Here is a 56,803-nt window from a genome sequence, read left to right on the forward strand (position 1 = left end):
TTGCTTACAGAGATGTTGTTTTTTGTTTTTTGGTGGTGACAGGAGACCATATTGGTTGTCAATAAATTATGTGGTGTAAATTGATTGTCAATAAATGGTGTTCATGAATGGTAAACTTGGGTGGTCATGGTGAATACGGGGTGTGATGGTGATGATGGACATGGGTAGAGATAGTGAACTTTGACTGTGATGATGTTCTTGACTGGTAGGCCTGCAATGGATGGTGAACATTGGTTGTATTCATGGGAGGCAGTAGGACCAAAGATTGTGATGGTGTTCTTAGATGGTGAACACTGGAGGTGATATGACCATGGATGATGATGATGATGTTCTTAGATGTTGAATATGAGTGGTGATGTGAATATTGGTAGTGATCATGGGTGATTAAAGGACCAGGGATGGTAATGGTGTTCTTAGATGGTGAACATGAGTGATCTGACTATAGATAGTGAACATGGAAGATGATGGTGAACACTCATGATGGTCTTTTGTGATCATAGTAAACATAGATGGCGATCTAATCATGGGTAGTAATAGTGTGTATGGATATTGGTGATGGTGACTATGTGCTTGGATGGTTAGAATTGGTGGTGAACATTGTTGGTGATTGTGGGTGGTGATATGACTATGAATGGTTAGGGTGTTTATAGTTGGCCAACATGGCGATGATGTGTCTAGAACATTGGTTTTGGCCATGAGATGTAATGTTGTTTATGGATGATGATCTTGGGCAGTTTATGTGGTTCATGGATGGTTAAAGTTTGGGGGATGTGATCATTGGTGGTGATGGTGCTAATGGATGGTGAACATGGATGTTAAAGGCACGGTTGTTCTTAATGATCTGGGATGGTGATGGCTTTCTTGTATGGTGATGGTGAATGTCGTTGGTGGTCATGGATAGTGATAGGGTCATTGGGGGTGATAATGTTCTTGGATTATGAACATGGGTGGTAAAGGTGAACATTAGTGATAATTCTGTTCATGGATGGTAAATGTGGATGGTGTTTTTGGATGGCTGCCATGGATGGTGGTGGTCAGCATGACCGTCATTATGGGTGATCATAAATGGTGATGATGTTCTTGGATAGTGATTGACTACTAATCACCTTATTCTCCTTGCCATAGAAGGCAGTGGATCCCACTTAAAGAAAGCAGGAAAATCTTTGAAGAGCTTTATAAGCTTTTCTATGGCCACCTGATAATTTACCATTGATTTGTTTTGCTGTACACTATTAATATCAAAATCACGATATCAACAAAACACTATTTTTTTTACAAAAAGATAAATATAGCATTTTATTAACACTTTTTGCACCAACAAAAGTGACACTGTCCACCTTTTTCATTAACACAGCAAAAGCCATGGTCACATTTCACAGCACTTTTAGGCACAAAGCAAACAAAAGAAAATAGGTTTCTTTTTTTTTTTTTTTTTCAAATATTTTTCAAGGCCTTGAATATTTTTGCATTTATTTTTTATTTATTTTTTAAGATTTTTGTCCTTTGAATAGTTCAAGGCTGATATTGCAGTAGCGGGGCCTCCAATCACAAACACGGTACAACAGACTGAATAAAAAGGGCTCACTAACACACAGATAGCGTCGTCGTATGTTTGCGGTGGTGGAGATAAGCGTCATCATGATAGGCGAGGATGGGGTTGCATTACGGTTTGGTCTCAAGCACCAGCTCTAGGCAACTTCATATAAATTGGTTTAACGCAATGTTAATCCTGCAGTTATCGCGGAAGTTATTGCTTGGTGTCAGTCAAAAAGTTGCAAATAAATTGCTGTGAAACTCTATGGTTAAGATTTTTTTTAATTGCAATTAACATATTTAATTAGATTTGTCCCTCAAAAAAAGGTATAGGTATTGGGGGTGGGGGAGGGGAGTAATAACAATAATGCCAGTGGGTGGTCTGCTTTTTACATCCCTTAAAAAGATGGCCTCAGGTTGTCTTGTTGTTGGAACCACCAGCGATCAATTGTAATCTGTAGGGGAATCGGGCAGCAAGTGTTTACTATTCCTGCAGTGCCACCATAGGAGAAATGAGGCATTGCATGCTGTCAGCGGATATGCTAAGTCTTCTAGAGAGCAGGAGAGAGAGGGGCTCTGTGTAGCTGCTCTCTACTCTGGTTAATTGATGGAGGTTCTTAATGAATGACCGCCCTCTGTGAACCCACAATGTCATAGTAAGATATGTGAAAATGGATTGGTCTAAACCAAATACCCCCATTAAACCTCTAGAAACTCAATCTAGACTGAATGTGGATTTAATATTTTTGATCTGTATCATCAAATGTATGTTAAAAATAAATAAATAAATTACCTAATTAGCTATTTATAACAAAAAATAAATAAATATGTATATATAAACATATAATAACAAATATACAAAAGTAATAAATGCATAAAAAATAATAAAAAATGCATAACAATAATGATAAATACACTACAATCAATACATAAAAATAAATAAATAATACAAGTAAAAATAATTAATTATAATAATAATCAAGTCATCTATCCTTAGTACGAATCAAGATGAAATGATTGCCTAATCGGAGGGGAATTTCTGGGGATGGTTCTGTAAATTGGTAGAAAAGTAACCTATATTATTCACTATTTCAATGAAATATATATATATATTTAATATTTTTATATATGCCCCTAACACTGGTTCCATTTATGTCTACAGGAACATTACAGAAAATATTTGTCCTTCTTTGAATTTTTATCGCCTCCGTATACGGTAAGGGCTACATGGCCATTCCAGAAAAGACACTGCTGTCAGTTTACAAGACCACTAGATGTTATTAAAATTATAATAGCTACAGGAAGAACTGGTGCCCAAAAATGGCTGCCCTAATTGTAAAATGGGGAGGGGTTACCCATAACAGCCAATTGAATTGTAGCTGTCATTTGTTATAACGTTTCTATCTATTATGGCTTTTAAACACGTGGTGAGGATGGAAGTGCAGCTGTCGCGAGGTCGATTGCACTTTAGACAAAGACATCTACAAGACATGTTGCTATATTGGTAATATTGATCATGTGTGGTGTGAACTTAATTACATAATTTGGTTTAATCTTTGAAATATTTGATGAGCCAGTAATTAAACGTTGTCCATGGTTCCCCACAGAGGGAGGTGATGAATTCTCCCCAGTCTTTTGTGATCAGAGCCAATGGACGCTGCACTGATGACCTCAGTCCAACCATGTGGTCATGGGTTGTTCCTACATTGGGATGGGATATCTAACGTTCAACTTCTTAGACTAAACTTATGGAAAATTCACCTAAGTTCGTATGGAGGAGGAAGAGGAAGTGACTTCCAGAAACCTAAGGCACCTGAAGGTGTCTAATGGTTCTCCATGCACATCATCAGTAGGATCCATCAACAGCAAGCATTGCTTCTTTCCAAAGGTATTATGTAGGAGTGAAGTCTTTTCCACATTTCTACAACCCTATTGCCTAGACTAGTATTCCCCATCCTGTGGCTCCCTATCTGTTGAATAACTACAACTCTCATCATCAGCATTCTAAGGAGCTGCAGTTTTGCAACAGCTGGGACACAGCAGGTTGGGGAACACTAGTCTAGGCTAGAGACAACTTCACTCCTACACAGTACTTTTGGAAAGAACCAGTAATTGCTGTTGATGGATCCTACTTATGATGTGCATGGAGAACTATTAGACACCTTCAGGTGTAGGTGAGGTGCCTTAGGTTTCTGGAAGTCACTTCACCTTCCTCCTCCACAAGAACTAGGATGACGTTTTGACAAAGTTAGACTTCCATGTTCAGTTGGATCATCTTATATTAAATAAGGAGGTGAAGGACCAAGTATTAGGGGCACCTCGAAGCAGAAAATGGATATACGTAAAGATTTAAGATCAGTATAGCAGCTCTGCTGATCTATCAATAGACAATCCTCAACTACATCAACTTTTTGAAATATATCACACACCCCACTAGAAAAAGAAACTGTGCTCTATACTCTATAGTCATACCCTATATAATATTTAGATACATATGTTTAGAGGTAAAATTCTCTTATTTATCCCCAGGTTTAATATATCTTTGCAACTACCCACCATAAATGGGTCACTAGCTAGAGTTATTGTAGTAAGGAAGGTGCTGATATCATATAGCTTATAATATTATTCACATTTGTATTTAGTTAACAGTACATCTCTCCCTGGTATAATGTTTATCTTCTATATCGTTATGACAAAAAATGAAGGAGAAATTATACAAAGTGTATCCTCCGCTATTGTCCAGAACAGCTGGTGACCCACAGATGCCCTCTTGCCCTGGTTATCTTAAAAACAATGGTTAAAACGTTTCGAGGTCATTCCAAAAACTTTTCCTGAGTCAATAAACTTTTGCAAATTCAAGATTAACTTGGTGTTTTTTTTTTTTCTTTCGTCGTCGACGTATCCGTTGAATGAAAAGCATCAAAGAGGGAAATATTTATCATTTGTAGGTTCCCATTGATCTTCAAGAGACTCAATAAACTCTTATTTGAAGCCTTCTAGACAAGGCATGTGTTTGGCATCTTCCATGGGTCAATTCAACGCATGGTTATGGCTGGTTGTTCGATCTTGAAAAACGCAATGGACTTGGTCAAAGTTTCAGATGTGCTATGTCTAACTGTGCTTTGAACGACTAGCGAAGATACTGCATCTAGAGGGTTATGGTAGCCATGGTCCAGTCATGAATGGTTTCAAAGATGGAGGTTTCAAGTCTGGTGAATGATCAGTCAAACGATACAAATTGTTGCTCGGCACCGGATGATCTGCTCTTGGTGTATGGGTGTGCGCTATACATGATCCAGACCAAAACTTTGTGCAAACACCACAATGAATTTTTATCACAGACACTATGAAAAATAACTATCTACGGCGGGGATTGTTAAGGGGTGTAATTTGCGTCATGATATGACTCTTGTCCTTCTTCTTGTACAAACTCTTCTCTCTTTTCCCAACCACTGGGCCAGCTGCTGTTCACCTGCGTGGTGGCACCGTAGGACTTTGTGTTGCTGTAATTGATGTAATTCTGGCTTATGTCCCCGGATTCTTCAGCTAGTTCATCTTCATGGATGAAGCCACACTTCTCATCACTGGTCTGCTCAGGGTCTGCCCATGGTTGTTTCTCACCAGAAGCAAAAATACCGTAGAATATAACTCCACCATAATGGACAAGAGCCGCTATTAGGAAGACGTACTGCCATTCTTCGCGTGACTAGGGGAAAAAGAAAGAAAGAGGGTCAAAAATCTTGTGAAGTACATAATTTTGTCACCATAATGGCAGAACTTGTGTCTATCACATCTGTAAGCTCATAGTCTTTAAGGGGTTGTCCTATTTGCACAATCCCTTTCCATATACCCAAATGTATTATATGGAATAAGGCCCCATCTTTATTAGCCTTCCTCCTGCCAAGTGCCACATGAATGTCATTGGGTACTACATAGCTTGCCCTGTAGAACTCATACCATATGTGGTCAGTGCATTGTTTAGGGACCCATCATATAGAAAGGAATTAAACCAAGGGAGGAATGCCACTGGAAAAGAGCCCCATGGGCACTCTCCGGTTACAAGAACACAACATTCAATGTGGGCGCTCCATTTTCAGGGCTGTCCAAGAGTGTGCTTAACTGATGGCACCAATAGTACAGGATGCCACATCTCCAGTTGTGGAGGATGCCAAATCCCCAAAAGCAAAGAGCAACAAATCTCCAATAGTGGAGGATAGCACATGTCCAATAGGGAAGGATGCATCATATACAATATTGAAGGATGCCACATCTCCAATAGCAGAGGGCAACATGTCTCCAATAGTAGAGGATGCCACAACTCCAATAATCAATGATGCCACAACTCCAATAAGGGATGATGCTTTATATTCAATATGAAGGATACCACATCTCCAGTAGTGGAGGACATCACATCTCCAATAAAAGAGGATGCCTCGACTCCATTACTCAAGGCTTCCACATCTCCAATAATTGAGGAAGCCATGTGTCTTGTCTCCAATAGTGGTGGACGTTACATCTCCAATACAGGAAGACAGTAAATCTCCAATAGTGGAGGACACAACATCTCTGGGGAGATTGTAATCTGTGTTTAGTCAGATTGTATGGAGCTATCTTTATTCATATTGCAATTCTCTTTCTGTCTGCACTTAGAAATTTTGCCAATAATATTTGATATCCACAATCATGGACAATCACTGGTCCCAGTATGTATGTTTATATATCTCTGATTTTGGCTTATCTTGGGAAAAGCCATAATAAAAATAATCCAAAAAGATCCATTAAACCACATACTAGTTTCACCATGATCAGATTGTTGGGGGGATCTGATGGTGGCTAAGCTATCATTCTTCTAGTTTGCTGTCCTAGCCTTTCATCTAAATTCCCTAGCCAAAGCAACGTGTCTTGTTGGCTCTCCTCCCCTTGGCACCCAATATCCATAAAGACTGTTGGTCAGTCATGAGGACGTCAGAATTATTGGCTGACAGTGTCTGACACCTATGGGTCTGGAAGTCAAACAGGGCAATTAATGGTACATTTCCCAGTTTTAGACACCAGGAGCCATTATCATTGATGCAGCGTCTCGGCTCCGTCCTCCTACCTCCCATTCATCTTTTTGCAGATGACAATTACGTAAGTTATAATAAGTGTTGGCTGCTGACCAGTGTATCTCTGCTCTCAGCGTGATTCCTTCTCAATTAATTAAAACCTTATGACTCCCTGATCACACGAGGATCGGGCGCTCGGATTCGAGCTTCTATTAATAGCAGGCCTGCCTGGAGGCTTTCACTGAGGTCTCTCATTCCGAATCTTTCCAAAGATCACAAGAACTGCAATAAACCCGAGAAATGTCTCATAGGAACATACTTTGTTCTTAGTCATCGCTCCGACGATCAATGGGCACACCATGCCAGACAGGGTGCCCACGCCGTTAGAAATTCCCATCAGAATACTGGCGTAACGAGGAGCGATGTCGAGGTGATTAACATTGAAACCTGTTAACACACAAGAAAAACCAATCACATACAGAACGCAAAGGTTTCATCATTGCATGGTGAGAGTTTCTACAACTTTATGTTTCAATGCCCTACTCTTTTGGAGATCTGTTTGCCGTCGGTGAACGGAAATATTCTTGTGCCCATTCAGTGACTGAAAACCTGTACAGACCTCATACATGGCACAGTTGTTACAATTGTATCCAGTCTAGAGAATCCTCTGTGCGACTGATACATTTTACCTGCCCTGAGACATTGTATCCGACTACCAGGGAGTGAATCGCTTGCTATTACCTACCTCTCCGTGGTCACCCGCCGGCCCGCACCGCGCTGCACTTTCTTCCTGACGCATCTTCAGGTCACAGTGCACGTAAGCGCGCAATATGACCCGATGCTGTGTGACGTCAGGACGATAGTGCAGTGCACGGAGGAGAAGATGGAGGAGCTGTGGAGCGGCGCCCCTACAGGAAAGGCAAGTACTGTTGCTGGGTACATGGCGAAGAGGGGGAGATGGTGGCACTGGTGGGCAGTTGGTGGCACTAGGAGGCAAGCTCATGTCACTGGGGGAACGGAGCTGATGGCACTGGGGGAACGGAGCTGATGGCACTGGGGGAACGGAGCTGATGGCACTGGGGGAACGGAGCTGATGGCACTGGGGGAACGGAGCTGATGGCACTGGGGGAACGGAGCTGATGGCACTGGAGGAACGGAGCTGATGGCACTGGAGGAACGGAGCTGATGGCACTGGGGGAATCGAAGCTGATGGCACTGGGGGAATCGAAGCTGATGGCACTGGGGGAACAGAGCTGATGGCACTGGGGGGGCAACTGATGGCACTGGGGGGGCAGCTGATGGCACTGGGGTGGGGGAGAGCTGAAGGCACTGGGGGAACGGAGCTGATGGCACAGGGGGAACAGAGCTGATGGCACTGGGGGAACGGAGCTGATGGCACTGGGGGAACGGAGCTGATGGCACTGGGGGGGCAGCTGATGGCACTGGGGTGGGGGAGAGCTGAAGGCACTGGGGGAACGGAGCTGATGGCACAGGGGGAGCTGATGCACTTGGGCTGATCGCACAGAGTGGAACAAAGGGTGTTGGGGTCTGATGAGTTTTTATAAATGAAAACAGTCTATTAATTAATTTTTTCATATTAGATTACTCGATTAATCGTAAAAATAATCGATGAAATACTCTATTTCTAAAATAATTGTTTACTGCAGCCCTAGTATAAACCATAATAAATGACCTCCTTAGGCTACTTTCACACAAGCGTTTTTGCTGGATCCGACAGGTTTCAGCAAAAACGTTTCCGTTTCTGATCATACAACCATCTGCATCCATTATGAACGGATCCAGTTGTATTATCTTTAAAATAGCCAAAACGGATCTGTCATGAACACCATTGTAAGTCATTGGGTGCTGGATCCGTTTTCTATTGTGTCTGAGAAAATTGATCCGTCCCGGTTGACTTGCATTGTGGGTCATGCCGGATCCCATGCTGGACAGAAAACCGTACCTTGCTGCGGTTTGCTCTCCGGTGTGAGAACACAACCAAACGTAACAGAAAGCATTTTGGAACATTCCGTTCCGTTACGTTTTGTCCCCATTGACAGTGAATGAGGACAAAACTGAAGTGTTTTTCTCCGGTATTGAGATCCTTTGACTGCTCTCAATAGCGGAATTAAAAAACGCAAGTGTGAAAGTAGCCTTAGTGTATAAAAAAGGCAGAAAATTAAGTCTGAAAGGATGCTGAGAACAGTTTAGGAGTCAGTATATAGTTTTCCAAGTAACATATGTATCACGGCAGTTGATGCTTAATGTATGCAAATGAGCCTCTAGGACCAAAGGGAGCGTTGTCGTTACACCTAGAGGCTATGCTCTCTCCGATACTGCTGGCCTCTCCACTCTGATTCAGTGTTTCCCAACCAGCGTGCCTCCAGCTGTTGCAAAACTACAACTCCCAGCATGCCCAGACAGCCTTTGGCTGTGCGGGCATGCTGGGAGTTGTAGTTTTGTAAGCTGGAGGCACACTGGTTGGGAAACACTGCTCTAATTGACAGGCTAGGCAGGCGTTATGATATTTTCACTGCCTGGCCCTGTCAATCAAAGTGCAGATGGCACTGGAGTTGCAGAGAGAGCAGAGCCTCTAGGTGTAATGGCAACGCCCCCGTTGCTCCTAGAGGCTCATTTGCATATATTAAAACTTAATTTTTCTCAGCAAAGTGGGCACATATGAACATGGGAACAACACAGATGCCTTCAGCTGCCAAGCGTACATGTAACAACAGGTCAGCCGGGGTCCTAGGTACAAATCTGCTGACAGATGCCCTTTAAGATTGGTGGGGGTGGGGGAAACACCTTTGAGTCCCAACATTGAACGGGCAGGAGTCCTTTAGATTTTCTTTGTGCACCATTGTGCTGCCAGAGTTTGATGGTTATTAGGAATAGTGAACGGCTCTTGACAGTCGGATCCCCACAGTCAGTAAGTGCACACTTGCCAATATTTGCATGGCTAAAATTTGTACATTTAAGCCCTGTAAGGGGAAAGCTTTTAATTGTAAAAAAAAAAAATCTATGAGGATAAAAACAAATTTGCATTTATTTGCTCCAAATCCATCTGTAAATGATCCGCCAGAAGCTGCCAGGAATATAAAACCGATGCAAACGAAACACATTTATTCAGATATTACTCATGAAGGAGATGAAGCAAAGGCGTGCACACGGCAGTAGACAAGCGTTACACATCCTCAAGGTCATGAATGATATCAGAAGGGAAATGTCTTCTAAAGCAGCTAGAAATGGCTGCGTCTGGTATTGCAGTATTCAGTTGAAAGCGGCTGGGCTGCGATACCAGATTCTGCCATGCAAAAGAGCCGCATTGTCTCTAGAAAACAAATATTAAATATTCCAAATAGTGTTCTTACCAGAAATGGCAAATCCACTGAAACCTACAGCAAGGACAAGGAAGGATATGGCCATCCCTTTACTGTGTGAGTAGCCCACCACCAAAAGGAGGGTAGCTTCCATTCCAAAACCTGAAATGGAAGAGGAGAAATTGACTCAGTAAGGTTGAGCTTCTCAGGGATCGATTTCAGAATTCATCTACAGTAGGCCGCCTAATATTATCTGTATGTCTGATGGAAAAACCTAATTTCCCTTTGGTCGTCTCCAGCCTATGGCTCTTCTAATGCAAAACTACCCAAAAATATTGTCAGGGGAGAGATAAATCACCAAATAGAGACACTGAGCAAGCAGGGAATGCAGGGATATTTCAACTTGGATTGTGACTTGTAAATGCAGCTCTGGGGCTATAATAAAAGAAAGTATTCCCACCTATGGTATATGAGCGAACATTACCACACATTATAAGTGTAAATGCCTTACGGTTTTCTGCAGCAAATAGTTATACCTCTAAAAATAATATAATGTACATAAAAAGTAAATACTTTCTAAAAACATGATATTATTTTCCTGTACTGATCCTGACCCCGTATTTTACTCCAGAGCTGCACTCACTATTCTGCTGGTGCAGTCACTGTGTACATACATTACTTATCCTGTACTGATCCTGAGTTACATCCTGTATTATACTCCAGAGCTGCACTCACTATTCTGCTGGTGCAGTCACTGTGTACATACACTGCATTAGTTATCCTGTACTCCAGAGCTGCACTCACTGTGTAGACACATTACAAACCTTGTACTGATCCTGAGTTACTTCCTATATTACACTCCAAAGGGGACATCCTAAAACACATAATGTGCCTAAACCTCAATAAATTGCCTTGAAATTTTGCACAACCTGAGATCTCTTATTGAGTGACGCTAGGCTCGCATAGCCCCAACTACCTTTTGTGCAGCGGCTATTAGAAATGTAAAGGCTTATTTACAAAGCTAGCCTCAGGATCAGCCATAGCTCCAGCTCAGGTTTTAGTCTATCTTGGATATGGTGACGCATTGGGGATCCCAGAATGCATCTGTGGTTGCTGGGCCTCCAATGAGTCCCTGCACCTTGTGAGGAGGGCTACCTCCAGGTACACCTGCATTTGATTTATCAACTGAATCAATATGCTCCCATTTGGAGACTCATAAATAGAGCTAGGTAGGACCACACGTTACAGAGGTGCCTTGACGATGGCTGTGCGGCTTCTACATATTTTTGGCCAAAGGTTTGTGCAACTAAAACCTCAGCTTTTGATGTATAATGTTAGACGGGGTAATTTGTTTTGTTGCAGGTGTGCTGGGGATTTTTTGTGTTTTCTATTGTTGTAAGCCGTCCCATGTGCACCCTGCTACCAAGGCTGGTTATAAATTTATGCGGTTACCATCTTTTTCCAGGTCTTAGTTCAGTCTCTCTCCAGGTTTGGTCTGAGGGTGGGAATGCTCAAGTGTAGAAAAAGTTTGACTAGGACTAAAGCCTACAGGAGGCCTCACATGCTGATTGAGGAGGAGGACCAGAGAACCTGGATGTCCACTGAAGGTACATGGTACTGAAATGGCCCTCAGGAGCAAGTCTGGTGTTTCTCCTACTGAAGATCTCATGCCTATCACTATTCAGCTGTTGCTCCTATACATCTGAGTTGTTTTCTGTACGTTAAGCCACATTAAGCTCCCCAAAAAACAAGCTTAATGTCACTTATTTGCCTTGTGGGTAGCCGAAATCCATGAAACTTCCAGGATAGGTTTGGGAAGCTGGGAACTTAGGTTGTGCAAAGTTTCAAGGCAATTGATGTTTAGGGACATTATGGTACATTAAGGCATTTTCACATTAAATGTTTTAGGATGTCCCACTCCAGAGCTGCATTTACTATTCTGCTCTCATCTGAGAGGTGGATACAAATGCTTTGTAAACACTCTGGGCTCCAGACTGATACATTGTAGAAAACTTCCAGTGAGATTTACCTGCTAATGATGTATTAAAGCATTGTCTCAGATGGATACATTTGTATCCACTTCTCAGCTGAGAGCAGGGCTAGTTATGTACAGGTAAACTGCTTCTGAATGTAAGAGTGTTCTAATTCACTGAGAGAGATATTTGAAATACAAACAATATCGAAAAGTTGTAGAACTTTTCATTCACTTTATTTTTTATAAAAAAATAATCCTTTCAATTTTTATGTATCAATGGAATATGGGGTGTGAAATGTGAGATTTTGTTTTCTGTGATCATTATTTACTCCAAAAATTACAGACAATTCTACCATTTAAAAAAAAAAAAAGCTAAAAAAAAATGTAATGATAATTATAATTCTGAATGATACAATTGTGTTTTGTCTTATTAATAATAGCAACCATGGGGGGGGGGGGGCACCATCGTTTATTGCCAGCAGCCGTGTCACTGACCTCCACAGTTCATAATCTTCCGAACAGTTGTGGTAGAGAGAATATTTTTACTTCGTAGAAAGTCAGCAATTTGTCCCCCGATAGGCACGATGATCGTCATGACTAGATGTGGCACCGCAGACAGCATTCCAACCTGACACAAAAATACATTTCCATTTAAAGTCCAGCTCCAGAGCCGTCCCTTTATACACAGGTTATCTGAAGCGGGTTGTACGGGATAATAAAAGCATCACTGTTTTTTTTCCTCAAAATCAGCGCCACCCATGTCCACAGGTTGTCTTGAGTACTGCAGTTCAGCCATGTACATTTCCACTGAGCTGCAATACCTGACATAACCCATGGATGGGTGCGGCGCTCTTTCTGCAAGAAAGCAGCCATTTTTTTTTATTCTAGACAACCCCTTTAAATTTCTATCTAGGTCTATTTCTCCCTTTCTAAGGGGCAGAGGAGGAAACTAGTCCAAGGGGATCAACAACAGTCCGCCTGGGCCCCCATCCCTACTACAACCATGATGCACCTCATTTGAAGAGCACAAGTCACCCCCAATTTTTTGCAGCTCCTGCTCTTACGCTTTAAGAGGGGCACTGACCGACCAAGCAGCTGTGGGTGCACTCCGGTCACGTACTCCGATGCCGGGAGGCATGAACCAACACGAGACTAGGGCCAATTTAGTTTTTGCCTCCCCCCTTTCCTGTACTTGTCCTCTGCCTTGACTAATGCAATAACCTTGATTATTTTGCAGCTCGGCAGCCCCCAGCCTCATTCACTGCACCAAACTATGGAAAATAATCGCACCTTGCTAATCTCAAATCCAAACACCTCTTCAAAATACGCCGGCTGGCTGATGAGCAGAAGGTAAAACGTCCAGCTCCGGCAGAAATTTGCAACTATGATTGCATAGACAGGCATCGAGGTAAAGAATTTTCTCCAAGGAGTCTTGAATTTCTGGAAGGGAAAAAAACATCAATTGTTGATTGCATTGAAATGAGTTATAAAGGGGGTCTGAGTAAGGACGGTGCCCCCACAAGTCTACCATCCAGCGAAGTATATATATATATATATATATATATATATATGGAATAGTCTGATACAGAGCTCCAAATCCCCTGCCTAGGCATAGAGGTACATGATACAATTGTGCTTATCTGCAGCCACCACTAGGGGGAGCTCAGGAGATTACTGTACTGTTTTATTATTGAGTTCAGTGGATACATCGTATGCTGAGAGCTATTGAGCTCCCTCTAGAGGTGGCAGTCAGTATTGTTTCAGAAAAACCCAGTTTCAGCCAAATAAAAAAAAAAAACTAAAATTTTAAAAATAATTTGCACATATTAATATCAAAATTCTGTTCAGATGTTCTGTGCATATTTATGACTTCGCTTATCTTGGTCTGAATCAGAGTTATATCATGCATTATATTCCAGTCACATCTAGAGCTGTCTTGGAAAACTTTGCCAATTTCCCTTGAAAAGTGGCTGTAAATTATTTTTACTCCCAAAATCAATGGGATACAGTAACAGAAATCTACATTCTATAGCTCGGATGGTGTGAGCCCCCAAAATACATTGTTCCTTTGCTATAGGAAAGCAGCAAGAATTCTGAATGCAGCTCTGGATGTGAATGGAGAATAAAAAAAAAAGCATGGTAAATGTAAAACTTTTGTTGACACGTGGAGTTCTATTGATCCAATATATACTGTCCACATTGTATGTAAGTCAATGACACATGATAGCAGTAGGTGACGGTATATATCTTACTTCAAGTGCACCCATAAGGTTGGCACTCTCGCCAATGCTCTCTTCAATATATGTGCGCTCCTCGTCTGTGATGGTTGGGTGCTTAGCCGGGCTCTCATAGGACACCAAGATCCAGAAGAGGTACCAAACTAAACCAAAGCAACCTACATAGACAGAGGGACAGTTCATAGATAAGGTCATCACAAATGCATATACTGCCATTCCTATCCTCCGCAGCCGGTGACTACCAGGAAGTAACAAGAGAGCTGATGACAGCCCCACCTCATTCCTAATGTTCTAGAATAGTAATACTGTCTGCTTCATGGGAAATCAAACAAATACACATCCCCCAATATCTGTACCTATAACTATGAGGCCGCTTAGATATGTATAAAAAAGAGTCCCAGCAATCTCAGGCCATGGAAATAGTGAATTAAAAAATTAGATTTTATACAGAAATGGATAGATATGAGATAGATGGATATTAGATATGAGATAGATAGATATTAGATATGAGATAGATATGAGATAGATATTAGATATGAGAGAGATAGATATGAGATAGATGGATATTAGATATGAGATAGATATTAGATATGAGATAGATAGATATTAGATATGAGATAGATATGAGATAGATATTAGATATGAGAGAGATAGATATGAGATAGATGGATATTAGATATGAGATAGATAGATATTAGATATGAGAGAGATAGATATGAGATAGATGGATATTAGATATGAGAGAGATAGATATGAGATAGATGGATATTAGATATGAGAGAGATAGATTTACAATGAGCAAATTTCTCAAAATTTGTTTTGACTCATTCAAACCTGCAAAGAAATTTGACAAATCGATTTTACCCGAATCAGAACGATAGAGAGATATTCCGCTGTGTGACTCCTCTGGGTGGAGATTAGGATTCCTTCCACATGGAAGAGAAAGCCTCCAATGATACCAGACAGCGTCGGACTGGGGTGTCTAGGGCTCACTGGTGAAATCCATTCTGGGGGCCGCCGTACAGCTACATACATATAACACCTGCTTTACACAGCAGCAGCAGGACGCTACACAGTGATGCGGCCCCTGCAGTGACTTTGAGAGAGCAGGTCCCTGGGTAAGGCCTCATGCACACGACCGTTCCGTTTTTTGCGGTCTGCAAAACACAGAAGCCGCCCGTGTGCCTTCCGCAATTTGCGGCACGGAACAGGCGGCCCATTGTAGAAATGCCTATTCTTGTCTGCAAAACAGACAAGAAAAGGACATGTTATATTTTTTTTTTGCGGGGCCTCGGAACTAAGCAACGGATGCGCACAGTACACGGAGCGCTGTCCGCATCTTTTGCGGCCCCATTGAAGTGAATGGGTCCGCATCCGAGGCACAGTTTTTGCTTGAGAAGAACGGTTGTGTACATGAGGCCTGATGAGGATGCTGGCCGGCCGGTCTCTGTACCTGCAGGCACCTTGGCCGCCTGATGCAGATATAATAATAAGAAGGGGCAGTTTTCTAAATAATTGACCCAGTTTTTTATATGAGCACAGGCTGGTGGATATGCTGTACGCTGCCTCTCTATACATAGTGCAGTCAGTGTACAGTGTCATATGCCACTTGTGCTGGAGTGGGGGGACTAGGGGCCCACCTTGCTCAGGGGCCCACTGGGGGATTCGCCCGTTCCTCTGTGGACCAGTCTCAGGCTGAAGCCAGATATTAGGTATCAATCCAATAAGTCAGTGCATAGCCTTTTAAACAACCCTTGAAGCATAATATTTGCATATCCTTTTCCCACAAACCCAAAGGAGTGTTGCCTGGCCTATAAAACTCCCCACACCTACTAGGCCAGGGATCCAGGGCAGGCGCTTCCATAGAGGCAAGAGGGGCAATTGCCCCCGGGCCCCCGACTCCTTAGGGGACCCCAGCGCCGGCCCGCAACTACTATTCTATAATTCTTTTCTGTGTGGGACTGGGACGGACAGGACAGTGTGGCGGCGCAGCGGCGCTGAGTAATGTAATTAAACTGTCTGGACTGGAGGGGCCCCCCCGCCTGTCTCTTTAAGAGATTCGAGATGACTGGAGCGGCATGTGCGGCACAGGCAGGCACGTCTCGCGTCTGGCTGACGTTGCCACAGGCTCTGCCCCCCGGAGCAGAGAACTTGAAGAAAGAGCAAGCGCCATTGGCAGCCAGCCACAGCCCACAGTCTGACTCTGCCAGCACCAGGGAAGGCCCACCGCCCACAGAAGACAGGCAGCCAGCCAAGTTCCACTTCCAACTAAGTACAGTCTACAGACCAGTTACTGTCTGGTAGGTTGGTTGGTTAAACTTATTGTTAATAAACTGGATCGGATCCATCTATTCCCAGTTTCCCAAATCCCACTCACTTAGTCCATCAGGGTGCTAGCCTGCCCTCCGGCCCTGGTTCTGTTTGGAGTCAGTAGTTGGACTGGAGAAATGTGCATTTGGAGGGGGGGGGGGGGGAGTTACTGGTACTACCAGTAACTGCCCCCCCAAATGCACATTTCTCCAGTCCAACTGTCTAAAAAGAACCAGGGCGGGCTAGTAGTACACTGGCACTGGGACGGTTGAGATGGTGCCTGGGATGGATCCCAATCCAGTTTAATCAACCAACCTACCAGTCTGGTAGGTTGGTTGATTAAACTAGATCGGATCCATCCCAGGCACCATCTCACCCGTCCCAGTGCCAGTGTACTACTAGCCCGCCCTGCGGCCCTGGTTCTGTTTGGAGTCAGTTGGACTGGAGAAATGTGCATGTGGAGGGGGGGGGGGGGTCCTTATTGTTTTTCGCCCCAGGGCCCCATTTGACCTAGAACCGGCCCTGTAGGGATCAGCAACCTCCGGCACTCCAGCTGGTGTGAAACTACAATTCCCAACATGCACACTTGCTAAGCTGTTCTCAGAACTCCCATTGAAGGGAAAGAAGCATACTGGGAGTTGTAGTTTTACAACAGCTGGAGTGCCGAAGGTTGCTGATCAATGTACTAGGCACTCTCCATAAGAATAAATGGAACCCCTGGAGCCCGACCAAGGCCTCTCACCTAAGTCAGTTTTCTCTGCTCTGCACTGATGAAGGGTCATGTACCTTATGCTTCAAGGCAATTTGCACACTAAGAGGAGGATTTATCTGGAGTTATAGGACTCCTCATGTTGGAATTTCTCTCTCTCTCTATAGATAGATGATACAGGTTATATTGGGCTGATTCTTTCTCTGGTCTATGGACTGTGGGATATAAATCTGTCCCCCACCTCAGTAATCCCAATTAGTTAATAGCTCTGGCATAGAAGGATCCTGAGATAAAGCTTCTTAATAAATGCACCTTTACTTAGATGAGGCTTTCCTAACGACGAGTCCTTTCTGGCAGCCTACGGGGGTTGAGGCGCAGACCCCTGTGTGTCGTACTGTGCTGTGTTTGACAGCATCTGACAAATATCCTGAGATTTTAATCACCTAGAACATAATGTCTCACAATACAAGTCTCTTAATTGGCTTCTGGGATATGTGTTGCCGTTTTTATTCCGGGAACGCTGCTAATTAAACCACCTAGGTCACAAGTGGAAATGTTTTCAGCCGCCCGCTATTTTCCATTCAGCACGTCCTGTGGTCAGTAATGAGGATCCTCCTAATCCCACTGAATGGACAACTCATTCTGAGAAAAAAACCCCACAGCTGCTATCTTCCAAAAATGGCGCCTCTTCTGTCTGCAGGTTGTATCCAGTATTACAGCTCAATCCCAGTCACTTCAATGGAGCTGAGTAGCAATACCAGACATGACCTACGGCCAGGCGTGGCGCTGTTTATGGAAGAAAGGAGCCATGTTTCTCCAATCTTGGACAACCCCTTTAATATTAAGAATACCAAATGGAAATTGTTGCACTAAAAGGGTTACTTTCTGCTCTTGGGGGTGAGGAAAGCTCAGGGGTGCAACAGGGTGCGATCGGCAAATGTTGTGCTCTTCAGAAGTCAAATGTATAGTATATGACAATCACAAATGTATCCTAAAACTAGGGGTTAAAGGGGTTTTCCAAGATTTTTTTAACTGTATAGGTCATTAGTATCTGATCGGTGAAGGTCTGACACCAGGGAGGCACCAGCCCTTGCAGTAGTGCCGCAGCTTTGCCTAGGCCAGTGACATCCGTTCATCGCCTAGGCGTAGTTCAGCCCCATTGAAGTAAATGGGGCAGAGCTGCAATACCAAGCACAACCACTGTCTGATGTATGGCGCTGTGCTTTATATATATATATCAGACTATGATATATGTTCTTATGCATTGAGCTGCATAGGGACATGCATAATGGCGGGGGGTCCTAAGAAAAATTTGGTTAGACCTCCAGTGGACTGTGCGTGGTCCATATAATAGAACATATTATAATATAAAGACTGACAGTGACGGGATCACGGCTGCAGGAAGATGAATCATTTGAGGGATATTGGTGGGTTCAGTTGCGATTCACATATGACATATAATCTCCAGGGACTTACCATATACATAGAACACGGACGACCATCCTGTATATTGCACTAAGATCCCAGCTAAAGGCATGGCGATCACCGCTCCTGCATAGGACCCTGGGAAGAGAGGACAGTGCGTCTGAGAGACAGCCATGACAGGAGGAAAGTGATAAGATGTCTGAAAGGGTTAAGTATTTACCACAAAAAGAGGTGGTCGCCAGGCGACTTCTTTCTAGCGGAGGGGCCCACTTACTCCATATTCCATGACAGGCGGGGTAGGTGACACCCTGGAAATGGTGCATAAAAAAAACTAACCAAATGGATGTAATCATACCATATGGATTGCTTATAATATGATGTAGTGTAATATAAGAAATCCTAACAATTAAATAGAAGACTATATGACATGCTTTGAGAGAGGGCTAGTGAAGCCCAAAATGCGTAAACCATTGTATTGCTTAAAGAACCCGCTTTTTAAGATCTGCTGGTGTGAGGAATTACATCAGATATATCATAGCAGTATATAACAATTAACTATGCCACAATATAACAAAGTACAACGTAAAACATCATAATCTAACATAAAATATAACACAATATAGTACAATAAAAAACAGCACAATATAATGTAACAACCTAGCAAGAGATAACCTAGGAAATAATATCATGTAGTATAAAATATATAATACAGTGCAAAATAATAATGCAATGTAATAATAAGGAAATAATTTAAAATCTTTTTACCCTCAATATTTTTTAGTGAGGAAAGGAAAGTGTTCAGCGACCACGGCGTTCCCTCCACGTTACAGTTGGTATGCTGGGAGGACCCCATTTTAACACATTAAGCCCCGTCCTCAACCTCCAATACACTTTGGGTAAATTTCCATTGACCCCGCCATTTTTTGGAAAGATGCGGTTACATTGTATCTATCATGACAATGTCACCCGGTAACATCCTCAGTGCTTGCCGCGGGCGCTGTGTCACTGAGGCTTGGCGTGGCAAGCAGCAGACAATTAAATTTAGAAATCTCTCTGTTTTGCATTTTTCTTTAATTTTGGAAACTGTTTTTGAATTTAATTAAAGATGAACCTCAGGCAAAACTAGCATACTAAGCCTAAGTCTAGTGCAGGGCCTGAGAAGCGGAGCGTGATACAGACATTCTAATAAATTCTAATGACCTGTGTCATGCTCCGCCCCCTCACTAGACCTAAAACTGTTCTGAATGGAGCAGGAGATGCTTCTGCATTTAGTGATTTCACCAAAGATCCTTTCCTCCCACGCTTACAGAATAATTCCCAACCTGACAGATCAGTCTGCAGTCACAGAGTCAATACCTCCACAAGCCCTTGAAGAATCCTTACGAAGATCACACACCCATAATGCACTCTGGCCGCGGATGGAATTAGCATGTTCAAAGTGGAGGTGAGCACTATGGCCGCCCCAAACACCCTGCAAAGTCAAGAGCGACACGGTTAATGGAAGCAATAGGGAGTCCTATCATTATCACAGACATGCAAGGAGCAAGAATATGGTATCTTAAAGGGAACCCGTCACACTGAACATGGCGTCCGACCTGCAGCAGCGCGTTATAGAACAGGAGGAGCTGAGCAGATTGATGTATAGTTTAGTAGGTAGGAGCGTAGCTAAAGGCTCATGGGCCCCCCTTCCCTCAGTGCTTTGTGGCCAGGGGCAGGGCAGGGCAGCACATAGCCCTCGTGCTGAGGCAAAAAAAAGAAATGGCACCCCCCGCCCCCATGCCAAATTCTTGACCTAACTAGAGCTGAAACGATTACTCGATTGAATTCGACACAAAAAAAATCCTCAATTAAAATTTTTTGCATCAAGGATTTATTTGTGTCATGTGACCACGGAGCGGGAGTGAAGCGCTTGCTATTACCTACCGCTCCGTGGTCACCCGCCGGCCCACTTTCCTCCTGTCACATAGTCAGGACATAGTGCACGTAAGCGTAGTGGCACTGAGGGGTCAGCTGATGGCACTGGGGGAGAAGCTGGTGGCACTGAGGGGACAGCTGGTGGCACTGAGGGGGCAGCTGATGGCAGTGGGGGGAAGCTGGTGGTACTGAGGGGACAGCTGATGGCAGTGGGGGAAGCTGGTGGCACTGAGGGGACAGCTGATGGCAGTGGGGGGAAGCTGGTGGCACTGAGGGGACAGCTGATGGCAGTGGGGGAAGCTGGTGGCACTGAGGGGACACCTGATGGCAGTGGGGGGAAGCTGGTGGCACTGAGGGGACACCTGATGGCAGTGGGGGGAAGCTGGTGGCACTGAGGGGACAGCTGATGGCAGTGGGGAGAAGCTGGTGGCACTGAGGGGACAGCTGATGGCAGTGGGGAGAAGCTGGTGGCACTGAGGGGACAGCTGATGGCAGTGGGGAGAAGCTGGTGGCACTGAGGGGGCAGGTGATGGCAGTGGGGGGAAGCTGGTGGCACTGGGTGGGAAGCTGGTGGCACTGGGTGGGAAGCTGGTGGCACTGGGGGGAAGCTGGTGACACTGAGGGGACAGCTGGTGGCACTGAGGGGGCAGCTGATGGCAGTGGGGAGAAGCTGGTGGCACTGAGGGGACAGCTGATAGCAGTGGGGGGAAGCTGGTGGCACTGAGGGGACAGCTGATGGCAGTGGGGGGAAGCTGGTGGCACTGAGGGGGCAGCTGATGGCAGTGGGGGGAAGCTGGTGGCACTGGGTGGGAAGCTAGTGGCAGTGGGGGGAAGCTGGTGGCACTGAGGGGACAGCTGGTGGCACTGAGGGGGCAGCTGATGGCAGTGGGGAGAAGCTGGTGGCACTGAGGGGGCTGGTGAGTTTTCATAAAGAAAAACAATCTTTTAATTAGTTTTTTGTTATTAGAGTACTTGATTAATCGTTGGATTAATCGATAGAATACTCGATTACAAAAATAGACGATAGCTGCAGCCCTAGACCTAACCTCTTCCCTTCAGCCAGAGGTGTTACTTGACCTGCATGCACTTCCTATAATACCAGTGTCTTCTTACACGGCACAAGGGTCTTTGGGCCCCTCAGGCTCCTGGGCCCGGTAGCGACTGTCACCTCTGCACCCCCTATAGCTACGCCCCTGTTTGTAGGAAAAGATTGAATAGAACTTGCATTTCATTTATATAACTCTGTGGTCTTTCTATACCTAGGAGTCCAGTGGGTGGTCCTATATGACATCGCTATTCATCACTTAGTAGGACAGCCCACTGGACTCCTAAGCCCAGACCATGCAGATTTTATTCAGGATAGTCAGTCTCCCGCCCCGGAGGACCCGGCATGTCTGTACTTTACGCGGATGTCCCATTAATTTCAATGGGTACCATGTAATGCATCATTTCTCCTGTGGTGGCGCTGCAGGAGAGGTGAAGTCAGGGACTCTCAGCACTGGAGACATATGAGGGATCAATGAGGTGAGAAATTTTTATGGCAGCCCCCTTGAGGAGCACCACAGCCAAATTCGTCCACAATGGTTGATGACACAGAACAATAGATCACATTACACAGCAAATGTGGAGAGAACAAGGGTAGACGTCATATTAGATTTAGATTTCTCCTCAGGTTAGGTCCTTGCTTGGTTGGGGTTCTTTTTGCCTAACATTACCCTTCACTTATGAGTGGGCGAAGGGAACCGACAACCGTACACAAAATGGCATTAAGAGTAGTTGTCAGACTGTAGAAGGACAGGTGTGCCTCTAATAATCCAGTATTTCCAATGATTACTCTGCCGGCACCATCACTGGGAATAGTGAGAGACGCTGCTGTATGTATTGCCGGTGATTATATCATCCAGCCACCACCTGTGCACCAGTCCGCCCCATGGGGACCACAAGAGTGAGTGACTGTGACATCATATCCCCAGGGGCCACCGACAAATATACACATATGGGATGGGACAAATATAACGTATAACCTATTCACCTGACTCTACATGTGTAGCTTGTGGATCACGGATCATGTAAGATTACCCATGGCGGCCCATCTGGCCCCCGGATTGTAACCTTAGTTTGTGAAATGCCAGCATTATTTGGCCTGACTTCAGATATTGATGGCCTTAAGAAGGGGCTGGTTTGGCCTGAAACACGTAGCAATTTCATCAATAGAATAAGCCTTCTCTCTACCATCTGTGGATGACCTCTCCTGACCATCAAGTTTCACGACTAAAGCTGATTTTTGTTCTTTCCATCTCTTATATTGTCTTCCAAGTGGAACCACAAGATGTCCCAATCATCGACAGATGCTACATAGCCAGGAGTACTGTACGTAGAACATCTCTTCGAAACCAGATGTCCTTCCTTACCCTTCTTGTTGGCTCTAGATGAGTGGCATGAGCAGTGGCGGATTACAATAGGGGCGCTCGGGTCGGCAGGTGGCCCAACGCCGACTGAACTCCCACATACTGTGGTGGGGCACGGGAGCGCATAGTTCCCTCCCCCGCCGCCAATCACCGCCATAGGCTTCAGGCCTAGTAGGCCTGAGGCCTATGCGGTAGTGAAATCCCAGCGCAGGTGGGCGTGATGACGTAATCGCGCGCCTGTGCCGTGACGCAGCACTGTGACGTGTGTGCACGCCTGTCTCTTCCTGCCTTCCTCTGCGAGCAAGCTCCTGGCCCTGGACATAGGCGAGTATATAGCTTTTCATTTTTTTTTATTTTTTTCATTTTTATTTCATGTGCCTACTTTGGGGGACATGTGGGTACACACAGGAGGACATATTAGTGAAGAGGCATCGAGTACATCGGGGGGAAATTATTATGCAAAGATTACTATGTGGGGGCTGTGTGGCGCCAAATTATTATGTGAGGGACTACTATGTGGGGGCAAATTACTATGTTGGAGCAGATTACTGTGTGGGGGAAGTGTGGGGGAATTTACTATATGGGGCAGTGTGGGGGAAATGACTATATTGGGGTGTTGCTAATGGGGATGCACTATAGGGGCAATTCTATTATTTTTGGGAACACTATACAGGGATTATTACCTGGAGCACAATATAAGGTGTTTTTATTACTGGGGGCACTCTAGAGGACATTATAGCTGCTGTGGACACTATAGGGACATTTGGGGTAATTTATCAAACTGGTGTAATGTAGAACTGGCTGTATACTGGGGTCACTATTTTTTCAGCAGTATAGTACCTGGGGCATTGGGGGGCACAGCGGGCACAGTATTGGGAGTGATAGCAGGATGACACTGTGGGTACACCAGGACGGGGAGGTTGATGGAAAAATTGAGAACTCTAATGTCTGTGTTACAAACTGTAGAGATGAGATGCGGCTGAAAGAATTAGTCATGGTGGTCTGGGTCAGACGCAGGAGAAGAGGAAAGAGAAGGTCTACATGACATGAGATGTCACTGGATGTAAGAGGTATGTGGTGCTGTATTCTCCTCCATGTGTTTTTTTATTGTAATTATATGTATTTTAAATTTGGCGAACACATTTTTCCGTTTAGGACCCAATTTGGGGTATTTTTTTTAGTCTGAAAATGTCATATGGCCTAGGAAGAGACTGTGGCGCTCACAAAACACAGCAGCCCAGAGGCGTAGCTATAGGGGAAGCGACTGCTTTGGGGCCTGAACTCAGAAGGGGCCCACCCAGGGGGAGCACCAAAAGATTTTATTGTCAAAGTCCCCTCAGTAGTATTATACAATTACATTATATACAGTGACATTTTATACAGTATATACTGTATGTATAGAAAACTGAGAGAGCGGCTGATGGGCCTTGTCTGAGACAGAAATCTTGACTAGCCATAGGAGTAGAGGCTGCACTGAAGAAGATTGCAAAAAAGTTGGTGTGGGGCCCAGTTATTTCTAGTTACGCCACTGCCACAGCCTCTTCATACAAAAATAAAATAAAATAATATGAAGGAAGGTGCAAAAGTTGGGTAGACAGCCCCGGGCCCATCATGCACTTAATCCGCCCCTGGGCAAGAGGTAACGAACTTTAAAAAGTTTTCAAAGAGCAAAGGTAAGCAAGGACTCATCTATTTGATTGTCAATTATCCAAAATTCTGTTGGCTAAAACAGAGTTGTCATCTCCCAACCTTCTAGGGAGACTTCCGTCAGATTTTGTAACGTGGCCCAACCACTGAGCCAAAGGTGCATAATTGACGTAACACAGCAGGTGTGAACCCATTGTGCCAAAGAACGAATTTGGTTTAGGGCTACTCCTGAGGGCATTATCAAAATGGTTTGCTGGTTTTCACCCTTTCACTCCCATATGGGGATCAGAACTTTGCTTTGGGGTATTCAGAGACTGCTAACCGAGGCGGTTTAAGAGACACTAGAGTGAGGCAATAAGGGGACAGACAAAGGTGTTGTTGGTAATAGGTAAGTGCAGGCGACAGAAGGTAGAGGTCAGGCATGTGAGGTCAGAATAATACAAAAGTCCACCTTTGCAGGACTAGACAAGCTAGGAACCTGTAGCTCAGGCACCCTCCTGTAGGGGAAGGTACCCTATAAACTGCCGAGAAAACTGCCACTGGTGGCCTAAGTGCTCTGGCCCTTTAAAACCAGAAAAAGTGCACACATACGCTAAATGAGTGAGCGCCAGGAAGCAGGCAGGGAAGACTACGAGTGGCCTGATGCTTGGAATAACGAGGAGGGGAAGTACTCAGACAGCCACGCCAGGAGAGGAGATGCCAGTAAGCAAACACCTTCAACATCGCAAGTGAGATTGAGGACTGGCATTGAGTGTTCAGACCAGTAAGAGTTTCAGTCCATCCACAGCCACCTTCTTCTACAACAACCTCAACAGGGGCAATGTCATGCTGAAACTGTAAAAGAGCATCCCCAAATCATTGGCACCAACTTGGATGAGCTCAAAGTTCTCATTTATATGTCCCTTCACTGGAAAGAACTAAGGGGCGAACACTATGAAGACCAGCCCAAGACCATGGCTGCTCCTCTAAGAACTTTAGCTCCTTTGAAGCTAAGTTCATCCAGATGTTTAACACACCAAGCTCCAATGTTGGTGGCTTTACATCATAGACATTCAGTTTAGTTGCTTGGTCAAGGAACCCTATGTCGGCATTGATTCCAGATTGGATTCCTTTTGGTAATGACTGTTGTAACTGAAGAAGGATGATGTTTAGGTGCATTGTCCTTGAGTAAGGATGTTCTCTTCGTGGTGTATTGCTTTGCATGAGTTAGCCATAAGTGTTGCTGAATTGGCCAAAATTAGGACTAATGTCCATTGATTTTATCGTAAGTATTTGAGAGACAATGAGGACCCTTGACCTGGTTTGCGTACTTTGGTAAAAATATCAATGAATACATTAATGTACATCATTTTAATACAGGATGCAACAAGGACTTTGCGGGAGAATGGGATTCTGGTATTTTTTGGGTTGTACTTACAGAGATGCTGGCCTGATGGAAATTACCAATAGGCTGTTAGGTGCACTACACGTAACCTTGCGACTGCAGCTAAGGTGACCTCTCCAGCAGCCTGGTATTCAGCACATGTCATGGAACGCGTCCATAGCTCCTTCATACATAATTGGACAGCATTGGGGTATGATATTAGAGAAATGACCCAAGAGAGGAAGAAAGCCTCCCCGGGAATTTAGAAGTTAATTAGTTCATAAAATGACAGTGTAATAAATATTATTATAATTGATTATTACGGATTTGATTTATATAAAAGCTATTACTAAGAATTTCATTTCTTACCGTGTATATTTTTCATTAATTATATATTAAATCGTTAGGAAAAACAATACAAACTGATTACAAATAAGATTATGTATACAATCAAATATTTTGTTTCTTTTATTATTTTTATTTTTATATTTATTTTGCTATTTCCATTCATTTTTATACTACATTTTAAAAATAATTGATCCAATGAGCAGCTCACGTTGGGACCGGGCACATTAGCATATGTAAACTTTGTTTTAGGCACTCTGGAGCGTTGGCTATTTTTGATTTACAAAGAAATGAAGATGTGTGAGGAAATCACAATCAGACAAGACGCCTTCTACAAAGCCAGAACATTAATATTCCATGGTAAATTCCCAACTTTCAATAAATTTTTTATTTTAATAAAAAACAGCTTTTCTTCATTATTGGCGCACATCTGAGACTCGCCTATATTGAACTGAATCCCCTGTGATTCATTAAATCAGGAAAACGTCTATATTACCAGAGGAGGACAAAGGCCCCTGCATGGAGCATATGGTAAGTAGCAAGTGCTGAATGAGGATTAGAGCTGTCGTGTGGCCGACATGGGAAGCCCCTTCTCCTCCTTTTAAAATAGAGCCTTGGTCTCTTCACGGTCAGTGCAGCTTAAGAGGAAAGCCTTTCAAAAAAGCATGTTCATTGATCGACCCCTCTATTAGGACTCTAAAGCAGTGAGATGCATTAAACACAATGTAACATTTCATAGCTGATCACTTTACCTTCCTTGTGTTATCAGATACTAAAAATATACTTACAAAATTATATATAAGGTTTTTTAAATATATTTTCCCTATTTTTCTCTCTATTTTTACTTTTTATCTTCTTCAAGATATATTACAGATTTTGGTTACTGTATATTACCGCTGTCCCCTTGTTTAATAAAAAAAAGTATTATTTATATGGTATTTATATTCTCATAGTAGTGCTTTTGCTAGTGCTAGCATTATTACTATATGTTCCTGTTTAGACATCATAACGGTAAGGTACGGCAGGGTCTACAAAACAGGGGAGGATGGCAGGGAGATGATCTAGGATGTTCAGTTTTATTTTGGGGTTTTTAACCTCACACCCCTGAAATAAGATTTTGGATAGCTGAAGGATCTAACTGAAAATGTGACGGATTATACACTGGGATGTCTTAAAAAGACAAGGAATATTACTATGTTCTCAGGCTGGAGCAAAGATTTCATATTCCATTTACACTTTATTAACAGCGACTGCCCCGCTATTAGGACCTTTTGGGGCTGCTTATTTCAGACAATGGCGGTAAACAGTAGGAATAGCCCCCCCTTGACTATTCAAGTAGCTGTGCTTGGACTCTTTCCCCCCGAGTACAAAAACAAAACCACCAAAAACGAACAGGCGTACTGGTTGAAGGGATTTCTATTGGCTAAGGTGATAATCATGAGACAGTGGGTGAAAGATAGATCTCCAACAATAAATGAATGGCAAAGTCTAATGACGAGAATAACACATTTTGAGGGCATGAAACGACGCGGACTGAGCGATGTCATAGGAATGGGCGTATAGAGAGGGGAAACAGCTAGTAGCAATATCTGGATTAGAACTGATGACTACCTATCGGTGGAGACTATGACAAAATTACAACTTAACAAATTATTATACAGCCTCCCAAGATAAACTCTATCAACACAGTCCACATTAAGCGGGTTTGATATTGAAAAGGATTGAAGAAAATATCTATGAGGGGGGCAAGAGCACTCCGCCGCCCCTCGTGGCGGCCGCACCAAGCCAGGTGGGATGGGTGGGGGGGTGACGAGGGGGGGGGGGATGGGTTTTGTTTGGGGTTTGATATCTATGCCAGAGAATCGATATCAAAGTTGGGCTATCCTGATTATAGACATCTTGCTATATATGTTTGCTTTATGGTACGTAAGTGATACATTCTACATGTAATTGTTATATGTGCTCATTCTCTGTGATCTGATGTCTTTTTTTTATACTGCTTATAAACAAAAAAAATAAATAAATATTCCATTTACACTGGATCACCTGTTCTCAATATTGACTCCTAGCTGAGTAATGTAGGAACTGCAAAGAGGAATGGGGGAAGGGAAAAGAAAATGGTTTGGAGCACATTCCCGATTTAGGCCTCATGCACACGATTTATGGATACGAACTATCCATGTGCTTTCCGCATCTGTATTTCCGTTCCTCAAAAAGATAGAACATGTCCTACACTTGGCCGAAAAATATGCACTACCGACCCATTGAAGTCAATGGGTCAACAAAAAGACGGATGCCACAAGGACAAGACACAGATTACCATATTTTGTGGATTTGTGTGTTGCAGGCGGAAAAATACATACACTTATGTGCATAAGGCCTAACAAAGTAACCATCATTTCATAAACATTGAATTGTGGACTTGACATGCAAATGGGAATATATTATTGCCCCCCAATGGGCAAGACTATAAATTCCATAATACTGCTCCTATGTACAAGAATATAACGACTATAATACTGCTCCTATGTACAAGAATATAACTACTATAATACTGCCCTCTATGTACAAGAATATAACTACTATAATACTGCCTCCTATGTACAAGAATATAACTACTATAATACTGCTCCTATGTACAAGAATATAACTACTATAATACTGATCCTATGTACAAGAATATAACTACTATAATACTGCTCCTATGTACAGGAATATAACTACTATAATACTGCCTCCTATGTACAAGAATATAACTACTATAATACTGCTCCTATGTACAAGAATATAACTACTATAATACTGCTCCTATGTACAAGAATATAACTACTATAATACTGCTCCTATGTACAAGAATATAACTACTATAATACTGCCTCCTATGTACAAGAATATAACTACTATAATACTGCCTCCTATGTACAAGAATATAACTACTATAATACTGCCTCCTATGTACAAGAATATAACTACTATAATACTGCTCCTATGTACAGGAATATAACTACTATAATACTGCCTCCTATGTACAAGAATATAACTACTATAATACTGCCTCCTATGTACAAGAATATAACTACTATAATACTGCCTCCTATGTACAAGAATATAACTACTATAATACTGCCCCCTATGTACAAGAATATAACTACTATAATACTGCCTCCTATGTACAAGAATATAACTACTATAATACTGATCCTATGTACAAGAATATAACTACTATAATACTGCTCCTATGTACAAGAATATAACTACTATAATACTGCCCCTTTGTACAAGAATATAACTACTATAATACTGCTCCTATGTACAAGAATATAACTACTATAATACTGCTCCTATGTACTAGAATATAACTACTATAATACTGCTCCTATGTACAAGAATATAACTACTATAATACTGCCTCCTATGTACAAGAATATACAATAACTACTTCAAACTTTTACCATCCCCGATTACCCTCTTTGGTTGTCTGTAATACGGTGCTCTTATCAGGACATATTGTGCAATGAATCTTGTGATGTAGCACAGTAGCAGGTGTGAGATTACTACATCTGTGTCCCATGTAATCTAATTAGTTTGAGCTGCTTAATTCTGTGTCACGCTCATTTGTAATACTACAACATTTACTGGTGACCATTGTTCCAAATGATTGGTTTTCATGGCCCTGATATGTATTACTCTGAGCAGACAGTGGAATAGCATTTTTGAATAATGTAGATAGATAGATAGTAGATAGATTTTCTGAAGAAATGTGAGTACATATAGTGATGGTTTGGACCATTGTTTCCTTGTTATATATTGACCAGTAGATTACAGATTACAGTGTGGCCTGCAGGGGGCAGTCACAATAATTTTCTTGATTCACAGAAAAAAAATGACTTTAAAAAAAATCTTATTAATTTTTCTATATGTTACCTATAAGAGTATAAGCTGTGATACATTGTTGCATTTCTACTTTGACGCTTTCTTAGATTTCTCTCCTGGAAACTCTTCTGCACCAGAAGAAAATCAGAATCCTGAAGGTCATTTTAAGGACAATATTTCAATCCAGCCCCAAAATTTTTTTTCCAACCTCTCTGCCATCTGTCAGCCGTTACAATATTTTATCACATCTCATTCAAATATCTGCTCATTAGTATATTCAGCGCAAACAAGCGGCGCGGCGTTTACAGGCAGAAATCTGTTCACGAGAGACACCACACTCATCTGGTCTGAGAGCATACCAGTCAGGCGGCGTACATAGAAGGGGAAGGATTTGGGGCAATTTTCTTAAACATGTTTATAGAAATTCCTTCCAATCCAATACATTACACTACATTCACTATAGATTAATAACTGCTGTAATGAAAATTCTGTACAAAAATTTGACACATTGATATTGAAGGGTTGGAATGTTGTACTCATTATATTATAAAATTATTTTTTGCAACATTGTATCAAAGCTGACACTCACATGGGCATTGATTGGTTGAGCTCTGATTTATCTACCTGTACTGAAGCATCACATGCCATAAAGCAATGGCCTCTTCCTTTCCATTCATGCATTATTTATGCTATGCCAAACAGCTCACAGCAACATATTAGTTAACCCCGTCAACACAGGGACTGTGCAAGAGTACACTCAACCCTTTAGATATAGTCACTGGCCGCTTTAACATAATTACATTGAAAAAATAAATAAAAAAAGAGAATGATTTATTGCTTCCCCTTAGATAACCTTGTTTCCGGTGATACATTGCGTATTATGTCTAGTATCTGATTGACAGTTCCTGTCCTACAAATTGTCAGCACCACAAATCTCTTCCTCTTCCTGATTTGCGCCGAACATAAAGCCCCCCTGCGTAATTACAAAGGGATCAGAGAGCAGAATGCATCCTCAATCCTCAGTAGATCTCATTAACAGGTGGAATCACACCCTCGGTCCCTGAAATATTGCCAAACGCCATAGAAACTGAGGTCTGGGCACCATCTGTAGGCCGTCTCTGCGGGGTAGGGGGGGGGGGTTCATTTGTCTTAGAGTATATTTAATTAAAAATAAATTTAAACAAGGGCAGGATTTCTTTATAAAATATTTCTATTGAAATGAATGCATGTTTAGAAATACATCATTGCTGTTACAGGAATTATATACCATAAAAATCTTTTTATTTTAAATATTTTGCATTTTTGTTTAGATGTTTCAAAATATCTAAAATGTAGATTTTTTTTCCGCCTTTAGCAATATTTTGCATGAATCTCATGTGCAACCAAAGCTACAATATCATTTCAAGTAACAAAATACACTTAAGACTTTTTTTCACATTGGGCAATGAGATAAAGATAGTTCCATGTAATTACTGAGCGGTCTGTACCTGTTAGCAGCCAGTCTTGAAGCAATGTATCCTCCAGGGATTTGTGTTACTATGTAACCCCAAAAGAATGAGCCATGGATCATTCCAACAATCTCAGGATTCCAATTAAATTTTGCTTCCTGTTTAAGGAAAGAGAGAGAAATTAAATCTTGTATATTCTATAAATTAGCTATAATTTAAAATTCTTTAAAGTGTTAGAAATTGGGGAGAAGATAAGATGGCAAATTTTCTTGTTTCATTTTATAATTTCAGAAAATCTCAATCTGAATTTGTATTTTTTATGCATTTTGCCCAGTTTTAAATAGTAGAAAATGTTGAAACAGATTTTTTTCTTACGACCGTAATATACATAGTGCATACAGTAATAATTAGATCTTGGTGCACAGATTTATTACATACATGTTGCATACAGGTATAGTGATGTGAATGAAAATGGAGAGTAGAGTTAACTCCCTGCAGATTGTGTTGATTGTAAGAGGTTAATAGGAGGGAGGTGGGGCTGTGGGGGGGGGGGGGGGCAGTGCTGGAAGTTTAGGGCTTGCTCACCTCTTTGATAATTTTTCCATTTAGATGAATGGTGCTGTTATTTACCATATCCACTATGGCCACTCCCAGATTGCAACGAATCCCAAAAGAAATGCAGAACCCCAGCCCACTCATGATGGCAATGATGTATCTCCGGGGTAGCCCAAAACAGGTGCAGTCACATATAGGAGGTTTTTTCTCTGACACTTGCTGCGGTTTTCCATCTTCAGTCAATTCAATGTTTTCATTGTTTTTAGGTTTTTTCTCTAAAACCCTTAAAAATAAGAAAAAAGCTTTAAATATTTTTACAATTGAAAAAAAAAATTGTCACATCATTTTACATTATGGATTAAGTAGTAAAGTAACAATTCTTAGCTTAGAAACTAAAAAGAAACATTAACAGAATCTGTTTTCTAATTAGCTGAGCAAAAGCTGCAAAACCCCAGAAAAATCATCCCCTTAAATTATTAAACTTACTGTCATTAGGAAAAATGAATATTTCATGTACAGATAAAATTGGTTTTTTTGCAAAAATCCCAAAAACAAATATTTTAAAAAATGTAAAACTGCAAAAAAACAAACAAACAAAACAATTGATAATTGTGTAAGTGCCTTGTGACAAAAATGCATACAGTGAATTCCACATTGATAGGTGTTATATTTCTAGCGCTTTAACTACCTGAAATGTAAGAAAATTTACACAAATTTTACGTTTAGTTCACATTTTTCAAATTTGTTCTCATTTTGTACATTTATCAGAGAAAAAGTAGAAAGAAAATGCAGCAAATATATTCGATGATAGATAACTAAACAGAACTAAAAAAATTAAAGCAAAATGTATAACTTTCTTGAAAATATGAATACTGTATTGTCTTTACGAGAATATTTCTCAGAGAAATGTATTTTTCGGAACTATTGTTAATGAAATCGAAGGGAAAAAAAACATTCAAATAGGTAATCTTGCCAATAAAATGGTCCTTTTCTAATGAGAAATCAAAATAATAATAATAGAATTTATGCTAATATGAGAATAAGTCCAATGAAATTTGTATATTTTTTTTGCAAAATTTTAATTCCATTTTACCTTCTAAAATAATTTTTGAGAAGAGAAAGAACATTTTATATATATATATATATATATATATATATATACACACACATATACACACACACACACACACACACACACACACATATATATATTGTGGTAAAACCATAGTAATAAAATTATAGCTAAATTTAAAAAAAGAACATATATTGTAAAAAAAATAAAAAAAATCTAATAATAAAAAATTAGAAAAAAAAATTGAGGATGGAAGGAAATGTCTGGTTTGTGCCCCTGCTGTCGGTCGAGCTGCGTACTTATGAAATATTTATTTATTCAGCTTAAGCTTCTGCAGATTCCACCTGGGAATCCAGTAATGGCATCTTCCCCCTTACATGTTTCTGGTTTTTGCAATAGTTAAACTTTAAAATTGAAATTAAATTTGAAGCCATGGGAAAACTGACGAGCAGGCAACATGGCGGCAACCGAGCACGTACACAGCTTATCAATATTCATCGTATCAATGGGAGATATTTTGACTCACTGATTGACCTTCCATCCCATCGCCCTTAAACATATATAAAAAAAAAACTGAACATAAAACGTTTACAAAGTAACAAAAATTGCATTTTTCATTGAAATTCTGGTACCTGTGTAGATGACCCAGGGATTTGCCTGCAAAATTCTTCAGCCCTTCTTTCCCAGGTACTAGGACCCTTTGTTTTATAGTATCCATTATTGCTTCAGGTGTGTTGCTTGTCCTCTAGTTAAATGGTAGAATGCAAAGAATGGCGACTTCTCATAGTGCTAGAGTAGATCCCAGGATACAAAAAGATTCCAAACCTAATCCTACAAAAACAAAAAAAAATAAAAAGTGATGGCTTCGCCTACAGATAAAGAAGGAGGATTACAAAGTCTTCCTGGCTGGGGAGCTTCCTCTTACTGTAAGTGAAGGCAGCGTCATGGTTGGTACATAGCAGCATTTAGTCCTCTGGCGGCTTAAAAATCCATTTTACATAAGCATCGCCTCCATAAATTGCGAATTCTCAGCCGCAGCGATGGATGTTTTATAAAGAAGGTATTGCATTTCACCACAGAGCAAAACTGACTTCCAAGGTAGAAATTCCCAGCATTGCAAAAATAGCATTTATTATCATAGCATAAAGGGTAAGACTTTCAGCAGTAGAATACTGGACTGTCTGCTGGAGTCCCTCAGACCATGGGAAGCAATGCAAATCCCAGGTAACCTCCTATGTCAGCACCATGGACAGGTCCAGTCGAAAGGAAGAGCCTCTTCTCGCTTCCACTGCTAACTTTCCAAGGGAATTGGGCGGATCGCCCTGTGCAGAATTCATTCTTAGTCTCTCCAGTGTGGATGCTATGGAAACCAAAGGGAAGATGTCATCATTTCAATCCAGGTTCACACAGAATGGAAAGTCCTCACTCTTAAGCAATTAAAAATGCAAAAACTTCACTTTTTCATTCCCTTTATGAATCCTTGTCTTATTTTTTTTCATATTTTAAATAAAATAATAGGGTTTTTTTTCTATTTTTTACATTTTTCAACACAATAAATTTTTATTTTAATTATAATAAGATTTGGGTGTAATTAAAGCACCAGGTACTACATTCATATACAATTATAGGAATAAGAAGAGACATTATGTCATTTTTTTTATTATTATTGAATGGTTGCTTGTCCAAGCCAATACAAGAAAAGGGTTAAAGTTGTATTTTTCTATCTATTTCATTTTGTATTTATTTCATTAAAAATGTATTTATTTGATTTTTCCTTCACGTCATATTTTATTTATTTATATCTTTAGAGCAAACATGAGAACAGTTCTAGCAACAAAAAAATAAATAAATGTTAACATCTTGTCAGAATGAATTTGCTTTGGCCCATAGCTACAAGATTTCGTGAAGATGTAGAACTATCAAGGATATCAATTAAAGATAATTCATACTCATAGCAGATATTGCTACTACCCTTCAGTAACCAATGCTTGGAATAATAATAATAAAAAAAAAAAAAAAAAAAAAGCTAATGCTGTACAAGGCTGCCCTCTGGTGTAAAAATAAGGTATAGCATTCACTACAGAAATCTACAGAAATTAAGAGGTTAATGAGAATACCAATACCATATTAAAAGGGACCGGCTGGCAAATTTTAGCCTGGGGGGACAAGCACACAGCACTGGCCCATGTGTAGCGGCCCACCCTTAACCTGTTTAACTTTGATTACCATATAATGGGGGTATAGGTAAATGGGCTTTAAATAGGTCAAAGGCGGCACCTGGTTATGTTTTCCTGGGATCGTACACATGTGCAATCCCAGATACAGGACATGATTGAGTCTGTAGCTACAGAGGGACCCGATTTACCAACTCCTGAGACTCCATAGACTATAATGGGGTCCGCTCAGGATGCGGCTCCTTTACCGGACAGAAAAGTCTTGCATGCAGGACAGAATCTGTGACAGTGGCCGAACTCAGGTGCAAATGGATGCTACCACCCATCATCAGCTGACTACAGCTCTCATCATACACAGTCAGTGGCAGAATAATCATTTCCATTTAGTGACTTACAGGTGACATCTCCTCCTGAGTTCTTCTCCATCTGGTTCAGACCACCATGATGACATCTCCCGGCCACTATTCAGCTCTGCAGATTTTGCTGAGAAGATGTCTTCAGCTCCTCTCTTTATCATCACAATGGCACCCTGCATACTAACACAAACTGCTCTTAGTGCCACATACTGTGCCCTGAATATAACAGCAGCATCAGTGCCACACACACACAGGGCCCCCAATGGTAGTGCCACACACTCTGTGCCCTCTGTATATAGTGCCACACGCTCTGTGCCCTCTGTATATAGCGCCACACGCTCTGGGCCCTCTGTATATAGCGCCACACGCTCTGGGCCCTCTGTATATAGCGCCACACGCTCTGGGCCCTCTGTATATAGTGCCACACGCTCTGTGCCCTCTGTATATAGTGCCACACACTCTGTGCCCTCTGTATATAGTGCCACACACTCTGTGCCCTCTGTATATAGTGCCACACGCTCTGTGCCCTCTGTATATAGTGCCACACACTCTGTGCCCTCTGTATATAGCGCCACACGCTCTGGGCCCTCTGTATATAGCGCCGTATTCTTGGTGCCCCTCATTAATAGTGCCACTTATACATGCACGTTTTATGTATAGCACCTCTTATATGTGCCCCCTTATACCTCGTACCTCACATGTCAGTACTCTGCTGTATATACTATATATCTGTACACACTGCATCTATCACTGTCATGCCCTGCTCAGGTTATGTGCGGATGTCTTTAAATAAGGAGAGAAAAGAAGAAATGAATCGCACATCCACTGCTAATGCTATGATCTCATCCCTGCGTTCCTGCAGGAGACAGCACTAAATAGCGCATGTGTACCACCTCCAAGCTACATGCTAAATGAGGCATTTGTGTACATTTTGATCAAAAGGCAATAAGCCCACTCACCACGCCAAGGTTGCCTCTATGAGTGGGTCCTAACCTAAAACTGGCGCAACGCTACACGGCGACCACCAGCGCTGTGGCGCCATCCCGGCCGGCGGCGGCGGGACCCGGTGGCCAAACAGCACCCCTGCTGCTTGACCAGGCCATACCTAGCTCTGGGCCCCACCAACCAGCCAGAAAAACAGCACAGTGGCCCCCATGCAGCACCGCACCATGTGAACAGTTGTAAAAGCTCGCCTGCTCTGAAGCTCACAGGAACTCCAACTGAGAGCATGATAGGCCTAGTATTCAGTAGTAGGGGTTAAATTAGCCTATCATGCGGAGTTCCTGTGAGCTTCAGAGCAGGTGAGTTGGTTTTGTGTTTCTTGTTATTGTCTGTCTAGGCTGTTAGAGAGACGCCTGCCCTCTCCAGGTCCTGAGGGAGCAGGCTGCCTCTTTCCCCCTTTCACCATCTTAGGGATTTTAGGGAATCTTCAGCCTAGGCACGGGGACACGTTCATTCCCACCTTCAGGGTCTGAACGTGGGCATAGAAGTCTAGGGAGAGCTGGTAGGGATTTGTCAGGAGGTGACCTTTATCCCCAGCTTCTTGCCTAGACACTTGTTTGGTGGTCTTCTGTGTATCTTGTATCCTGTCCACCGTGACAATTACACCTCATACCTCACATATCAGTACTCTGCTGTATATACTATATATCTGTACACACTGCATCTATTATACCTCACATATCAGTACACTGCTGTATATACTATATATCTATACACTCCACATCTATTATACCTCGTACCTCACATGTCAGTACACTGCTGTATATACTATATATCTATAGGCACCGCATCTATTATACCCCATACCTCACGTATCAGTACACCGCTCTATATACTATATATCTGTACACACTGCATCTTTTATAGCTCCTACCTCACGTCAGTACACTGCTGTATATTATGTGTCAGACACGAGGTATAAAAGATGCAGTGGGTACGGTTACTGTATATTTGGACAGTTATATATTATGGTCACTGAGTGAGGTACGTGAAGAATTGGGGGTTGTAGTTAAGGTTATGGTCAGTATTAGTATTAGGGTTAGGATCATTATCACGGTTAGGATTAGTGTTAGGCCTCTTGCACACTAACGTATTTTTATTCCATGTGCGTTCCGTTTTTGCGGTTTCCGTTTGCATGCAGAACCATTCATTTCAATGGTTCAGCAAAAAAAAAATTGAATGTACTCCATGTGCATTCCGTTTCCGTATTTCCGTTCCGCTAAAAGATAGAACTTGTCCTATTATTGTCCGCATCACGGACAAGGATAGTACTGTTCTATTAGGGGCCAGCTGTTCCGTTCTGCAAAATACATACGGTCGTGTGCAAGAGGTCTTAGGGTGAGTATTAGGGTCTTTATTAGGGTCCATTCACACGTCCGTAGTGTATTGCAGATCCGCAATACACCGGGACGGCACCCCTATAGAAATGCCTATTCTTGTCCTCTACTGCGGACAAGACGAGGACATGTTCTATTTTTTTCGGGAGCCGCAGACCAGAAATGCGTATGCAGACAGCACAATGTGTGCTGTCCGCATCCTTTCCGTCCCCATTGAGAATAAATAGGTCCGCATCCGTTCCGCATAATTGAGGATTACAGTTATGAATCAGTATTAGGGTTAGAATAATAATAAGATTAGGATCCGTATTAGAATTACCCTGGGTTCACACCTGAGCGTTTCTGAGACGCGTGTTTTACGCGCGTATTTGTCGCGCGTTTCTATGCGCGTTTTTTGTAATAGTAAACGCGCGTTTGACGCGCGTTTGTGTGATTGACTCCAGTGTTGTCCAATGAGTCTATGGCCAAACCGCGCGACAAACGCCCCAAAAAAAGCTCAAGAACTTGTTTATGCGTCGGGCGTTTTACAGCGCGTTCAAACGCGCTGTAAAACGCTCAAGTGTGAACCAGGGCCATAGGGAAGCATTGGTTTTAACGTGTTGAGCGTTTTACAGTGCGTTTGAACGCGCTGTAAAACGCTCAGGTGTGAACTTAGGGTTAGTCTTAGGCCTCATGCACACTGCCATTGTTTGGGTCCGCATCCGAGCCGCCATTTTGGCGGCTCGGATCCGGACCCATTTACTTCAATGGGGCCGCAAAAGATGAGGATAGCACTCTGTGTGCTGTCCACATCCGTGGGTCCGTTCCGCGGCCCCACTAAAAAAATATAACATGTCCTATTCTTGTCTGCGCTTTGCGGACAAGAATAGGCATTTATATTGCTGGCACCCATTCGGTTCCACAAATTACGGAAGGCAACACGGGCGGCTTTAGTTTTTTGCAGTTCTGCGGTTTGCGGACCGCAAAAAACTGAACGGTCGTGTGCATGAGGCCTTAGGGTTAGGGGTCAATATTACAGTTAGGCCTAGCATGAGAGTTAGGGGCCAGTGGACACACATACAATTGAGTTCAGGGGCCCTGAAAGGGGTGGCACTGCTTTGTTTTGAAGAAATCATCCATGTTTTTTAAAACCTGGACAACCCTGTAAGGCCTATTTTACAAGGGCGTCCCGGATTTGCTCAAGATGCGTTGCGTGTGCATTGCGAAAAAAACGCGCGAGTAGGCACGCAATTGCAGTCAGTTGTGACTGTGATTGCGTTGTTCAGATGTTCAGTTTTTATCGCGCGGGTGCAATGCGTTTTGCACACGTGTGAGAAAAAACTGAATGTGGTACCCAGACTCGAAAACTGACTTCTTCACTGAAGTTCGGGTTTGTGTTAGGTGTTCTGTAGATTTTATAAATTTTCCCTTATAACATGGCTATAAGGGAAAATAATAGCATTCTTAATACAGAATACTTACTAAAATGTCGATTTGAAGGGTTAAAAAAAATAAAAAAATTAACTCACCTTATCCACTTGATCGTGCAGCCGGCATAGTCTTCTTTCAGTGCCATCTATATTCATTCAGCAGGACCTGCGCTGACATCACCAACATCAAAGGTCCTTTTGCAGGTCCTGAAAGAAGAAGAAAGAAGACGCTGCCGGCTGCGCAAACAAGTGGATGAGGTGAGTTAATTTTTTAACCCCTCAAGCCACATTTTAGTCAGTATTCTGTATTAAGAATGCTATTATTTTCCCTTATAAACATGTTATAAGGGGAAAGAATACAGTGATTAAACTTTTTAATGGGGTTGCTCATTCCTATAATTTCCTAGCAACCATGCGTGAAAATCGTACCGCACTTGCTTGCGGATGCTTGACCCATTCATTTATATGGGGCCTGCGTTGCGTGAAAAATGCAGAATATAGAGCATGCTGCGATTTTCACGCAACGCACAAGTGATGCGTGAAAATCACCGCTCATGTGAACAGCCCCATTAAAGTGAATGGGTGCTGATTCAGTGCGGGTGCAATGCGTTCACCTCACGCATTGCACCCGTGCGGGAAAACTCGCCGTGTGAAAGAGGCCTAAGGCTTAAATCCCCCGATTTGGTGCTGCAGTTAACAAAAGTGATAAGGAGACATCAGAGCAGTCAGACAAGGGGAAAGATAAAACCAATATATGAACCATATGGACATTTCCGACTAGCAAAGAAAATGTATCTTCCTTTCACACAGCAGACCATTCCATGATCAACATACGTATGTGAAAGTAGTAAAGCTCCTCAGTATAAGGCCTCATGCACACGACCGTTGTGTGCATCCGTGGCCGTTGTGCCGTTAGACGTTTTTTTCTGCGGCTCCATTGACTTTCAATGGGGCCGTTGAAAACTCGGCTTGTGCACCGTTTTTACACCGCGCCCGTGACCCGTGTTTCGAGGCCGTGAAAAAAATATAACCTGTCCTATTTTTTTCACGGCCAACGGTTCACGGCCCCATTCAAGTCAATGGGGCCGTGAAAAACGCGTTTGCACACCCGTTTGTCATCCGTGGCCGCGCCCGTGTCCGCGCCCGTTTTATTTCATACTTCTGACATGGTCAAATTGTCTGCCAAAACTTGTGCCAATAAATTCTTAAAAAAATAGATACAGGAAGTATATGGTCACAGGATATGGTAATTTCGAGCCTCCTGTGCAGACAAGCTGGTGTGTGGTGAGGCAGCCATTTTTCAAGTTTTCAGCAGCCACCATGTCAAGGTTTAATGTAGAAAAGTTGATAACCCTGGTCCAGGAGAGGCCCGAACTTTGGGACATCCGGGCCAACTCGTATTGCGACCGGGTTAAAAAGGAGGCCTCATGGGAACAAGTGGCCCGGAGCCTACGCAAGCATGAATGGGCCAAAGCGGATAGCCGAGGTCGTGCTGAATTAGGTAAGTGATAGCAATGTAGATGTGCTGTCATTTTCCTCTGTGTGGGCCAAATATGTAGTTTGTAATTTCCAGAGGGCACCATAGTGTTTTCTTTGTTGTACCGCCTCATTTATCCGAAAGCCCTGTACCTGGCTTATTATAGAGACGTGTATTAAATTCCATTTCCATATTTAAATGGCTGTCCTGCCCTTTGCGACAGCATTCAGTACTCATGTATAATAACGTCTGGCTACTTTTTACCTTGAAATTGAGCATCTTACAGTTGTCACCTTCACATATTGTAACGTTTATTAGTCCTAATGGCTTGCATCCACACACCTGCTGGACTGTATCATGTGCTTTTTCCATTATTGCTTATTTTGCGCATTTTCCTTTTCCCCTTTTTATTTTGTTTATTTTGAAAAAATGTAGTTTTTCCAAAAAAAAGTAGATCTCACAATTGTCTTTCATTTCATTTTTAAACAGTCAAGCAAACCAAAACAAGATGGGCGAGTTGCCGCGACCAATTCCGGCGAGAGGTTAGCAACAAAGGCCGGAGTGGGGAAGGAACCTCAAAAAAACGGGCCTACATATACACTGCCCAGCTGCAGTTCTTAAGGCCAGTAATGGATTTGAGGCCGTAAGTAGTTTTCTGTTTTTACTATGAATGTATTGAAAGGGCACACTTTCGGTAGTATGTAGACGGGTAAAACAGAACCAGAATTTAAAGGATCCAGTTGTGTTCTTGTATTGTTGATCTATACTTTCTCTAGTGCAGCCATGTCATAACTGACTCCATCCAGCTGTATAACAACGCAAACTCGCAGCATAGCTGACTAGCTGTAAACTTACCTGTCCGGTTGGGAGTTGTAGTTGTGCATCAGCTGGTGGGCAACAGTTTGTACATGCCTGGTGTTGTTAGTCTACATTATTTTTGGGGTGTGGTTAATCCGGGGCCCACCGCTTATGATCTGTTTGCTGAAACGACACGTGTAGTGTGCAGATTGCGCCTCCCCTCTCTGTTTTTTTGGTGTACAATACATTTATTGTCCGTCTAGGGACTAAGATGTTTGCAATATGAACAAGAAATAGGAGAAGGCAGATGACACGTGCACACTGCACGCTTTATTTCCTCATACAGTAGATCATCTAGTTTGCCCGCAAGAATTGGAAGGGCCGAATAGGAGGGCCGAATATGTATTTCATATTTTAGTTTTGGGACAATGCCACTTTGGTTTAATATAGACCGATTCCCTTACTTTGGTATGTATTTGAAAATGGAACTCCTTAGGTATTGGTATTGTCATTTATATTGCTTAAATGGTACTGAACCAAAGCCAACATTGATTCCTTTCTGAAAACTATGAAAATGTCAAAAAACCGGATCCATAGAAAAAGGATTATAATGATGTTCCAACTACGGTTGACCAGCAGGATTAAAAGTAATACTCTCACCATGGTCAATAGAGGGCTGGTACATGTACATTCTTAGTAAATGATCGTATACTCAAATCTATTTTCCGCTTGATACTTTGGATGGTGGTAGCGGGTCACATCCTGACGAGATGCCGTTGGCACTGGTTTCGGCCCTTGAATGTTGAATCCTCTTCAGTTGTTGGACAGCTCCAAACGGCAAACAATGTTTGCCATTTTCAGTAACATTATGCCTTTCCAAGACTTCTGCTGGCGTTACATGTCAAATGACTATTTTTCTCGATTTTGCACTGTTCACCTCTAAGCTAGTAGTGAGTAATTAAAATCAAATGTCTGATCTATGCTACCACTCTGTATCTAATTTGGAGACACACGCCAGATTCTAACTAATATATAGTCTGTGTATTTATAAATGTAATCCAGGCCAAAATGTAATGTACTTTTTTTTGAAATTCCATTTCAGAACTGTGGACAGTCTGGATCCCTCGGCTGATTCCGAGACGTCTGGGAGTGAGACCCCTGCGGTTTTCTCCCCCGCCACAAGTCCTGCTCCCACGCCGGCTGAGGACCCCGAGGACTCCACCCAGAGCCAAGGCCCCCAACCACTATCCAGTCCACCGCGGATAGTTCAACCCCAGCCCAGACATCACCGCCGTGTCCCTCCCTCTTCCTCTGTGCCAGAGAGTCGGGAAGTAATTGATGCCCGAGTCATCGATTTTCTGGCCCAGAGGAGGAGTGATGGCAAGGAGGAGAAACTGTTGAGGGGACTGGGGCCGCTACTGCAGCAGGTCCCTGCGAATGAGCAGCCAGACTGCATGGCTTGCTTAAATATGGTCATAAAAATGTTTACTTGCCCCAACCATGGAGACCTCATTGGGCCATTGCATGCATTGAAACTCCAGGTTGAAAATGCAGGCCAGCAGCCAAATCCTGCCCCATATTCATTCCCACCCCAACCCACCCAAGGCCCTTCTTATGCCCCCCCCCCCCTTCCCCAGTACCTTCCACCTCAGGGGCCTATTCATCCTGGGGGCCAGCCCCTTTACCAGCCCCAATTACCAACTGGTGCCCCAACACAGGCCCAGGTTAGGCCACGGTCCACATTTGCACCGGGCTCATTCACGCGGGACCTTCTAGATTTGTAATTTGGGAGGGTTGTTTTATATTAAGCACTTTATTTTTATGTTATTTGTGTGTTGTAAGATTTTTTTCATTGCCAGTGTTTTGGGTGACCCCTTATTTTGACTAAAGTTTGGTTTGGGTCCCAAAAAATTTGACTATTGTTTTATTTGCACACTACACACAACATGTACATTTTAAAATGCATTCTAAAACAAAAGCTACACACACTGTATCTCAGAAAGCCACACTTTATTTGGACGATAAAGATCTTTATTTAGGGTTCCTGTGCAGATGAGGTATTAGAAAACTTTTTGGACCATAAGAGCAAAATATCAAGATGTTTCTGAAAAATTCCATTTAGACAGAAACATCATTAATATTTTGTTTTGAAATATGTGATGTCCAAAAAATCTCAGCCCGCAAGCCCACGTCAAGGGTCCTCATTATCTTGCGAGTCCCTACACTCAACTAACACAATCATTTTTAGTAATTTAGCTAGAAAAAAAAAAAAAACTAAAGAGCCCAGAAGATTTCAAAAACTGCCACGAATAGCGTCCCTCTGCCATGGCAAAGACCCCTCTGGGCTGATAAAGTAGTCTGCAAAGAGTTCCCGAACTGCAATGCCTGCAGTCCCAGGTCGTCTATGCAGGGTCCTTTCCAAACCCAAATCTGATGACGTAGGAAGATCTTCCATGTCAAGAGAAGAGGAAGCCTCGTGAATCCTGGTGAAGTTGTGTAGAACAACACAAGCTTGAATCACCAGGGTAGCATTCTCCGGATCCATCTGTATGGATGACAGAAACACCCTCCACTTGCTAGAGAGTATCCCGAAAGCGCACTCCACATACCGACGGGCACGAGTCAACCGGTAGTTGAAGATACGCCTCCTGACATCCAAACCACGCTTTGGGAAGGGCCGCATAACATGTGGAGTCAATGCAAACCCTTCATCCGCCACGATGACAAACGGAGCCGGCGGACCTGCATATCCGGGCAGTCTTCTGGACTCGGGCAGGGCAAGCTGGTTGGCACGAAGCCGCTCACCCATTCTAGAAGCACTAAAGATGCGAGCATCCGCAGTGCTTCCATAGGACCCGATATCTACCATTATAAACCGGTAATGACTGTCAGCAACAGCCATCAGCACTACCGAGAAAAACTGTTTATAATTGAAGAAACGGCTCCCTGAGTGTGGCGGCTTCTTCACACGGATGTGCTTGCCATCCATTGCCCCGATGCAGTTTGAGAACTGCGCAGAATTTTGGAAGCCCTCAGCGATCCGAAGCCAATCGTCTACCTTGGGCTGTGGCATCACCGTCTCTCGGATTTGCTGCCAGATGACATGGCAAGTGTGTCGTACAATTCTCGAGATCGTTGAGGTCCCTAAAAGAAACTCAAAATGCAGGGATGCAAAAGAGTTCCCAGTGGCAAGGAATCTGTAGGAAAAAGGGGGAAAAAAAAAACAGTCATCAACAAATTGCAGGTAAGAACAGATTCAGGATTCTAGTATAATGCTGTATACACTCCACGATTGAAAACACCATATGTCTAGTGGTGGGGAACCTATGGGACGGGTGCCATAGTCGGCACTCAAGGCCCTGTGTGTGGGCAGTACTACCACAACTAAGTGACAACAACTATGTTTAGACCCTTTTTAATGCAGTAAATGCTGAGCAAGTGCACAATTATGTGAACATTATGCATGATGAGGACGATAGCTGGAAATCTCGTGGGTTGCCAGCAGCACAATCATCCCAAATAGGGTCCAGACCGGTACATCGACTTGGACCAAGGTGGTGCACGCAGAGAGAGATCCTGACAGAGGGACCAATTTCATTCAGACACTATCAAAAACCACGGCACTCGACAGTATAGGATGAAAATTGTTGACAGATTAATAACTCTGAAAGGAAGGTTACAGCTGCTGAATCACGCCGGACTGAGTGTATTAAACACCATTTTTAGCAAACGCCTGGCGAGTGCAGTGTATTTTTGGAGTGTCTGGAGGACGATAGCTGAACACAAGTTTTGCACAGTATCCAAATGGTAAAAAAAACACCAAAAATGTTAGGTCATGTAACTGTGATTAATGTGTAAAGAAACAAACCATTAAACTCCCCCCCCCCCCCCCCCCCAAAAGAAAAAAAGGGCAAAGAAATGCTACTTCAGCAAACAGTAGCACATGTCTCACAGCAGCCATTTTGGAGCACATGTTACTCCTAACACAAGCAGTGCACATTTCTGGTGAAACTTAACAAGTACTATACTGCTTACCTCAACGTGACGATGAGCCTTTCCTCAGGAGTAATGCTGCGCCTCATATTGGTGTCCATAAAGGTAAGGACAGTACGTAGAGACGACAGCAATCGGTCAAAGGTACCCACTGACATCCGACAGAAGGAATAGAACTTCTCCGGATGGCGGCGAAGATCTTGGTATAGCGTATGGAAGTGTCCTTTCCGGTGCCGTTGGGAAACAATCGGATGGACCCAAAATCGTCGCCTTCTCCTCGGTTCCTCATTCACCAAAGGAGTGCGCTGTCCCCAACGCCGAGAAACCAGCCAATGCAGCAAGACCTCGTCCTCAGAATCAGACATGGTGATACAGCAAAGAGAGCAGCCAAAATAACCTCTGTACTCTGGAAAGACTACAGAAAATGGCCACAAATCCATACTCAGGTGCCCCTGATTTATACCAGTATCCTGGGTGGAGTTATTAAAATTACATTTTTTTTACCATTCCTAGATTTCTGACGGTCCGCAAAAAAAACGGGAACACGGACACACGGAAGCACAACGGAAGCAAAAACGGCCACGGATCACGGAACAACGGAACCACGTTTTGCGGGCCGAGAAAAAAAACTGTCATGTGCATGAGGCCTAACTGTAAACCGTGTACCGGGGTGTGCTCCCCAGGATACAATGAAGTTATGAATGAGGAAAGCAACTCTGACACCAGCTTTTGCAAAAACTGAATTTTACTAACGTGATAATAAACACAACCACAAATGCTGAGAACATAAAATAAGTTTACATACACCAAGCCCAAAGGCTGAGACCCCTGTGTTGCACAGCACGGCGCCCCCCCGATGTATGCCAGCGGAAATTTCGTGGTAATTTACCTACTGGCGGGCACAACTAAAACTGCCTCGCCGTACCTATTATTATCCTGAAATAAGCACAAACAATTGGTTGGGTGCTTAGTACGGGCTGGCCTGCGGTGCAACAGAACAGTTCACAATCTTACCTTGCTCTATATTACTCCCCCTCCGATAACTAGTCTGGTAGCACGTGTCTGATTATTACTCCTGAGCAAAATGCTGAACTGAATAGAGTTCGTGGGGCTGTTTATCAGCTCCCAAATGTACAATGTCACTTTTAGTAATAGAGTTCTTGTAGTACCAGTAGCAACTGTTTAGACCTGACACAAAGCAGTCTCTAGGCGCCAAGACTGCCGTGAGATGCGTGCACGATCTTACCGTCTCGGGTCTGCTCTTTATCCACTGATGTCTCTGAACCGAACAACCAGTCTCTCCAGCAAACATTAGGTCCCACAGGGTATGTAGCTTGTTCCTTGTCAGCCTTCCTGGTAACAATTCTCGTTTCCCTGGACAGGATCTGTGTTTTGGACAACAAGCTGTGGTCGAAGAGGAGGTCCTCTCACTCCTGGATCCATTACCTTCTCTGCTCAAACACAGTTCCCTCAGCTCTCAGCTCGCTTCTAAGATGGCTGCTCCTTCTCCATGCTCCATAGCTATACCTCTTATGAATATGGAACTATATATATATATGCAGTCAGTCAGCTGTGCCTAGGAAACAGCAGCACCTTGTGGCCAAACAGAAGAACGTCAGTCCAGAACATTTAATTTATTCCACACATAAACAGTGTTCAAACAATGATAGCTGTTTCTCAATCTCACATAACTTAAAAAAAAAAAAAAAAAAAAAAGATTAAAGGTGGCCATACCCCTAGCAAGAGCTCAGATAAGCAATGTTAACGAGTTTGTGCCCCGCCTGTGAACATGGACGCATACTTATACAGACTACTGACAGGCGATCTCTGTGTCCTCTCAGTTATTTTGGTCGACCCACTCACTTCAATGAATCTTGAGGGAAAAATCACACTGGATAGTTCATACTATGAAGCATGTACCATCATTTATGGAGATGCCTTCGGACTTGTGCATTAGGTTTATATTTTACTTGCAGCTGTGTAAGGGTATGTTTGGATGAGATGTTTTTAAACGCACAGTCAAAATTGTATTTCAATCAGGTGTTTAAAGCCGCACTCAGTTTTACCGGGTTTGATGCAGCTTTGTGATCTGGTTATTTGCTGTGCCATTTATTAGGTTAAAAATTAAACACAAATTTATTTCACTTGTATAAACTGCAGGGTCAATAACCGCATCACAAAAACACAGCAAACACGGTAAAAACAAGGGCGTTTTTAACAGCGTTTTATTTACTGCATGGTTAAAATCATTTTCTGTAGCTACTGTATACCCTCAAGTCAGTAGAGAGCTATAGCCAAACTAATAGGGGGTGTGAGCACTAAACGTGCCTAGGGCGGCATAAGCCCTAAATCCAGCCCTGGGAATGGGGAGAGACATCTCACTGGCTTTAAACTGCACTTTGCTATGTGTGGGTAGCGGGACAGTCCACCAAGGTAATGACAGAAAGAGCTTGCCCCCTCAGAATGCATGCACAGGAATGAAAAAGACCCTGCAAGACGCGCGGTCCAAATTTACTATCGTTTCTGCGTCTGAATTCAAGGTGGTATTCAATACACCAGGTGGTATAAAGACCAGAGCGTCTAAAGGTGCCACTAGCTGGAGATGTGCTTGTACTTTATAATCATTCTGTCCTTGCTGTAATGGAAATCTTCTCTCCATGCACTGATTTCCTTCTCAACATGTGCTTCCCATCAGCAGCCAATTTGATCGAGCAGAGCTGTAGTGTAAAGTATGGGGGGGCGGACAGAGATTCTAGCAAACTATGTTACTAAGCTGGAGTCAGTAATCTTTAGCTATGCCCTAATGGATCAAAATCAGAAAGCAGACGACACTGGAGGAAACGGATGAGGGCTCATTCAGACAAGCTTTTTAACACTCACCTGTGTTCCAACCGCTAAAATGGTGGAATCGATATTGTCCCCACCTGCGTTCTGCATGTCCATTTTTGCAGTTCATATGTCATCCATTTTTTCATGTCAATAAAAAAAAAGTTGCTTTCACTTCTTTTCAGCATCTCCTGGCATACAGCTGTGAAAAAAAGGCACGAACAAAGATGGCGTCAGTGTGGTCTTTTTTAGTGGACCTGTTGACTTGAACAGGGGACTCAAAATCCCTCATGTAAATAAGCCTTAACAAAACGGCTAAGAGTTATTTAGGGGAAGCGGCTTATAATCAGCATCTTAAAAAGGCTGTTAAATATTGGTTGCACTGTTATTGATCTGACTTGTAATGGTCTGTATTCTACTCCAGAGCTGCACTCACTATTCTGCTGGTGCATAGAGAAAGAATGGAGGGCCACAGCAGCGTCTCGCCAGAAAACTTCTTTATTCAAGAACACTCCTCATAACAAGGCATATAAAATAGTTTGCAGCAACGTTTCGGCTAAGAATAGCCTTTGTCAAGCATGTTAACAAGTTAAAATCACAGCCTATAAGTAGCACATGATAAGCCCACCCACACCGCTAAGCAACCAATGAGATTAAGATTTACATATAACACACCTGTGTGGAGAATCAATGGGGACAAACATGCTAAAACAAATTAGCCAGCTGTAACAAGACATACCTATGTGGGGCCATCATATACAGAGCTCCTCCGTCCATCCAGCGTCCCATAGTCGGCAATGCGCATGTCTGCATACGTCATCGCATGCGCCACCACAAGGCGGCGTGCGTATGACGTGCCCAAGTGAATCAGGATGCATAGTCCACGCCGGGCCACTTACGTCATCAGGCGGCGGCCGACTAACGTCACAAGGCCACTCCCACCTGGCGCTCCAGATTGGCATATGCATGAGGATTCAAATGGGGCTGTACATGGAGGGCGATCGCACCACACATGAACAGTGTGCAAAAACGCTCGCCAAAAATAACAACAATAAGGCATAAAAAAGCGCACTGCCCTTGCTACTAGCGCAAGGAAAGAACAAGGAGATATGCAAAAACGTATAGGCATCGCATAGGTACAGCAGGCATAATAAAAAAGAAAAAAATAAGAATCACTAGATGTTGATAACAGATAGTGTTCTCACTAAGCACAAGTTCCCATTGATAGGGAACTTGTGCTTAGTGAGAACACTATCTGTTATCAACATCTAGTGATTCTTATTTTTTTCTTTTTTATTATGCCTGCTGTACCTATGCGATGCCTATACGTTTTTGCATATCTCCTTGTTCTTTCCTTGCGCTAGTAGCAAGGGCAGTGCGCTTTTTTATGCCTTATTGTTGTTATTTTTGGCGAGCGTTTTTGCACACTGTTCATGTGTGGTGCGATCGCCCTCCATGTACAGCCCCATTTGAATCCTCATGCATATGCCAATCTGGAGCGCCAGGTGGGAGTGGCCTTGTGACGTTAGTCGGCCGCCGCCTGATGACGTAAGTGGCCCGGCGTGGACTATGCATCCTGATTCACTTGGGCACGTCATACGCACGCCGCCTTGTGGTGGCGCATGCGATGACGTATGCAGACATGCGCATTGCCGACTATGGGACGCTGGATGGACGGAGGAGCTCTGTATATGATGGCCCCACATAGGTATGTCTTGTTACAGCTGGCTAATTTGTTTTAGCATGTTTGTCCCCATTGATTCTCCACACAGGTGTGTTATATGTAAATCTTAATCTCATTGGTTGCTTAGCGGTGTGGGTGGGCTTATCATGTGCTACTTATAGGCTGTGATTTTAACTTGTTAACATGCTTGACAAAGGCTATTCTTAGCCGAAACGTTGCTGCAAACTATTTTATATGCCTTGTTATGAGGAGTGTTCTTGAATAAAGAAGTTTTCTGGCGAGACGCTGCTGTGGCCCTCCATTCTTTCTACATGCCATTGGACCGCTTTGGATCTGCGATCCCCTGCCCAGCTGCTGCGTATTCACCATTTTTTGCTCTTTACAAGCCGTCTGTGTTGCTGCTCCTGAACAAACCCATCCTCTCTATTCTGCTGGTGCAGTCACTGTGTACATACATTACTTATCCTGTACTGATCCTGAGTTACATCCTGTATTATACTCCAGAGCTGCACTCACTATTCTGCTGGTGCAGTCACTGTGTACATACATTACTTATCCTGTACTGATCCTGAGTTACATCCTGTATTATACTCCAGAGCTGCACTCACTATTCTGCTGGTGCAGTCACTGTGTACATACATTACTTATCCTGTACTGATCCTGAGTTACATCCTGTATTATACTCCAGAGCTGCACTCACTATTCTGCTGGTGCAGTCACTGTGTACATACATTACTTATCCTGTACTGATCCTGAGTTACATCCTGTATTATACTCCAGAGCTGCACTCACTATTCTGCTGGTGCAGTCACTGTGTACATACATTACTTATCCTGTACTGATCCTGAGTTACATCCTGTATTATACTCCAGAGCTGCACTCACTATTCTGCTGGTGCAGTCACTGTGTACATACATTACTTATCCTGTACTGATCCTGAGTTACATCCTGTATTATACTCCAGAGCTGCACTCACTATTCTGCTGGTGCAGTCACTGTGTACATACATTACTTATAATGTACTGATCCTGAGTTGCATCCTGTATTATATTCCAGAATGCAGCTCCGGAGTACTATACAGACTGTTACATGCATGTAAATTGATTTCTCACATCTTTTACAAAACTCAACAGATTTTTTAATAGATTTTTTTTTTCCAGACCCCTTGGGCGTTTGTGTCTGGGTTTAACAAGGACCTGAGTCATAATCTTATGGTTACTCAGGACGTCACTTTGTGATGACAGATGCGCCAGGTCCTTCTTCTGTAGACAGTTACACCTCTACCCTCCTCAATCCAAATAGCAGCTGCAAGGTGAAGAGTCTCCTGGAGGGTCTTCGTGTCTGAGCGCTGACATTGTACTGTGGAGGTCAATGTTAAAGGCGAGAGGCGCTGTGGAGGTCACTGTTAATGAGGCGGGGTGCTCTGAGGGGGGGGGGGGGTTGCTGTGGAGGTCATGTTTTAAGGGGGTGGAGTGCTGTGGATTGCACTCTTAAGGAAGCAGGGTGCTGTGGGGGTGGGGTGCTATGGAGGTCATATTTGAAGGGGGCTAGTAGCTGTGGAGGTCACTGTTAAGGGGGTGGGCCGTTGTAAAGGTCAATGTTAAGGGGGCAGGGCACTGTTATGGGGAACACTGTGGATATCTTTTAATCACACTAAAATAAAAATAAATAAACTTTGCAAATAACCTTCACTGCAAACCTTTTATGACAATTCTTGAGAAGTTTGAGTGGCACTGCTATCTTTCCCCTTTTCAATACCAGTAAAGAGGGCCGTCTTTAATATTGATTGGACCCTGGGCAAAAATTAACTTGGGCCCCCTGGATCCCGCCTTCCAACACCCTAGCATGCAACACACATACACACACACACACAAAATCCACACACCTGGTAGAGTACAGTGAATAACTGTAAATACTGTAAATAGTTCTGAAGACTCCAGCGGCTCAGGATCAGTGCTCTGGGCAGCCGGGCTCAGGCTAGCGTTACAGTGCACCCCACAGTATGCAGTATAGCACCCTATAGTATATGGCAGCCCACAGTATGCAGTATAGCACCCTATAGTATACAGCATCCCACAGTATGCAGTATAGCACCCTATAGTATACAGCACCCCGCAGTATAGCACCCTATAGTATACAGCATCCCACAGTATGCAGTATAGCACCCTATAGTATACAGCAACCCACAATATACAGTATAGCACCTTATAGTGTACAGCACCACACACTATATACAGTATACAGCACCCCACAATATACAGCACCTCACAGTATACAGCACCCTAAACTATACAGAATACAGCACCCCACAGTATACAGTAGAGAAGTATAGCACCCCAAAGTATACAGCACCCCACAGTATACAGTAGAGCAGTATAGCACACCACAATATACAGCACCCCACAGTATACAGTATAAAGCACCCCACAGTATACAGTAGAGCAGTATAGCACCCCACAGTATACAGTAGAGCAGTATGGCACCCCAAAGTATACAGCACCCCACAGTATACAGTAGAGCAGTATAGCACACTACAATATACAGCACCCCACAGTATACAGCAGAGCAGTATAGCACACCACAGTATACAGTCCCCCAGAGTATACAGCACCCCACAGTGTACAGTAGCTTACAGTATATTAGTATAACAGCCCCTGTCATCTTTTCCTGATGTAATCTTAACAAAAAATACTCCACAGTTAAGGCAAACTTCTCCTGCAGCAACACTCTTGGTAGACAGGACCTTTGATGACCTCATAGCCATGTGACCAGTTATATTGCTAGGTTACTGGTCACATGTAGATGATGTCATCTAAGGTCCTTTCTCCTTAGAGAATCACAGCTCTCACAGTTCACTGCCTGGAGTGCCGGTGTAACGTTACATTACCCTACTTCGTGAGATTTCCCTACCTCGTAATTTCCGGTCGCACTGGAAATGACATGAGGAGGTGTGCCGGAGTTGTGCCGGTCTGCGCAGGCGCAAAACAATGTTTTAGGGAAATCTCACAGCGGGGTTTAGCTGGACACCGCGACACTGCGCATGCGCAAGAGAGCCTCACCAGCCTTAGGGTAGGGAAAAATTACGGCCCAGTGCGCAAGTGCCGAGGGTAGTATAACTGGCCATTGCGCAAGCGCTGCTAACCCCTTGCTGGAGCTATTCTCATATGAGCTGGTTCTTGATTGTTCTCTTATAGTGCTTACTGCAAGTTGGAAAACCTATTTACTATGTTCTGTAGTTAGCCGCACTTGCGCACTGGCCCGTAATTTTTCTCTACCCTAAGCCTGGAGAGGCTCTCCGGCACATGCGCAGTGTCCCGGAGTCCAGCTAAACCCCGCTGTGAGACTTCCCTAAACCTTTGTTTTGCGCCTGCGCAGATAGGCACAACTCCAGCACACCTCCTCACGTCATTTCCGGTGCGACCGGAAGTGACCAGCTAGGGAAATCTCACGAAGTAGGGTAATGTAACATTACACCGGCAGACAGGCATGGCATGGCAGCACCCCCCTGTGTATCTGACAGCCTGACACCCGGGGCAGTGGCCGCAGGGCTCAAGAGGCAGCTGCCTTGGGTTCCCCAGGAGCAACTGGGCCCGGGGCAGCTGCCCCTTTTGCCCCTTGTTAATGACAGCCCTGTCGGTAAATGTCACTATTAATGCACGGGGTGTACAGGTGTGCTACCTGATGGTGCTCTGCCCTTCAGTGATATAATACCAACAAATAAAAAGAAAATGTTCAGGCGGCACTCACCAATCAGTGTAACAGGCTTTTTTAATCCTCAGGTGGATCGCTGGGTACATCAAAAGCTGAATACATCAGAGCGCCGAGTACATGTATATAGCTGAGTACACATATAACTGGATTCAAAAGCGGAGTACATATATAGTATGGCATGGGACAGACTTACATACAGGCATGCAGTAGGTGAGGTTCGGCGACGGCCGTGTTAAATTTTTTACCTAATAAATGGCACAGCAAATAACCAGATCACAAAGCTGCAACAAACCCGGTAAAACTGAGTGCGGCTTTAAACACCTGATTGAAATGCAATTTTGACTGTGCGTTTAAAAACATCTCGCAACAGTTATTTAAGCATCGGCTCCAGTGTTTCACAACTATGACGTCATCCGCTGCACTACAAACTCGGCGCACTCATCTGACGTCGCCCTAGAGCAGGGGTAGGCAACCTCCGGCACTCCAGCTGTTGTGAAACTACAACTCCCAGCATGCATACTTGCTCTTCTCTTCTCAGAACTCCCATATAAATGAATGGAGCATGCTGGGAATTGTAGTTTCACAACAGCTGGAGTGCCGAAGGTTGCTGATCTCTGCCCTAGAGTCTGTGCTTCATAATGTGGCAAAACACAAATATAAAAACAGCAAATCTCTTACTAACATATTAGATGGTTATAGAAACACTTGCCAATCTATTTTATCATTTTGGCCTAGCGGGCCCATTGCGCCCGTGCGCAGTATCTATCTATTCTCTTACCTTAGTAATTTGCGGTGCCCATCTCCTCCCTGAGGGAGGTTCTGTACCGTTTCTATGCCCGCGAACTTCAGTACTTCGACATCTCGGTTATGTAAGGAATTGACATGTTCTATTACGCGTGGGCAACCCTTGCCTGAGCTTATGGATAATACATGTTCCCTAATCCTTTCATTTAGGTTTTGTGTATACAGCTCCTATGCCTGGCTATGTGTCTCCATGGTTACAGACTGCAAATAAAATTTGTGTAGTCTGACCCTACAGTCCATTGTTCTCCAGATTACTCATAGCTCATAGGGGAGCTTTCCAATAGGGGAAACACTGTATCAGAGCGTACTATCCTAGTTTGTAACAATGTATCAAAGAAGAAGGTAGATATGCAAAAATTCACCTCTATCCATTATACTCACCATGCCAAATTTTTACATCTACTACTACACATGCTTGGAGGTCTAGGGTAGTGAAGGTGTTAAACATAAAATACATAGTGCTCAAGAGTAGGTTGAGGTTGTTTAAGCATAAGGAAAGGGTTAATGTTGATATCCTCCTTTATTCACCTCTGAAATTGAATTCGGTTTGCTTGCAGCCACCAGTAGGGGGAGCTCTCTGCAGTCAGAAATTGAATTTGTATAAATCCCTATGTAAGGAGCTCACCCTAATGATAGCTGTGTAATTCTACAACTCCTTCTGACAACTGTGTGATAGGTCACTGGCAAAGAGCAGATCATTGAACACGACCGTTGTTGTGGTCCACATCCAAGCTACATTTTTTGCGGCTCCGGTGCGGACCCATTCACTTCAATGGGGCCGCAAAAGATGCCCCGCAAAAAAAAATATATAGCATGTCCTATTCTTGTCCGTTTTGAGGACAAGAATAGGCATTTCTACAATGGGCTGTTCGTGTGCTGTCCGCATCCGTTGCTCCGTTCCGTGGCCCCGCTAAAAAAATATAACATGCCCTATTCTTGTCCGCGCTTTGCGGACAAGAATAGGCATTTATATTGAAGGCTGTCCCTACCGTTCCGCAAATTGCCGAAAACGCACGGACGCCATCCGTGTTTTGCAGATCCGCAAAACACACCACAGTCGTGTGCATGAGGCCTTAGGCCCCCTGCACACGAACGTGTGCTTCCGGTTGCCATATCGTGGACCACATTTGCAGATCCGCAATACACGGGTGCCGTTCCGTGGGCATTCCGCATCACGGATGCGGATCCATTCACTTGAATGGGTCCGCAAATCCGGAGATGCGGAACGGAATCCTAAGGAAGCACTTCGGAGTGCTTCCATGGGGTTTCGTCCCGTACTTCCGTTCCGCAAAAAGATAGAACATGTCCTATCTTTTTGCGGAACGGCCGGATCGCGGACCCATTAAAGTGAATGGGTCTGTGATCCGCTGCGGCTGTCGCACGGACTGTGTTCGTGCATTGTGGCCCGCAGCACGACCATGGGGTGCACACGTTCGTGTGCAGGGGGCCTTAAAGGGATGCACCCTGCACAGTTCCCGCTGGGTCATCATGCTCCTCCTCGGATCCCTGTTCCATTGTATACATCGCTCTTTATCTTGTTACACAAACAGATCTATAAACATATGACCTTTTCTGCGCCAAAACAGGTGTCAGGATCTGTGTTTCCAAATCCCAGGCAGATAACACGAATAAACCTGATGTGATTAATTAGTCTCATTATACATGAGGAAGCGATTAGTGCGATAAACATATTAGGCTGGTGCTTGTTTATTGTCGCCCACGAGCCATGGGTGCTGCAGTGGTTTCCATTAGTGAGGAGGAACAGGAGAAGACAAAGGACGAGGGCACGGGGCGAGTAGACACCAGAGGAGGCAAAGACATCACCAAAATGTTTGCTTTTTCAGCCCACCTGCTTTTGCTATTTTGTCCCAGCGGTTGTCACTCATCTCTCCCAGGATCCTGCATAGCAAATGGCGAAAGGGTGGGTAATAACACTGATTCATCTGTCAGATTTAACTATTCAGGGCTCTGGGAAAGCTGGGTGGACACACTATGGTAGATGTAATGACAGTCTCGTTGATTGGCACTCACTTTTTCCTGACACAGATGACTG

General features: G+C 43.3%; 2 protein-coding genes across 2 annotated transcripts; one reads left to right on the forward strand and one right to left on the reverse strand.

Moving 5' to 3' along the window:
- Positions 1-4,651: 4,651 nt before the first annotated feature.
- Positions 4,652-36,355, reverse strand: SLC17A6 (solute carrier family 17 member 6). Its single transcript, XM_044271157.1, has 14 exons — positions 35,749-36,355; positions 34,105-34,539; positions 33,812-34,010; positions 32,138-32,390; positions 31,592-31,710; positions 19,911-20,025; positions 18,775-18,862; positions 18,606-18,692; positions 14,126-14,268; positions 13,164-13,313; positions 12,369-12,501; positions 9,950-10,060; positions 6,898-7,025; positions 4,652-5,239 (listed from the first exon to the last, which is right to left on the reverse strand). The coding sequence occupies exons 3-14, from the start codon at positions 33,895-33,897 to the stop codon at positions 4,910-4,912; spliced, it is 1,743 nt and encodes a 580-aa protein (XP_044127092.1). The 5' UTR covers positions 33,898-34,010; positions 34,105-34,539; positions 35,749-36,355; the 3' UTR covers positions 4,652-4,909.
- Positions 36,356-40,491: 4,136 nt separating this feature from the next.
- Positions 40,492-43,516, forward strand: LOC122920744. The gene is made up of 3 exons (XM_044270458.1): positions 40,492-40,958; positions 41,424-41,577; positions 42,835-43,516. Exons 1-3 carry the CDS (start codon positions 40,688-40,690, stop codon positions 43,514-43,516), a joined length of 1,107 nt encoding a protein of 368 aa, XP_044126393.1. The 5' UTR covers positions 40,492-40,687.
- The last annotated feature ends 13,287 nt before the right edge of the window (positions 43,517-56,803 follow it).

The sequence above is a fragment of the Bufo gargarizans genome, chromosome 10, assembly GCF_014858855.1.
Source record: "Bufo gargarizans isolate SCDJY-AF-19 chromosome 10, ASM1485885v1, whole genome shotgun sequence".
Classification (NCBI taxonomy): domain Eukaryota; kingdom Metazoa; phylum Chordata; class Amphibia; order Anura; family Bufonidae; genus Bufo; species Bufo gargarizans.

Excerpts from the sequence above, each read along its gene's own strand:
- SLC17A6 (XM_044271157.1), bottom strand. The coding sequence starts at position 33,897 with ATGGATACTATAAAACAAAGGGTCCTAGTACCTGGGAAAGAAGGGCTG. Across the intron at positions 18,863-19,910 it reads TTCTTCAAGGGCTTGTGGAG|GGTGTCACCTACCCCGCCTG; the intron begins GTATTGACTCTG and ends CACCATTTCCAG. Across the intron at positions 12,502-13,163 it reads TTGGATTTGAGATTAGCAAG|GTTGGAATGCTGTCTGCGGT; the intron begins GTGCGATTATTT and ends TTTTTGTGTCAG.
- LOC122920744 (XM_044270458.1), top strand. The coding sequence starts at position 40,688 with ATGGTCACAGGATATGGTAATTTCGAGCCTCCTGTGCAGACAAGCTGG. Across the intron at positions 40,959-41,423 it reads CCGAGGTCGTGCTGAATTAG|TCAAGCAAACCAAAACAAGA; the intron begins GTAAGTGATAGC and ends ATTTTTAAACAG. Across the intron at positions 41,578-42,834 it reads CCAGTAATGGATTTGAGGCC|AACTGTGGACAGTCTGGATC; the intron begins GTAAGTAGTTTT and ends ATTCCATTTCAG.